The following is a 72089-nucleotide window of genomic DNA, read 5'->3' on the forward strand; positions in this document are numbered from 1 at the left end:
AAAAAGAACAAGTCTTTAGGACTCCAAGTGTCGTCCCTCCGTAGATAGTCCACAGCACGTCCGGATCCGCCTTAAGATTGACCAACTAGAATCGCCCTTAAGGTACTATTATTTTCGGCACTTTTAGGCAAATGTGTGACTGAATTTTTCTCTCAAAACTCACTTTGAATACTTGAAAACTCTATGTAAATATGTGACCCTAGGCACCTATTTATAGAGTTATGGAAAAGGATTTGGAATCCTATTAGGATACTAATTTATTTAATTATAACCCTACTAGGACTCTAATTAAATAATCATTATCTAATAGTTTTAGGATTTAATCATATTTCGAATCCCGATTGCTTTAGGATTCCCGCACAAGCATTGCACGAGCACCGTACACCCGCGCAAGCCTTGCGGCCCACGCTTAGGCGCACAGCGCTCGGCCCACTGCTGCTGTGCTCTCGCGCGCGCGCCCCAGGACTTGGCTGGGCCTGGCCTTGCGCTGGGCCTGGTCGAGGCTTGGCATGCGATGGTGCGTGTTGGCTCGCTGGGCGATGGCCTGGCTTCGTGCTGGGCCTTCGTCTAGCGGGCCTCGTCCGATGCTAATTCGTACGATACGCTTCCGATTAAATTCCCGATTCCGGAATTCATTTCCGATACGAACAATATTTAATATTTCCGATTCCGGAATCAATTTCCGTTTCGAACAAATATTTAATATTTCCGTTTCCGGAATTATTTTCCGATTCCGATAATATTTCTGATTCTGACAATATTTCCGTTTCCGGCAATATTTCCGATTCCGATAATATTTTCCGATACGTACCATGTTTCCGTTTCCAGCAACATCTACGACTTGGATAATATTTATATTTCCGATACGATCCATATTTCCGTTTCCGGCAATATCATCGTTTCCGGAGTATTCATTTCTTGCCTGTGACGATCTCAGCTCCCACTGAAACCAAGATCCGTCGATTCCGAATATCCATAGATGGAGTATTTAATGCCATTAAATACTTGATCCGTTTACGTACTATTTGTGTGACCCTACGGGTTCAGTCAAGAGTAAGTGTGGATTAATATCATTAATTCCACTTGAACTGAAGCGGCCTCTAGCTAGGCATTCAGCTCACTTGATCTCACTGAATTATTAACTTGTTAATTAATACTGAACCGCATTTATTAGACTTAACATTGAATGCATACTTGGACCAAGGGCATTATTTCCTTCACCTTTCGCATCGGAATGCTGAACGCTCAAACAAAGGGCTCACAATAGTGAAATTCGAGCTACGAAAAACTTGACTAAAAAAGGGCCAACTCCACAAACAAATCATGAAAAGAGCCTGCAAGCGCTGGAAATCAACAACGCATCACAGGCATGCGCCAAAAATTTTTAAAACCTGCACATCCCAGGACTGGAAATTTCTGGCGCCCACTAATTCAATCCTCGACAACTTTCACGTACTCTTGGCTTAAAATAAAAGCGATTCGTAAAGTAATTATTGGTTCACCAATAACACTTATGATTGGCATAACACCATTTAAGCTAAACGTAACTCTCGACGTTCACCCACGCCAAGTCTACAGAAAATCACTTTTACAGAAAACCGAGTCATTTTGAGTCTACGTCAAAATTCTGCACAAAAGTTAAAAAAACCCATCATCCTAAATAGTCGTCTTATAACATAGAGCCATCCGCGTCACTTGGAACTAAATCAACATGTCTTCAGTTTCCCACTCTAATTATCGTCCTATTGCAGAAATATCCCACCAATTTGATGACAACCACCCAGGAACGACTCCCGATGGAGGATCAATTTCTAATAATGGCCTCGAGCCACGACCCCTCAAGGCCAATCGCCTCAGAAAGTGCAACCAAACTCAGGACAAGAATCCCTCCAAACTGTGACACACGGAACGACGAATGCCTAGATCAGCATGCCCTTGGGCTACTGTTCAGACTAGAAAAAAAACCCAACGAAGGGAAAAGCTACGACAATGACCCTAGCACTACAGGACGAAGAATTTAATCCCACCAAGTTAATTTCACATTCCCCAAACCCGGCAGAGCAATTTGGCCGCGATTGGCGAAAGACCTTCAAATGGAATAAAGCCCAAGGGGTAAAATTCAAAGTATCTGCAGGAGAAGGCCCAATGTTCGACGAGTTCGAGTCCGAATTTGAGTCCGATAGTGATGAATATGTAAAGACCTTAAAATCTAACATAGATGCAGAAACTTCCACCCCGGAAGATCTTTTCAATATAATGATTAACGATTTTAATAAAATAAATACAATTCCTGAGTATACGCCCCTTAAAGGCCTGAATAGTCAAAACGAATGCCTTGCAAATAACGAAACTGAAGATGAGTACGATGAACTAGATATAAAGGTGCAAGAATATAAAAATCCCATAATTGAGGATACCGAATCAGTAAAAATTGGAATTGAAGAAGATCCTAAACTAATAAAAATTGGCTTAACTTTGATCTGATCTCCACCCTTAAACAATTTACGGGCGTCTTTGCATGGTCTTACAAATACATGCTCGAAATAGATCGAGAAATTGCTGAGCATAAGATACTGCTGGATCCTAAAATGGCGCCGGTAAAACAAAAACTACGAAAGCTTAAACCCGAAATAGCTTTAAAAATCAAAAAAGAAGTCACGAAACAGCTAGACGCATGATTCATTAAAGTATCCAACTATCCAGATTGGGTAGCTGATGTTGTCCCAGTTTCCAAGAAAGACGGACGAGTGCGGATGTGTGTAGATTTTCGCGATCTCAACAGAGCGAGTCCCAAAGATGACTTCCCGCTACCACACATTGATATACTGGTAGACAATATCGTGGAACATGCGCTTCTCTCCTTCATGGACGGGTACGCAGGCTATAGCCAGATCCTCATGGATGAAGAGGATATGGAAAAAACTACCTTCATTACCCCTTGGGGCACATACTGTTATACTGTTATGCCATTCGGAATAAAAAACGCAGGGGCCACCTATCAACGGACGACCACCACGTTACTGCACGACATGATGCATAAAGAAATTGAAGTCTACGTAGACGACATGATAGTCAAATCTAAAGACCGGCAAGGCCACCTACCGACACTAAGGAAGTTCTTTACCAGGATTTTGAAGTATAATATGAGACTGAACCTGCAAAAGTGCACATTCGGAGTAACTTCAGGGAAGTTGCTCGGATATGTAGTTAGCACACTAGGGAATTGAAATTGATCCATCTAAGATCAAAGCAATAACTGAAATTCCCCCACCAATGTCTTAAAAACAGATTCGGGGCTTCCTGGGAAAATTGCAATACATTAGCAGGTTCATTCCTAAACTTACTATGACATGCGAACCCATCTTCAGAAAACTCAGGAAAGAGGATAAAGCCGAGTGGGATGAACAGTGCCATGAGGCTTTTAATAAAATCAAAGAATATCTGAGTAGCCCTCCTATGCTATCCCCACCGAGGCCAGGCATTCCCTTATTCTTGTATCTAACAGTTACTGACACGGCCGCAAGTGCAAATGCTCTAGCAAAATGTAGAAGGATCTGAACGAGCAATCTACTACTTGAGGAAAAAGTTCATCCAATACGAAACATGGTACACTAAACTTGAAAAAACTTGCCTTGCCCTAGTCTGTGAAGGAAATAATGCCCTTGGTCCAAGTATGCATTCTATGTTAAGTCTAATAAATGCGGTTCAGTATTAATTAACGAGTTAATAATTCAGTGAGATCAAGTGAGCTGAATGCCTAGCTAGAGGCCGCTTCAGTTCAAGTGGAATTAATGATATTAATCCACAGCTTACTCTTGACTGAACCCGTAGGGTCACACAAATAGTACGTAAACGGATCAAGTATTTAATGGCATTAAATACTCCATCTATGAATATTCGGAACCGACGGATCTTGGTTTCAGTGGGAGCTAAGATCGTCACAGGCAAGAAATGAATACTCCGGAAACGATGATATTGCCGGAAACGGAAATATGGATCGTATCGGAAATATGAATATTATCCAAGTCGTAGATGTTGCCGGAAACGGAAACATGGTACGTATCGGAAAATATTATTGGAAATGGAAATATTACCAGAATCGGAAATATTACCGGAAACGGAAATATTGTCAGAATCGGAAATATTACCGGAATCGGAAAATAATTCCGGAAACGGAAATATTAAATATTTGTTCGAAACGGAAATTAATTCCGGAATCGGAAATATTAAATATTGTTCGTATCGGAAATAGATTCCGGAAATGGAAATTTAATCGGAAGCGTATCGTACGAATTAGCATCGGACGAGGCCTGCCGGACGAAGGCCCAGCACGAAGCCAGGCCATCGCCCAGCAAGCACGCACGCCACAGCCCAGCGCGCACAAGGCCGCGCATGCGTGGGCCGCGCTGCGTGGGCTGCTGCTCGCATGCGTGGGCAGCCCTTGTGGCTGCCGTGTGTGTGTGAGTTTGAGCTCATGCGAGATTCCTGAATCTGCAAGAGTCAGTGTATGATTAAATGTCTATTCCTATTGGATAAATTGATTAAGTAGAATTCATGTAGAATTCTAATTCCAATTAATTCGCATCCTACTAGGATTACGATTCCTTTTCCATAACTCTATAAATAAAGGCCTAGGGGTCATAATTTATACACAAGTTTCAAAGTATTCAAAAGTGAGTTTTTTTGAGAGAAAATTCAAACACCCATCTTGCCCCAAAAGTGCCGAATTTTCTGAGTACCTTAAGGGCGATTCTAGTTGGTCAATCTTAAGGCGGATCCGGACGTGCTGTGGACTTTCTACGGAGGGACGACACTTGGAGTCCTAAAAGACTTGTTCTTGTTCGGTTCGGGCGCAGCTAGGGAAGGCACGCAACAAAGAGTATGCATCTAATTATGCTATATGATTATGTGTAAATAATATGTTTCCTGGGTTAATGGTTGTTTCCGCATGATCTATGTAAATGTCATATGTATCATAACCTAACAGTGGTATCAGAGCCCCTTATTATTTTCATAATCTAAATTGCATGAACATGGTTAAATATTACAAATTTGCAAGAATTAAAAGGGGTGATTAATTTTCGTAATTGTTAATTAATTGCAAATTGCGTTTATTTAATTATATGTACGCAGTTTTTCGGCAGTTTCTTCATTACTCATCCGAATTGAGTGATTTTTGTGTCAATTCCGCATGTAAAAGGCATTCTAAAATTTTGACAAAAATAGTATTTTTCTGCCGAACCCAGAATTCTCAAATTCGAAGCCTAACTATGACTTTTCGAAGGTTTTAGTTTTTCGGAGGCAAAATTTCGTAAATTTAAGATGTTAAATTAAATATTTGCGATTCCTGTTGATAAATCTTGAATTTTTGATTGACCTACTGCATATGTTTAACAAGTTTGAATGCCTAGTCTTGTTAATTATGCAATCTAATTTGTAATTATGATTAATTTGTTGAAAATTAGAATAATTTAGAATTAATTTGATTTTCATAATTAATTGTAATTTAATTAGAAACCTATGATTAAAAACCACCATAAAAATTGTAAATTTACGATAAATTTTAAATTTTTATGACCTAGACTTGAATCCATATCAATCGGAAATCAATTGGATAATAAATTTTCGATTTTTTCGCCCTAAAATTATGAAATTAATATTATTTATTAATTTGTCATTAATTTTGAATATAAATTTTAAATTTTTATGCGATTCGTTCAAATAACTTGCACGCACGAAGCAATGGACGCTTCGTGTTACCCTTAAGGGGTGTTGTATAATGCGGGCATGCGACGACGAGCAAGGGAGCTCGTCGCCCGTGCGGCACGAATGCAATGAGCAAGGGCGTAGTGCACGAGCACAAGGCAGCAGCCCTGCCTTGTGTCGTGTGCCACGAGCAATGAACGGATGGGCATGGGCGAGAGGCGAGCCAAGGCAGTCGCGTGTGGGCAGCAAGCGAGCTGCGCCACAGCGCGCGCTGCCTCGCACAACAGCGCGCAACCTCGTGCGCAGCGAGCGCAAGCTCGCGTGCCACGAGCGCTGCGCACAGCATCACTCGCGCGCACAGCGCGCGACGTCGCCCGCCCAGCGAGCGATGTCGCGCACCAGCGAGCGATGGCTCGCGCGCGCGCAGCGAGCGATCTCGCGCGCCAGCGAGCGATGGCTCGCGCGCACCAGCGAGCGATGCAGCGCCCCAGCGAGCGATGGCTCGCGCGCACCAGCGAGCGATCTCGCGCACCAGCGAGCGCGGTAACGCGCGCGCGCTGCGAGCGATAGCTCGCGTGCGGTGGGCGCTGTGCGGAGGCTTGCGTATGGGACAGCAGCAGCTATGCAACGAGCGCATGGGCTGCGCGCACATGGCCAGCAATGGCTGTGTGCGTACAGCCCATGGGCGTGCAACGCGTAGGGTGTTTGCGTTTCGATTAGATCGTTTTGAATGTTTAATTTGAAAATTTCAGTTCACGTAATTTTAATTAATTTTAAAATTAATAATTTGAATTAATTTCTTGGATTTTAATTTTGAATATTATAATTATAATAAATGGAATTTATTCTAATTATTTTACTAAAATTAAAATCATGAATTAATTTAAATGCGACTGAAATTAAATTAAATTTTGGATTCAATTATAAATTTATATGAGCTTTAAATTTTAATTAAATTTGTATGTTTCCGGTTAGACTAGAAATACAATTTTATGTTTAAAATTAGTAAAGCATATGAATTTATTGGTTTGAGTGGGAGCACTTTTTAGTCATAAACTCTTGATTAGGTCTACAAATCCTTAAGGTTAAAACAACTCGATTAGAATTAATAAGGACTGAATAATTGGTAGATTATTGGTGCCCTTGATTAATTGCTGCAAATGTTTACGTGATGCATAATGTGTTTAACTAACCAGCTATGTGGGCCATTCATGATAATGAATGGGTGAATGGTATATATTGTATATGTACTGTTTTGCAGGTTATGAAGTGACTAGTATGGCCCAAATAGGATAGAAAATATGGTCTGCGTACCATTAATTTGAATGTAATTGGTCTAAAGTACCAAAGTTGTTTTTCAATTCAAATATGGTCTGCGTACCATCAAATAGTTGTAATTAGTTATAACTTATCCTATTTGAAGAAAATGGTGCCTCCCACGGAGATTTTCAAGACGGACTTTGAAGTCAAAGCTTCAAGATGAAGTCGGGCCATACTAGATCACAAATATCTTATGCATGTTTTAAGTTATTTATTGCTTTAAATATGTCTTAAAATGCATGAGATCAAAAGCTTGATTATGTTGCATGATTAAGGATTTTAGTTCACTTAAAATCTAACCAACATAGTAAGAGCCTTAAGTTCCAAACTTAAAAATTGAGTTAAAAGGTGCCATGCCAAAATATACACTTGCTTGGATATCCTTTACATCAATCTAGTAATAGTTTTCGCTCAGCGAGGTGTTACTTATTGGTCCTAAAGGGGCAAGGTACACAAATAATTGTGAGTACATGTTAGTTTTGGTGAAACTCAACGATATAAGTAAGGAGTCCTTTTATGTCGTGGCAAATTCGATAGGTTTACCTAATAAGTTCTTAGACGTACCTATCAACCAAGAATAGTTTCTAGACTATTAGCAAAAGGCTTTTGCTTACCTAAGATGTTCTAGGATTAAGTCGACAAACTGTGCTTAGTTCTTCAATGATTTTAGGATCTTGGAATCATTTTATTCACACCTGCCGGAACACATAACTTGAATAAAATGCTTAATAAACATTGAATTATGCATGAATGCTAGAATTTAAGTTTATTAAGAGAAACTGTGAATGGTTATTTATTTGTTTATTCTTTTCAATTGTAGTTTTAATATGGCAAACAACAATCAAAACATCATCATGGGTTCTGAGCTTATGGTCAAGCTGAACCTAACAAATTTTCTTGAATGGGAAGCTAAGCTAGTTGAAATAGTCAAACTCAATGGACTTGAGTATGTACTATCACATCCCATGCCAAGCTACTATGCCAGAGACATGACCCCTGAGAGATTTTACGCCTGGGATGCGGATCTCAAAAAGGTTATGAGTCTCATGCTGAACAATATCCCTGATGATTGGGCTAGAAGGTTTGTAGCCTATGAACCTTTTACGCTCATCAAGAATCTGAGGGATATCTGTCGTGGAAGTACGGAGGACAGGGACCTGAACGTCCATGAGTTGATTGAATCAATGTCTGGGCTAAAGGTTAGTTCTCCCAACAGGTGTTATAGGATGGAGGTCCAAGAAACACATGTTCAGCTCCTTCGCACTAAACAGAGGGTAGGCGTCCCACTGAGGTTCCATGTGGATCTTATGTGTTCATATTTTGATCGCCTAAGTCTACTAGGAACACCAATAAGCGAAGGGATGGCAGTCTCTGTCTTGCTCAATTCACTACACAGTGGGTTTTGTCGCTTCAAGCAACAATACCTAAGTGAACCAAGAGAAGAAACAGTTGCAGAATTTATTCACCTTGTCAGAAAGGCTGAAATAGTACTGGACTGTGAAGCCAAAGATTTACTCAAGGCTAGAAAGAGACCATTCAAGAAAGGTGGAAAGTCCAAGGGCAATGCTAAATCAAAGCAGGACAAGTCCACATCAAGCTGTCTTTATTGTGATGGAATAGGCCATTACAAAAGAGAATGTCCAAAGCTAAAGGAAGATCAGAAGAACGGAACAGTCGTTCCATCTTCAGGTATTTTCGTTATAGACTGTATACTTGCTGATTCAACTTCTTGGGTATTAGATACAGGTTGTGGCTCACACTTATGTTCCAATCCACAGGGACTAAGAAGAAGTAGAAAGTTAAGCAAGGGTGAAGTCGACCTACGAGTGGGAAATGGAGCACGGATTGCTGCATTAGCTGTAGGAACATACTATTTGTCGTTGCCCTCCGGGCTAGTTTTGGAACTGGAAGAATGTTTCCATGTTCCAAGTCTTACTAAAAACATCATTTCAGTTTCTTGCTTAGATGCTAAGGGATTTTCCTTTATAATAAAAGACAATAGTTGTTCGTTTTATTTTAAAGAGATGTTTTATGGATCTGCTAGATTAGTCAATGGACTTTATTTATTAGATCACGACAAACAAGTATATAACATAAATACCAAAAAGGCCAAAAAGGATGATTCAGATCTCACCTATCTGTGGCATTGTCGATTAGGCCATATAAACTTGAAACGCTTAGAAAGACTTCAAAGGGAAGGAATTCTAGAACCATTTGACTTAGAGGATTATGGTAAATGCGAATCATGTTTACTTGGCAAAATGACAAAGCAACCTTTCTCTAAAGTTGGAGAAAGAGCAAATGAACTATTGGGTTTAATCCATACAGATGTATGTGGACCAATGAGTACAAATGCTAGAGGTGGTTTCAGCTACTTTATCACTTTCACTGATGACTTCAGTAGGTATGGTTATGTCTACCTAATGAAGCATAAGTCTGAATCCTTTGACAAATTCAAGGAATTTCAGAGTGAAGTAGAGAATCAATTAGGCAAGAAGATCAAGGCACTGCGGTCTGATAGAGGCGGTGAATATCTGAGCTATGAATTTGATGACCATCTGAAAGAATGTGGAATTCTATCAGAATTGACTCCTCCTGGAACACCACAATGGAACGGTGTGTCAGAACGGAGGAACAGAACCTTGCTAGACATGGTCAGGTCAATGATGGGTCAGGACGAACTTCCATTAGAATTTTGGGGACATGCACTAAATACAGCTGCACTCACTATAAATAGAGCTCCGTCTAAAGCTGTCGAAAAGACTCCATACGAATTATGGTTTGGAAAGCCTCCAAATGTGTCTTTTCTTAAGATTTGGGGATGTGAAGTATACGTCAAACGATTAATTTCAGACAAACTTCATCCAAAATCTGACAAATGTATCCTTGTGGGCTATCCAAAGGAAACAAAGGGGTATTACTTCTACAATACATCTGAGAACAAAGTGTTTGTTGCTCGAGATGGTGTCTTTTTGGAGAAAGATCACATTTCCAAAATGACAAGTGGGAGAAAAGTAGACCTCGAAGAAATTCGAGTCGAACAACAAACTCTAGAGAATGCTCAAGATGACATTCAGGATGAAACTCAGAGATCTTTAGAAGAATCTGGTGAGAATCATGGTCAATCTAGAAATGTTACCCCGCGTAGATCGCAAAGATATAGATCTCAACCGGAAAGGTACTTAGGTATTTTGACGAACGAGAGCTATGACGTTCTATTACTTGAAAGTGATGAACCTGCGACTTACAAGCAAGCTATGACGAGCCCTAGCTCCAAGCAATGGCAAGAAGCCATGCAATCTGAATTAGACTCCATGTCTGAAAACCAAGTATGGGATTTGGTCGATTTGCCAGATGGCTACCAAGCCATTGGAAGCAAATGGGTTTTCAAACTGAAAAAGGACAAGGATGGGAAACTTGAAGTTTTCAAAGCTAGATTGGTTGCGAAAGGTTACAGGCAAGTCCACGGTGTGGATTACGATGAAACCTTTTCACCAGTTGCAATGCTAAAGTCTATTCGAATAATGTTAGCAATCGCTGCATATTACGATTACGAAATATGGCAGATGGATGTCAAAACTGCTTTCTTAAACGGCGTTTTAACAGAAACTGTGTTTATGACACAGCCTGAAGGTTTTGAGGATCCAAAGAATGCTAAAAAGGTATGCAAGCTAAAGAAATCAATCTACGGATTGAAGCAGGCATCCAGGAGCTGGAATATACGTTTTGATGAAGCGGTCAGTGACTTTGGTTTCATCAAGAACGCAGACGAATCTTGTGTATACAAGAAGGTCAGTGGGAGCAAAATTGCTTTCCTAGTATTATATGTCGACGACATATTGCTTATCGGAAATGACATTCCTATGTTGAACTCTGTCAAGATTTGGCTTGGGAAATGTTTTTCGATGAAGGATCTAGGGGAAGCACAGTACATATTGGGCATCAAGATTTACAGAGATAGATCTAAAAGGTGATTGGACTTAGTCAAAGCACTTATATCAATAAGGTGCTTGATAGGTTCAAGATGGCGGACTCCAAGCGAGGCTACCTACCCATGTCTCATGGAGTGACTCTAAGCAAGACTCAGTGCCCAAAAACACTTGATGAGCGTAGACGAATGAATGGGATTCCATATGCATCATTGATTGGTTCAATAATGTATGCTATGATATGTACACGCCCGGATGTTGCGTACGCACTCAGTGCTACGAGCAGATACCAGTCAGACCCAGGAGAGGCGCATTGGACTGCTGCCAAGAATATTCTGAAGTACCTGAAAAGGCACAAAGATGACTTCCTGGTCTATGGTGGAGATGATGAATTAATTGTTAAAGGCTATACGGACGCAAGTTTCCAAACCGACAAAGATGATTTCAGATCACAGTCTGGGTTTGTCTTCTGCCTCAACGGAGGAGCAGTAAGCTGGAAAAGTGCTAAGCAAAGCACCATTGCGGATTCTACAACTGAAGCGGAGTACATTGCTGCACATGAAGCAGCAAAGGAAGCTATATGGCTAAGGAAGTTCATAGGAGAACTTGGTGTAGTCCCCTCCATTAAAGGACCAATAGCCCTGTATTGTGATAATAACGGAGCTATTGCACAGGCAAAAGAGCCTAGACACCACCAGAGAGTCAAGCATGTACTTCGTAGATTTCACCTTCTACGAGAGTTCGTTGAAAGAAAAGAAGTCGAGATAAGCAAAATTGGAACTGATGACAACATATCAGATCCATTAACTAAACCTCTGCCGCAAGCGAAGCACAACTCGCACACTGCAGCTATGGGAATCAAGCATATTGGAGAATGGCTTTGATGTCTCTGTTTAATGTTTTAAAGTTTTAGAGTTTAAATCTTTGTAAAACATTATTGGTTAATCATTCACAATAAATGAAAGGAATTCATTTTTCCATTTAATTTGTGGTTTATTAAATGATGAGTCCCTTCAACTTGACGATATATTCAAGATAGACTGTCAGGACCAGTCCTGTGACTAAGAAATGTCTATCAAGTGAACTTGAATGTCAAAGGTTGAAAATGGTCCCTAGTCGGAGTTTTCTATAAAATTGGACGCATAGAAAACGTTAGACGATTAGAATGCAAGATGACTAGTAGTTCTGTTTCTTGAACTATGTGGACATGGCAATGTCATAAACATTTGCATAGATACTTACTTTGGGAAGACTAGTATCGGACAAGACCTATGAAACTTTACTGTAAGAGATGAAAGTCTGTCATAAGTAAATTTCATTAAATTATTAGACACTAAATCCTCAATACCTGAGTGATTTGAGATTACTTGTTTGAGAACTGGTTGCTTTGACGTTGACCAACCGTCGCACCGTAAAAGGAGGCTATAAAGGCAACGCTCAGGTAATCACCTATCAAACGAAGTCTAATCTCAAGATCGCAAGATTGGGATTGTCCTCCCATAAATCGGGATGAGATGCTTAAAAGTTGTACAAGGCCACTCGGAGAGCTAGAAACTGTGAAATGCATGGCCGTGCTCGGATGAATCATAGGCTATGATTATCTGTTTATTTGATCAGTTGAACTCTGAAACCGAGGAACACCTCTGGACATAATAAGGATGACAACTCTTACCTTATGTTCAAGAGCAAGCATCGAGCGACAAAGGAATTAGGAAATGCACACTTGTCCCTAAGGACAAGTGGGAGACTGAAGGAAATAATGCCCTTGGTCCAAGTATGCATTCTATGTTAAGTCTAATAAATGCGGTTCAGTATTAATTAACGAGTTAATAATTCAGTGAGATCAAGTGAGCTGAATGCCTAGCTAGAGGCCGCTTCAGTTCAAGTGGAATTAATGATATTAATCCACAGCTTACTCTTGACTGAACCCGTAGGGTCACACAAATAGTACGTAAACGGATCAAGTATTTAATGGCATTAAATACTCCATCTATGAATATTCGGAACCGACGGATCTTGGTTTCAGTGGGAGCTAAGATCGTCACAGGCAAGAAATGAATACTCCGGAAACGATGATATTGCCGGAAACGGAAATATGGATCGTATCGGAAATATGAATATTATCCAAGTCGTAGATGTTGCCGGAAACGGAAACATGGTACGTATCGGAAAATATTATTGGAAATGGAAATATTACCAGAATCGGAAATATTACCGGAAACGGAAATATTGTCAGAATCGGAAATATTACCGGAATCGGAAAATAATTCCGGAAACGGAAATATTAAATATTTGTTCGAAACGGAAATTAATTCCGGAATCGGAAATATTAAATATTGTTCGTATCGGAAATAGATTCCGGAAATGGAAATTTAATCGGAAGCGTATCGTACGAATTAGCATCGGACGAGGCCTGCCGGACGAAGGCCCAGCACGAAGCCAGGCCATCGCCCAGCAAGCACGCACGCCACAGCCCAGCGCGCACAAGGCCGCGCATGCGTGGGCCGCGCTGCGTGGGCTGCTGCTCGCATGCGTGGGCAGCCCTTGTGGCTGCCGTGTGTGTGTGAGTTTGAGCTCATGCGAGATTCCTGAATCTGCAAGAGTCAGTGTATGATTAAATGTCTATTCCTATTGGATAAATTGATTAAGTAGAATTCATGTAGAATTCTAATTCCAATTAATTCGCATCCTACTAGGATTACGATTCCTTTTCCATAACTCTATAAATAAAGGCCTAGGGGTCATAATTTATACACAAGTTTCAAAGTATTCAAAAGTGAGTTTTTTTGAGAGAAAATTCAAACACCCATCTTGCCCCAAAAGTGCCGAATTTTCTGAGTACCTTAAGGGCGATTCTAGTTGGTCAATCTTAAGGCGGATCCGGACGTGCTGTGGACTTTCTACGGAGGGACGACACTTGGAGTCCTAAAAGACTTGTTCTTGTTCGGTTCGGGCGCAGCTAGGGAAGGCACGCAACAAAGAGTATGCATCTAATTATGCTATATGATTATGTGTAAATAATATGTTTCCTGGGTTAATGGTTGTTTCCGCATGATCTATGTAAATGTCATATGTATCATAACCTAACAGTCTGGGCATCCAAGAAACTCAGACACTACATGTTAGCACATACCGTTTATATTGTATCTCAACTAGACCCATTAAAATTCATACTCGAAAAACCTGCCCTAAACGGTTGCCTATCACGATGGTTGGTGCTGCTCTCAGAATTCAATTTGAAATTCTTACCTGAAAAAGCTATCAAGGGAAAACCAGTAGCCGATTTTCTGGCAGAACACTCCACGAACGAGAACACCGCCACATAAGCGTACCTCCTTCCAGATGAGGAACTTCTAATGGTAGAGGATGACTATTGGACACTATACTTCGACGGCGCATCCAATCGGAAAGGATGTGGTGTCGGAGTACTCCTCGTCATCCCGGAAGGTGCACACGTTCCGATTTTTGTCAAACTCGACTTCGAGGCCACAAAAAATGTTGCATGATACGAACCCTGCATAGTCGGGTTGGAATCCGCAGCAAGCCTTGGAGTCGAACACCTTCGAGGCCACAAACAATGCTGCAGAATACGAAGCCTGCATAGTCGGGTTGGAATCCGCAGCAAGCCTTGGAGTCTAGATGAGCCTGATCCGCAGCAAGCCTTGGAATACGAGTCTTTGGTGATTCATCCTTGATCATAAACTAGGTATCAAGGAAATGGAAAGTGTGAAGCACAAGTCTCTTAATGTATCAGGCTCATCTAGACCAAATAGCTGAGCAATTCGAGGAAGTCGAATTCACATACCTACCAAGAGACGATAATCAATTCGCGGATGCACTAGCTAAACTAGCTTCCATACTTAACATCCCAAATGAATTGGATGGAATGAACCTTCGAGTCGAACGGTGAGAAGAAAAATTCTACTGTTATGCCATTGACGATGACCTTGAACCAACAGTATAAGAACCTTGGTACACGGACATACTTCGCTACCAAACAAACGGGGAGTTCCCATCAGGCACGTCGCCACGAGCCAAACATGTTCTATGAATTTTGGCTTCCCAATATGATTTATGCTTGGGAGAGTTATACAAATATGCGCCTAAAAACTTCAAAATGCTATGAGTCCACCAAGACGGAGCTAAGCGGCTGATGGAAGAATACCATAATGGCAGATGCGGTCCGCATATGAACGACAGGATGCTAGCCAGAAATATATCGATCTCGGGCTATTACTGGAACACCATGGAAATAGATTGTTACCATTCCTTCAAGACATGCCCCAAATGCCAAATATTCAGCAACCTAAAGCACTTACCACCTTCATAATTATACACCTTTACTTCCCCCTGGGTATTCTCTACCTGGGGTATCGACATAATTGGAAAAATCACACCAACAGGTGTCAGAGGACACGAATACGTCCTAGTCGCAATTGACTACTTCACCAAATGGGTGGAAGCATGCTCATTTTCCCAAATAACATTCAATCATGTGGCAAGATTCCTAGAAAGAAATATCTTCTGCAGATATGGAGTTCCGCACGAACTCATAAGCGACCAAGGTTCCCACTTTAGGGCCGAAGTCCAGGACTTGCTCGAAAAATATCGAGTTAAGCATCGTAAGTCATCACCATACAGACCCCAGATGAACGGGGCAGTCAAATCATCCAACAAAAACCTCAAAGTTATAATCGAAATGGCCGAAAATTACAAAGACTGGCCTAACAAGTTAAACTTCAATTCGCTCTATGGGGATACTGAACCTCCATCCGCACTTCTATTGGGGTAACACCATACTCCTTAGCTAGTATGCGGAATGGAAGTTGTTCAACCCATCGAGCTGGAAATACCTTCTCTTTGCATAATCCTGGAAAGCAAGCTACTCGAAGCAGATTGGGTACAAGCCAGGTATGACGAACTCGTCCTACTTGAAGAATGAAGACTAAGGGCCTTACACCACGTGCAAGTATATAAAAAACGTATAACGAGGAAATTCTACAAAAAAGTTAAACCTCGCAACAATAAAGAAGGAGACTTTGTACTTAAAGAAGTCCGTGCACCAACCACGAACCCGCGAGGCAAATTCTGACCAAATTGGATCGGACCATATTTCGTAAAAACCATCCTGCGAGGAAGAGCGGTAAATCTTTCTAACATTGATGGGGCGGAATTCGCGAACCTCACCAATCTCGATCAATTAAAGAAATACTGTATCTAACATCAGACTCGGGCAAGAGGTCAATCTAATAGGCGAGCAATTGCAACTCGCCTTTTTCTATGGGAGATTAAGTAACTAAGAAACATTCAATAAGTAAAATGAATCGTAACAAGGCATTCAATAAAACAATTCAAATCTCATAGGCTTAACTCACATCTTTTACAGATTAAAAACGCCAGGAGAATAAAACACACGTAACCCCTAAGCGCTGGAAATAAAATGCGCGGCTTCAACAACGCGAGAAATATTCTAGTGGTGTCTCCTCTTGTGCTAGAATTTGATAGCGCATGAGCTTAAGTGTCTCAGACCTTTTCTGCACGCCCACAAAAAACTCCGAACACTTGGGGGCTACATGCCGTGTAATTCCCATGCGTAATATATCTAGAACTACGCGCAACCTGATTCAAAACTAAGTTTACTTAGGCAAGATACGTAGGCAATCCTAAAAATGGATCCAGTCCAAATAATCTGCAAAAATTTTAAGTTAGAAAAAACTTATAAAATCGACATTCGCAAAAGAAAATATATGTATTGAAAATCTAAAAACATAAGTTTTATTATCTATGCAACAATTCTAAGGTATTCCTACGACAAACCAGGGAGCACTTTTACTCCTAAATCTACATCACCAAAAGGGGAGTGTACGCTCGAACTTTGTAGAATTTGGATCAACACGAGCAGCCATCATCCTCAAGTATGTAGCGCGACTCTCCACACATCGTCAGGCTTTCTCTAAACGAAGTTGGTTTTTTATGAAATTCACACTCTTCAAAACAATACGCAGCCACAGACGCCAACGGAGTGGAAGAGCCCCAGCCTTTCAGAAATAAACTTTGTACCAAAGCATAGGCTTCCCATTCTAATTCGGCACAAGAGGGACATGATCATAAAACCTCAAAGCGCGGTCTGCACCCTTAGAAACCTTCAAACGCATTACACGGGACCGATACATAACCCAATCCCTATGCCGTGCCAAGGCCAACATATCATCTCGGAATTCAGACTTGAAATTGAATACGTCATCATCAGACGTAGACATGGTACAAGGATGAAGATTGAGGGGCACCCCAACCCCTTATTTATTGTTACGCCAAGCAGAATTTGAGTCAGTTTGAAATGGATATACAGTTTGTATTTCTGCAGAACAAGGAAACTAGCGTTGGAAAATTTCCAGCGCTAGAAATTTCCAGCACTTCAAAGCCATGCGCCAGAAACTTCTGGCGCTCGTGAGTCAATTTCCAGCAAACTCTCCAAGACACACGGATGTCGATTCTCAATCTGTTTCTTAATTCGATACAAATTCTGTTATAGTACAGCTATTCCGGGACAATTAGGATTCAACTACTTTTCTAAAGATTTTTAATTTTACTCAAACTCGATTTCTAAATAGAGTTTCTCTTTGACTAAGCGTTGTTGACCCTAAAACTTCAAATGTGTCATTTTCTGTTATGTTTTTTCTATTTTTTTTTGTTTAAGTGAGTCGGTATTGTAACACCCCCGGATTTCTCTCTTTTTAAAACCAACATTTAATTAAATAAAGCCAACCTTGAGAGAAACTTAGGAGTATTATTGACACGTGATTACGTTAAAGGCTAACTAACTCAACTAATGCAGCGGAAATAACTAAAAATACTTATCTTTATTATATAATAGTAATTGAAATAACAATAATGTATTTTCGAATTAATTCAAAATCAAAACCCAAGAAAACCAAATCCTATAAAACCAACTTAAACAAAATCCTAATTAGGTGAAACTCTCCATTAATCTCATATGTAAGCATGCCACATCGTCACCTCAAGTTCCTAAAAACTGCTCACCAAAAGGTAAACAGGGCTAAGTCAAAACAAATAGGAAATACGGGTTAGCAAAAGCTAAGTACGAATATATGCAAGACATGTAAAACATTTATATAGTTGAACATACTTGCAAAAACCATATAATTCATACTTGCTTAATTGAAATCATAGAAGATTCATTTTTCGAAAAATAGTAACTTTCCATAAATAGTAACTTTTTAAAAGTATAAACATTTCAAGAATAAATATTTCAAAATAGAAACTTTCCAAAATTAAAAACATTCCATGAATAGAAATATTCCAAATATATAAACTTTCCAAATATAACAATATTCCAAAAGTAGAAACTTTCCAAAAATAGATTCCAATTAGAATATGTAAATCAAACACCTCTTCTTATCTATCCTTCCTTCCTAAATGTGCACACCCCCAAGCTAGTATTCCATCACAAATCTATACATTGGGGTACTAACCAAACAGTAGTCCACAAGTGACCCTCGACTTACACAACAAGTGATGCGTATGAACATAAAAGTTTCATGAAATCCTTTCCACTTTGTGACTTTACAAAAGCACAATAATCTCATGAAAGATCATCCAATTCCAACCATATGATAAACCAGTAATCCTCCTTTTATTAAATCAAACATATGTTTAAAGAAAACAACGCATTTTGAAATAAATATTTAAAACTCATCAAAACCAAACCAAATATTTTGAACACCACTTGAACAAATCCATCATCATTTTAAAATCAATAAAAATATTAAATCTTTCAAAAATCCTCAAACAATTTTCACGAATCCAAAATCAATTCAAAATCGGCGATTCACAATTTCAATTTGAAAACAATTAATAATTCGAAGTTAATAGTCAAACCACACATATATTTAAATCATATAGTAATCTAGCCACATACACGTAACTTGATTAACTAGCACCTCACAAAAAGATTAATTTGATCCTGCTACAGATCACTCACGAATTCCTAACAATTAATAAACAAAAACCCTATTTAATTCCTTATTGAAGAATTAAATTAATAAAAACTAAATCTAATGGAATTAAATTTAATTCATGAGTTATGCATGCATAATAACAGTATTATTAATCATAATTTCGAAATAATGGTTTAAAATAATTTTTTAAAATTGCGGCATTAATTTAAAAGAGTTTAAACAGTAAAACTGACCGTAAAGAAAGAAGGCTTTGAAACCAATTGGGGTATGGAAGTCACGACACCAAGGGGTAGACTTTAGAGGCAAGGAGTGCACGACAGGGTTTTCGTGGTGGTGGTATTGGGATTTTAGGTAAGAAGGTTTAGAGCCAAAGAGAGAGAAGAAGTTTAAGAGCGGACTTGGGAAAGCTCTCAACTTTTGATGTGAGGAATGATGAATGAAGTAGGGGGTATTTATAGGTGTAGGATTAGGGTTAGGTTTAGAATGGAACCTTAAGAGGTTTAGCCGTAGTTGGTGTTTAACCTATGATAGGATTCTGAATCTAGTCATGATTTTGGTGATATTCGGTTTAGAGTAAATATTGTTTAAAATAGAAATACAAAAGATAAAATCACTAAATTTTAAGAAGAGGCTTGAATAATTATTTAGAATATATCCTGAAATTTTCAGAATTTATCTCCAAGATTTCAGATTTTTAGGAAATTTTGAATTGGTAAAACTTTTAAATTCCAATTTTAAATAGAATTATCTTATTTTCCCAAAATAAATCAGAAATATATTCTCGTAAATATCTTATACTATAAAACTTATTTTATAAAATACTAAACATAATTTTCGGATTTATAAAATAATTTTAAGTTGATTAAAACACTTTTTCTCCAAAATTGATTCCTAATAGAATTAGGAATTAATAAAATTCGAAAATAATAATTTAAATTCAGTTTTGAAAATAATATTCCGTCCAAGACATTTGAATATATTCCCTCCAAAATATTTGAATATTTCTCCCTCCAAAATAATTTAATATCAAATATATATTAAAAAAAATGCATAAAACAATTAATAAAAAGCCTAAAAATGTGGTGTATTACAGGTATACCTCCGAAAAAGGCAATACCTCCAATTAAGGCAAGAAGCTGAAAAATGGCCTATTTTCACAAAATGAATTCAATGCAAGAACCAAAAGCAAAAAGCTAAGTACGTAAAATGTCAAATTATGTACAAAATCAGAGCACTAATGTCAAGTACGAAAAATACTACATGTCTAAGAAAACACATGTATATGGCCTACTAAGGGGTCCTAGTGAACCCCGGAGGGAAGGGATCATCCTCATCGTCCTGCCCACCTCCGCTCGTACCCGCGCCCTGTGAACCATGCAGTCCATCGAACAAGGCATCGAGCTGAGTGATATATGCGTTTTATATAGATCGAGTATTTACCCCCGTCCCTTAGTACTTTTCTATGTTAAATGAGCTCTTAGGAGCCGTTTTGAGTACTAATATGTGTTATTGCGTGTGCCTTGAGTTTCAGGTTCGTTTAATGGGAAATTGGCCTTTTTAGGCTCGTTTCATGATGTATTGGGCCACTACACAATCCTGAGGATGTTCTGGACGTTTATTGTCGATTCTTGGGAGCCTAGGATACTTACATTTGAGCGCCAAGAGTTAGACTCAATGAGTAAGTTGAAGATTTATACATATATCCGGTCGCCCTACGACTGGAGGGCGAATGGAGACTAATCGGGCGGACAAAAAGGGATTTACTCCTTTCATCACGCGCCCGATCAGGCGACCCTCGCTCGGTGCCCATCGGGCGCCCATCCTTTAGCATCTGGTGAAGACTTTCCATCTGCTCGATCGGGCTGGTGTCTGCCCGATCGACCTGTTTACGAGCAGGATGCCCGATCTGGCGAGCGTCTGCTCGATCGGGCGACAACAACTAGGGGCGCGTTTTCACTTTGTTTATTTCTGATTTTTGGGAAAGACTATAAATATATCCCTTAGGTATTTGTTCCAAATACCTCATCTTCTAGTATTGAGCACTTAGTTTATTTCATTACTTAGTTTTATTCTCTCAATTGTTGCTAAACACTTAGTTTTATTTTCAATAAAAAAAATCAAGCTTTCATTATTTGTTCTTCGTTCCCTTTGGTATTATTTCTTACTTTGCTTTATTATTTTGGTTTAATCATGTTTCCAATTAATATGTTTGCATTAGTTATTTCAAATATGTGTGAGCAGTCTCATTCTAGGATTTTGGGGAATCCATGAACCAATATCAAGGGATGATTAATTATTGTTGATTGTTGGTATTATTGGTTAATTCCTATTGATTGTTTTCATTTACTATGCGATTGAATTTGTGCAGGTCTAATTGTATTAGTTTAGAAATATCAAGTTAAGATTCGAGAGATGCAATTTGATATTTAGGCTTGTTTCAATAGATAGAATTGGGATTAATACGTAGCAAGAGCCCGTTAATTCTAAGTCTATGATTAGTATCGATTCGAGAGATCATGCTAGTATAATTAACTATTTTATTGATTATTAATATTGTTTATCATCCTGGATTGTTGTTCATTGGTGAACCTATGCCCTAGACCTTTTAATATCTGAATTCTTCCTTGCTTAAATATCGTCGTAGTTTACTATTCAAACCAAACCATTTTATTGTTTCCCAATAGTCTAGACCTTAGTTTTAGTAATAGAAAGAACGCCTGTTTCCCTATGGATACGATCCCTACTTCCCTTACTATCTTGTTAGTGGACTTAGGTTTATCTTTGATTAGGTGATACGACTTAAGCCTGTCAAATTTTAGCGTCGTTGCCGGGGAAACGGTTTTATTTTCTGTTATTAATTGTTTGTTCTAGATTATTTTTATATCTCAAGGGACTCCCGTTCCTTGAGATCGGATCTCACAACTGTTTGTTAGTTTTGGTTGTCTATGCCCAGGACCGTAGATACTAGTGATCTTACTCCATTTGATCCTGAACCTGAACGGAATTTTCATAGACGACGCAGATTTATTGAACAGTTGGGAGACTATTCTGATCCTGAATCTGAACATATTGTTGGTGATCTATTTCATACAGATTCAGATATGGGTGATGAGGATGTGCCAGAACCGAGGCTTACGGACGTGCCAGAATTTGGGCTAAGAATAGGACGATTTGGGTGATTATACGAGCAGAGATTCGATAACAAGAGTTAATACGGGCGAGGCTATTACGAACTTAGGGAAGTGTTTAGGCTTCGGTTAATGCTCAAGCTTAGGGTTGATTGCGAATTGGTTGTGAATTGGTACCGATTTTTAGAGGTTTTAGGCCTTTGCTTATAATAAAACGGGTCGAGTAAAGATAGACGTTTGAAGAGTTACAAGTTTGCTGAAACTGGAAAGCCAACGCAATAATATTTCTTGCACGTACCTGCTAGCGCTAGAGATTATTAGCGCTGCCCTGGCTGCGCCAGATGTATTGGAATACGCGTCATCTACATAACTTTCTGGAACCTTATCCTTTACTATGATTGGGTGAGAATAAACTAGTAGGGCCAGAAAATAGTGGCACTGGAATTCAGTATTAGAAATTAGTGGCACGTGTCACATGCACGCTAGAAAATTCTAGCACTAGCAACTTTATCCACGCGTTATCTAGATTCTTTCGGTTTATTCTAGATTCTATCTCTTTTCTACCGTTCTATCTCTTCTACAAGATCAGTTGGACTGCAACTCTTATCTTTTCTAAAAGATTAATTGTAGTGCAATAGAATCTCTTAGATATATATATATATCCTATACAGTTACTATATTTAGTAGCTACTTGGAGTGGCATCTACTATAAATAACAGTTACTATAAATGCAAATATGGATTCAGGGATCGCTTCAGTCAGTTTCGGGAAGCTCGTTGCTTAGTTGCTTACTCAGAAGAGCGTTGACAAGTAGTTTCCGGTTTCATCATTGAACTTACCGCTTCTGGCCAAGGGTCAAATGTAGGCGTTTGCAACATAAATCCCTTTTCTTTTAAGAAAATGGATGTAGCCATTACTCCGTATTTTACTAGCTTCATTTCATCTCGTGTGTGAGTTATAATTCATCTATTAGTAGTCTTAAGAAATAGTACTATTCTAAATAATAACAATCATTTCCAAAATATTGATTAGGTTACAAACTCATCTTATATATTTCAATTCTAAATGAAGAATCCTTTCAACTTTTCAACTTAACTAATCGTTTCAAACTTGATGGTGATGCCTTGCTATGAAGTTTTCTCTAGGTTTAAGAAATAAAATAAGTTCTTATTGTAAATCATTTTGTAATATTTTCATTTTCCAATTCTAAAATTTTCTAACCAAAACATATGAACAAACACCAAAAGACCATCAAAGTTTCTCTTTTATTCTCATAAGGGAAATAGAGAAAATGTAACAAAAGTGAATGCATAATCCCAGGACGAAGGGTATGGTGTCAGGTTGATGGTGGGATAAAAAATATATTTATAAGTTACCTTTAATGTAGTTCACCTATAAGGATCGTTCCCATCAATTAATAAAATTCAACCTAACACAAATGACAAAATGTTAGACAACCATTATTTAAATTTTGAGGGAAAATATATAATATATGTTGATATTTTATAGCCCTTACAAGTTATTGGTGAGAAGAAATTGAAAACCTGAAATTTAAGAAGCAATTGTTGTCTTAGGTAAAAAAAAGAATAATGTCATAAATCCCTTAATTTAAATCCTTTTTGAAAATTTTGTGTGCCTGTAAATCAATTTTAAATATTTTTCTTCCTACATAGGAATATCAGTCTAAATTTAATCCTTAAATGATAGCCAATTTTTTGTACGGAGGGGAGTCATTTTCCCCCAATATTTTCTACTTTTTACCTTATATAAATCATATATTCTTTAATATGAAACTAACAAATAAAATTCAAGGTAAATCAAGATAGAGATTTACTCATAAAATAAAGAAATGGCGAGACAACTTAGAAATATTTTGGCAGGTTTTCTTCTTGTCAATGTAGTTTTTACTACAACCGCACAAACTGAAATTCCAGCAAACAAAGCGGATGTTAATAGTTGGTTCAGAAACGTAGTCAAGCCAGTAAGGTATAATATTTTTTACAATGAATAAATTTGTTCCTTATTTCGTTTATTCCAAAAGATATTAGAGGAAAAAAATGATGCATATGTTTGAAAACTTAAATGTTTCTTAGAAAGAATGTAAGTTTCTAACTGCATTATTTAAACATGTGATACTATTACGTATTGTTACTTTGTTTCTTTATGTTCGTTATAATTTGTAATTTTTATCCAACGTTTTAAATCTATTATCTTTAATTCTCAGTCTTACCTATATTAAAAAATTATGTGTTATACTTCCTCCGTTTCAGAAAGTTCTTTACGCTTTGGAAAATGTGTCCAAAGTATAAAAACTTTGACCGTAAATTCTCACCATTATATACATCAAAACGTTACATGTAAGATCTTGTTAGATTGGTATTGGGATGTATTTTCAGAATATCAAATTTTTATAATTTTTTCACATACGAAATTGGATATATTAGTAGTCAAATGTTGCATTGGAGTTCGTGCAAATAGTAACTGTAAAGATCTTTTTGAAACGGAGGTAGTATATGCTAAATTCGATTTTATTGTTACCTTGAGAATATAAATTTTTTGTTAAAAAAGAAAATAAATTCACACGTAAATCAAGATAAATTAATAGTAAAAGAGCTATTCGAGTTCGTATAAATAGTAATCACAAATAACATTAAAGGATGTATACATGTAGTATGTGGTAGTGTAGTGTTCTTTTTGAAAAGCTAGTGTTGTCTTCTTAAGTACCATTTAAATCTCAACTCAAAGTTCATCATATTCATCAATTTATTGAAATTAGTTTTTAGCCTAAGAAGTTAATTTACTTACTACTCCTGCCGTTCTTGAATGTTAATCCCCTTTCCTTATTGAGTTATTTTTTTTATTAGATCTTTGACGTTCCGATATAGTCCATTTGTCATCTCTTTGATAACATTTAATTTTAATTTTTGGATATTATTTTCATATGTTTTTCTATTAATTAACCATGTAAAAGTGATTCATTCCTCATATAATCACATTTTATGAATTTTTACAGCCTACAAAAAGGAACATTAGATCCGAATTTAGTGGAAGCGGAAAGCGAAGGCGTAGAAATTATTGAAGTTCGACAAGATGGAACGGGAAAATTTAAGACAATATCTGATGCTGTAAAGCATGTTAAGATAGGAAACACTAAACGTGTAATTATAAAAATTGGACCAGGTGAATATAGGGAAAAAGTGAAAGTCGATAGATTTAAGGCATATGTGACGTTTTATGGGACAGATCCTGAGAACATGCCAACTATAACATTTTCCGGTACAGCTAGTGAATATGGGACAGTAGACAGTGCAACCTTAATTGTAATGTCCGATTACTTTGTTGCTACAAATATAATTGTTTCGGTATGCCACCCTTCTTTTACCTTACTCACATATTTTATATTTTAAAGTATGTTTTAAAAGTTCTGAAATACATGTTTTTTTGAGTAATATTTTATTTGACTTTTTATAAATGATATTTTAGACAACTCTTTCAAATTTATATATTTCCATCGTTAATGAATATAAAACTTAAGTTACTTAAGATTAATTACCTTTAGACATAGACATATAATCTTGTTTAACCATGTGAACCTTATATAAGCTTTCCCTTGTTATAAAAAGAAAAATTCTTTTCCACAAGCATTCAAAAGTGAGTATTTGTTTTTGTTTTTTTTTTAAATAATTTAAGTATAAGTCAATAATTATAAATAGAGTATAGGGGATTTTTTTGAAATTTTTTACTACACCACAAAAATCATTTGAATATTAGATCTGAATAAAGTTTTATTACAAGTTTAAAATTAGTACTAATTACTAATAGATTGAGAGTTGTTGGATTATAATAAAGAAATTTTGGAATTAAATAAAAGAATATAATATAAGAAACATATAAAAAAAAATTAAAAACTCCATGTGTTGTACATGTGGATTTAAGTTTTTATAAAGAAGCTAACTAACTATTCTTACATATATTTTTTGGCAATCATGTAGAATTCTGCTCCAAGGCCATCTGGCAAGAAGAAGGGACAACAAGCTGTTGCATTGAGAATAACTGGTGATAAAGCAGCATTTTATAATTGTAAATTTATAGGATTTCAAGACACTGTTTGTGATGACAAAGGAAAACATTTCTTCAAGGATTGCTATATTGAAGGAACTGTTGATTTTATATTTGGTGAAGGCAAAACACTATATTTGGTAAAAAAAAAATATTCACATGCTTTTATTAGTAACATTATTAAAAAATAGTTGATTGTAAATTCCAATGTTGTGCTTACTAACAACGTAGTATAATATATTAATTAACAGAACACTGAACTCCATGTTCTTTCGGGAGATCATCAAGCGTTTATTGTTGCTCACGCAAGGAAAACTCCAACAGGGGAAGGTGGATACTCATTTGTCCATTGTCCGGTGACTGGAACAGGTGGTCATGGATACTTAGGTAGACCATGGTATGGAGCATCAATTACTGTATACTCTTATTGTGACATAAGTGGTGCCATCAGACCCGAGGGCTGGGATGATCACTTCAATCCAGAATCACGAAAGTAAATATCTCTTTCACATTTTACTTTTTGTTTTCAAAAACAAAACTCTAATCTCATAGTTGTTGTTAATTGGTGAATGTTTAAAAAATATATTTTACAAATTTGGAACAAAAATTTAGTTAAATACATAAATATGATCAACATTTTAAGATAAATTATCCTTGGTTCTAACCATTAGCTTTTTTCAATTCAATACTTATTATTGGGAAAGAGTTTTAAATAAAATAACTATAAATAATTTATAAATTTAAGTTATTTATTAGTATTATACTCTAATTTTATGTTATTTTCTTCTAATAATATATATTATAGAAAAAATTATACAAAAAAGAAAAATAATTACCAATATCTTTCCATAGAACTTAAAAAGAAAATATTTCCTTAATAATTATTATTCCATATGGGTAGTATATACTATTAGTTGTATCAAGTTAAACATTTAAATCTCAATCACGAAAAAAATAATTGTTTACCAAACTGTACTACTACACTAAAAAGTATAATGTTCAATACGTACTTTATTTGATAATGTCGGTGCCTTAAAATACTATTTTTTTCGTTATGCGTAATTGTTATGCATAACTATTAAGTTTTTCTAATTTTCAGTACCACAACTCCATACATAATCATTTTGTCTTCATGAAGTGCTTAGATATTGGTGGTTGTATTTATTTCTCCTAAAATACATTTCACTATTAAAGAATTGATATCCTTTAATTTTATGTGTATAGGGTTATCTACTTTGGAGAGTATAAGAACACAGGTCCCGGTGCAATACTTACTAAAAGGGTTTCATACGCCAAAAAGTTGACAGAAGTAGAGGCCAAACCATTCATTAATTTAAAATATATTGATGCGGAAAAATGGTTACTTCCACCTCCCAAGTTGTGAAGTCTATTAAGCTAGTAGTGAAAGTTAGAGACAAATTGACTTGTAGTAATGATACTTGATAAATTCATATACCCTTTTTTGTAATGAACTAATGATGTGTTCTACACAAATAGAATTATGTTATGCTAAAATGAGTTGGTACGATATAGAGTACTTAATCATTTGGTATAGATTTTCCCTTTAAAAATAAAATTTTGTGAAGATTTATATATATATTGTTTAGTATACTATTTGTACAAAATATATTGTATAACAAGGAGAGCTTAAGAACCCAAAAATATGCTCTCATTTTGTACTTTTGATTATAGTTATTTCAAATTATTTTACGTGACTTATTATTTTATCTATTTCACATTATTTAGTTATTATTTAATTTTCTGCTTATTTTGAAGGAAATATGTCCTTGCTCCAAATTTGTATTTAATGCAAAATCTAATAAATGCGGTTCATAATTAATTTCGCAAGTTAATTATTCACTGAGATCAAGTGATATGAATGCCTAGCTAGAGGTCGCTTTAAGTTCAAGTGGAATTAATATTATTAATACCACAACTTACTCTTGACTGGACCCGTAGGGTCACACAAATAGTACATGGACTGATCAAGTATTTAGGTGATTATTTCAGTAAATACTTTAATAATGATTATTCGGAAATGAAGGATGTTGGTTTCAGTGGGAGCTAAACAAATCATCAAAAGGGGAAAACGAGAATATTGTCTGAAACGAAAATATTGCCGGAAGCGGAAATGGGTTTGTATTGAAAATATTATCGGAATTATAAATGTAATACCTCGTATTTTTCGGAATTTATAAATATATATTATTATATTTATAAAGTATTTTATGAATTTATTTACATTTAATACGAATTAAATGTATTTTATTTTAAATAATTTAATTATAAATTATTTAAGAAAACCGAGTTTTATTAAATAAATTAAATGAATTTATTTATTCGGGAATTGTTGAGTCGTATTTCAAAAACTATTTTAATTATATTCTCAATCCCAATCCAATTCCGTTGGTAAACCCAACTAGGCTTGCAAGTAATTAATTATAATTAAACCCCATAGCAAGCCCAACTCAATTCCCTAAAACCTAAGCCCACTAGGGAGGAAAACCTATAAATACAACCCTCCCTCACAATTGATCCTCTCTTAATTTTCAGAAATCTCTCTCTCCTCTCTTGCTCTCCTCTCCTTCGGCCGCCCTTTCCCTTTCGTGCGCATCAGCCCGCACACGCACACCGAGCCGCTTGCTCGCGTGTGCCTCGTTGCCTTGCCTCGCGCAGCCCCGCACACTCCGTGCACCTGTCCTCGCCCTTCCTCTCGCGCCTCACGCGCACCACTCACCTCACATCTCCCTGGCTCACCCTCGCACACGCACAACGCTTGATCGAGGGGAAAACTAGGTCGTTACTAGTCTCTCCTAATCAAACAAATTACCTAAACTAACCACTAAACACAAGTAAATCGGTAAGCAAGGGCCAGAATCCACAAGGACTAAGGTGCACTAATTTATGCTAATCGAACAACAAGCTAGGTTGTAACGGGGTTTTGGAAAGTCAACTAACTAACTAAAACTAAATCAACTAAACTAAGAAATAAAAAGTAAACGAGATTAGGAATGGGTCAAACAACAACGATCATGGAATGGACATAAAAGAGCTAAACCCGGGGAAGATTCACAAACACTACATGAATAGGCGTTGAATTCACAATTAGCTCCAACTATCTCCCGACATGCGAGCAAATTCCCTAAGCATCGAGGATAAACTCCCGTTCTACCCTATCGTACCCGAGGTAAATAAAAATCCCAATTCAACCACATAATCAGGTTTAGGTCTTTAATCCCTTTCCAACCGAACTAGACTACTCCAAACAATCATGGAACACTTAATTGATCAAGTTAAATACAGCATGTATTGGAAATGTCTAAACATGCAATAATTTAATCATAAAAATCCCTAATCTCCAATCACAAACACCCAAACCAATCAATGTTGAGTTTTCACCAAACCCTAATCAATAAACTACTCCATAATCATAAAAATTAGAAATTTAAAGAAATTAACAACTAAAAATATGATTCTAAACATTAACAATAACTAATCTAAACATGGATAATTAAACTAAACATGAACAATTAAACTAAATAAAATAAAATAAATCAAGCAATAAATGAAGAAATAAATGAAGAGAGAGATAGAAATACTCATTGATTGATTGTTGGTTGCTCAATAAAAATTGTCACACTTAAATTTCAAAAGCCCCAATTTTTCCATTGATTTTCCTCACTTTCTCTCTCTCAAAAAATAAGCATAAATCCTAAACCCTAAAAAATTAGAGAGAAAAATAAACTAATTATACTACAAAAAATAAACTAATGAGTTGGTTCCAAAAATAGGTATTTATACTACAAGCTAATGAAAATAAATAAAAGAAAAGAAAAAGAAAAGAAAAGGTAAAAAAAAAAGGAAAAAAAAAAGAAACTAAATACAAAAAGGCTGAAGGGGAGAAAAAAGGAGAGAAAAAAGATAAAGAAATAAAAAGATAAAAAGAAAAAGAAAATTTAAACAAAGAAATAAAACCCCTAAAATCAATCAAACCCCCTCGTAGCTTTTTTATCACCCCATCAGCTACCCCTAGAGATGTCAAAAATTGACCCGATCCGAGAAACCGACCTGAACCGACCTATATTTTTAAGGACCCGGACCCGATCCGAGACGCGAAATTTTGTTAAAATAGGATACCCGTAACGGCGTAACCCGACCGTATCCAACCCGTTAAAACCGACGACCGATTTCGCCCCGTTAATGCATGACCCGGACCCGAGCCTGGCACCCGACCGAAATATAACCGATAACATAACTGAGTCAGCTTACCCGACCGAAAAATGACTCGAACCCGATTCAACACCCGACCCGATGTCAATCCGAAACCGATTATAACCCAATGAAACCTGTTATTGACTCAATTCGTGACAACCCGTTACATGATTTTACGCGACCTGTTGACAACCCGATTTTTCATTGACCTAACTAAATAATAACATAAATCAAGTTAATATTATTTTTTATAATTACCTAATCTAGAACAAGTGAAAAGCATTAAACCAAATTTAACCAAATTTATAAAAGTTAATTATAGGGTTAAAACTTGAGTAGACCTGATAGATATCGTACCCGGTCTTAACCCGTGATCGATAGTGAACCCGACCTGAATTTAACCGACCCGGCAATTATCCGATCCGAACTTGACCCGACTCGTTAAGACCCGAACCCGTAATTGTACCCAACTAGAAAACGACCTGACTCGAACTCGAACCGAACCCGACCTATACTGAAATGAAAAAATAACCCGACATGACCCGATAAATTTTCAACCTGACCGAACCCGACCTGAACCCGACCTGCACCCGGGTGATAAAATGACCCGACACGATTCAACCAGATCATGACCCGAGACCCGAGATGACCAGACCCGGACTCGACTCGAGTAACCGTTTTGACAGCTCTAGCCTCTAGCTACCCCCCTTCTTCGTCCTTTTCATTTTCGTCCCCTTCGCTGCTCCCTTTCCTTCGATCCCCAGCCCAGAATTACTCCCCTTCCATCCGCGCATCTCAATCGTTTATCATCATCAATCGTCCATCATCACACGACGCATCATCATCTTCATCCATCGCTCATCATCAACGGTCATCAATGTTCGTCCTCGATCAATCATCACCGTCCATAATTCGACCAAATCGCAGCCGCTCGATTTCATTAATTCCGTACAAAACTTGAGCGCTCAAATGTCCGACCGAACTCAAACAAGGTTCAGACGAACTTAGTGTTTGTTTGGGCGAACTCCACTGATGTTCGGTCGGAATTAAACACAATCAGGAACTCTAAATTTTCGGTTCGGTCGAACAAATACTCTGTTTTTCTCTGTTTTCTAGGTTCGATTTTGATTGATTTTGATTGTGTTTTTGCTGTTGTTGTTGGTTGCGAGGATGGTTGTTGTGGCAAGGTTCGTGGGCTGGTCTTGGCTGAAAGGCAGCAGTAGGAATGTTGCTGCAGTTTGCTCGTGTGATGGATGTGCAAGGCTAAGTTGGCGGGCTGCAGTTAGTGTGGTGTAGGATAGAGAAATAAGGTGGTGTAGGATAGAGAATTAAGGTGGTGTAGGATAGGAGTGTTGGCTTGTTGTGTTGGGTTGTTGTAGTTTGTTGTTCTTTGAGCCGTTGGTTTTTCTTGACCGGCCTTTAAGCTTGTATTCCGATTCCCGAATAACATGCACCTACACAAAATAAAAATGGAAAATAGGAGAGAAACTAGAAATAGAAAAATTAAACAAATAATAATAATAATAATAATAATAATAATAATAATAATAATAATAATAATATGTTATGAAATATTATGTGGATGCCCATTATACCCCTAGTATATTTCTGGAATATTCTAGATCTAGGGTTTATTATTCTCCAAACAAACCCTATTATATTGTATGTATATATACCCTATTATTCATGGAATAAAACAGATCGTTGTTCTCTCCCAATTTCTCTATCTCTTTCTCTCTATTTCACAACACGTTATCAGCACCAAACCCTACCCGACTGAGCAAACAATGAAACGAGAATAAAAACTACCTTCATTGAGGTAAGTACAATTACTCGTTATATTACTTAAATCTGATATTCATATTATAATTATGTTACCGACCGAGCTATATAATAGATCGACACATACCTTATTGCTATTGAAGCTTGAGATTAATTGGTTAATTTTGCCCCGCAATTGTTTATTATTCGTTGTTTTAATTTGTGATCTGATTTCCACAAATTAGTTAAGTTTTCTACATGCGTGTCGCATATGATTGAAAGTTGAGAGATACTAGCGTATTACAATCATCGTTTAGCACAACTAGTGAAAGTCGCATATTTATCAATTAAAATTTGCATAAGATGAGTCACGATTTGATTTAGATTTTGCAAATTTAGGTGCTTTGTAGTTTGATACGTAGTATTTGCCAAAATCGTCGGTTATTAGTAATTTTTCTATATGTCGATCCTTTTGTGTGTGTTCGGGTAGATATTGCGTGTCAGATTTTTGATTCGACGGAATTTAGCACCATTGGTTTCCCTCCGTAATTATTATGTTCGTCACGATTCAATTCCATAATCAGTTATTGTTTATGTTTTATTATCCTCTTAGTCAACTAAATTAGATTATAAAGGGTATTTAATATTCATACTCCTTGTGCGCTAGTATAAGCATGTTAGGTTTATTTTTATTTTTTTTTATATATTTTTTTTTCGGTTAATATGGCAAAGTCAAATAGAAAGATGATGAGAAGAGTATTGGCAACATGATCTACATTATTGGAAATTCTATTACGATGTTTAATTTTCATGTTTTAGCCTAAACGTCCAGTCATGTATTGATTAAATACTACTCCTATGATGATTTTCTTATCTAATTTGCAATCAGTTACTTGCTTATAATATGTAAAAAGTCTTTAAACTACAATATTGGGTTACGACTCAATTTGAATAGGTGTATTACGTAAGTCCTAATTCCATTGTATAGCGAAAGATGTCGAACCTTACAAAACATGAATTTGCGGCTCTTGATATAATTGGAAAGTATTATTTGTCTTAGGTGAAATTCACCTAGATGTAAAGGAACTTGTTGATACAATCAAAGAAATAAATAAGTCAACAAGTCAAAACAAGGCAAAGGCCGGCTATGATAATTTTTCGCCATCACCTCCATTAGGGTCTTAAGATTGAGTATTTGGCCGTAAAAGATCCACATGTTTTGGAGTAATCTAAAGGAAATATATGACCACTAGAAAACTGTTATATTACCCAAAACTCGTTATGATTGGTTACATTTAAGACTACAAGACTTTAAGTTTGTGAGTGAATAGAACTCAGCTATGTTCAGAATTACTTCAATTGAAACTATGTGGAGAGAAAATCACTAATGCAGAAATACTAAAAAAAAAAAAAAACATACTCTACCTTTCACGCAAATAATGTCGTCCTGCAGACACAATACCGTGAAAAGGGATTTAAGAAATATTCTGATCTTATATCTTGTCCCCTTGTGGGAGCAAAATAACGAGCTATTGATGAAAAATCATGAATCACGCCCAACTGGTTGTACTGTATTCCCTGAAGCGAATGCGACATCCCATTATGGAAAAGAAAAATATCATGCCAACAGTAGTGGTCGAGGACGTAGGCGTTGATATGAATATGGTCGAGGTCTAGGTCGAGGTGGTCCTCTCAATAACTCATATTCCTACCAGAAGTGGGATAAAGTTGATAACAAACAAAAGAAATATAAAATGAGAATGTGACCAATGTATGTTACCGCTGTGGAGAAAAAGGGCATTTGTCTATGGAAACAAGGGAATAATTTATAATAATTTACTATATAATGTTGAAAACATAAATTAGTGGGTCTTGCTCTTCTTTGAAGATAATTATAATCAAAGCTATTATAGATTGAAGTGCAAATATATAGCTTTGACTTTTGTTTATAAGTTGAAATAGGTTCACGACTTAAGTTTGGACATTTGACCATTAAAGGCCTGTAAATTCTTTTGAGGATTTACAAGAAAATATGACCTAGAAAACTATAATAGTTTCTAAATCTTGTTGTCAAGATACCCTACATTTCTTTCATGAGACTAGTGTGGTCCTGCAGACACGATAATTTTGAGAAAGATAGTTCATATATTGTCTTTTGGTGGATGAGACAAATAACGAAATCCTGAAGAAAAGTATTATGATCACGTTCAACTAGGTAAATCATTCCCAGAAGTGAATGAGAAATTGTATGACTATAAATAATGAAGATGATGTCAATAGTCATGATCGAGAATGTGAAAGTAAAATATTGTAGAACCATGGGTGAATGAATTAGTATGAATGAAATTTCAAAATACACATATACACACCGGAAGTGAGATTGTAATGATGGAAAGCATGTACAAGTTAATGATGAGAAAACTCAAATTTTATATTTTTTGGTTGGTTGCGGAGAAAAGATAAATAAATATTGGACCCATTACACCAAAACATCTTGTTGATCTTTATTAGCACTCATCAACGGAGAATAAATTGTAGATAAACATGGTGTATGAAGGTATTGGAAGAATATCTTTAGTAGACATTGTAGCGTGGTCTCCGAACTAAATTTATACAGAAATACATGCAAGGATTAGGGGGAGATAGCTTTCAACATAATAAAATTAGTAGTATATGATCAAGATTATAATTCAATTATCTTGAATTTGGTACAAATATGAAATATGTGTTCATATTTTATTGACTCGCTTTATGAGAATGAGTACAAGACTACATTCTGGAGAAGATATGTACCAAAATTGCAATGGATACTCCTGAAGAGTACCATCTATCTTCCATAAGTTTTTTTGAGATTGTCTTGCCGTTAAAATTGAGACACCAGTTTGTGTCGTTATATCACATCACAATATGTTCAAATTATAGTATTTTATAACTATAGTGATCACTTTGAGAAGATAACCAGCAGTTATCGAATGAAATATTTTATATGATATTATATACGCATGATGTGATAATCCAGGCCATCCGCGTTTAAGAAAACCCGTTATGAGAATTTGAAAATTCTTATCAAATAAAATTTTATGTGCTGACACTCCCTCATATGTTGTATATATTCAAAGGCAGGACAAAATGATGAGGTTGAGTTGTATTTCAATCAAATAGTTATAATGAATCGATTGAGAAAATACATACAAGAGATATTAATGATTTTGAAAAATTGTATAATGATAGGTGATTTAAAGTTCACCATGATAGTAAGTGAACCGAAGTTCACCAGAATGGTAGTAGGTGACTTGAAGATTACCAATAAGTTTACAAGTGTTTTGTGATTGATTTAAGTATCATAAATAAGCATCATAAATCTCTTGATTGGGGCAATCATACGTCAGCACGAAAAGAGAAAATATGAAGAAAACAACTGCATATTATATCTACTCCCCATAATCAATGTTGATCTCCAGAAGAGAACAAAAGTATATAATGTTTATCAAAATACACGTTGAAAAGTGTATTATTTAGTTGGTGAATTTTTTTTTTATGCCCCATAACATATTGAAAATATTTTCCCAACTTAGGGGAGACGAGCAAGAATAAGTTGGCAAAATTGAAAGATAATAAATCGATCCCCATATGAGTAAGTGTACATGCCAACTTTATGTCCTCGAAGTATGTTTGGACATAAATATCTATGACTTAATAATGTTAAGTTTTACAATGTCTAGAGACATAAAGGTATATGATAGTCATAGTGCTCGATGTTAAATATATTAAGTGTTGAGAATTATATATCTTGTCAATATTTATTTAAATATATACACCTGAAGTGTAGATTACATATACGGTTCCAAAATAGTGCAAAATAAATTTATTTATATAAAAAGGGCAAGATAGTGCAGTTGATGATATTTTTGAAAATAAAGAAAACACTATTAATTATATAGTGTATGAAATACCCTTGAAGTGGTATAGATATCTGAAAAATAATAGATGGCCCGTGAGGAAAAATGAATGGTACCTATTGAATAAGTATTCAGATATCATTGATGAATAGCATGCAAAATATATGTTGAAGAAATACCGGTAGATGATGGAACCGAAATATAATGCATATGCGAGAAATAATGGTTTTTGAATAGGGGATCGTAAATCTATGTCTGTTTCGATGTAGACATAACTATAATGATCAAATGAGCTCATGGACCTGAAGTCCAACAAGTTATGGATTTGAAATATCTACACTGTACAGTGTTTTGCATTTGAGTCTTACATTCATATACATGTGTAGTTAATAGTTAAATGCATCATTCATCATACATTTAGTTTGTTTTATATTTTATCATGGTATGATATAGAATTAGCTAGTTATAATTTCATATAACATGTTTCAAAACTATTATGATGTCGTATATGAAATATGAATCCAAATAATGGTAAGACGGATTTACAACTTTATGGAAATTTATAAGATGAGATTTCTGCTTCATTGGGCTAGTAGTTGCAAAAGAAATATAATATTGATTTAATAGTATGTTATGAATCATATAAATAAGAAAAGTTTCTGAAGAACTTATTCATGATGTTCTTAAACATCTAGCCTTTTGAGTTTTGCATACAAACATCCAACATTGATGAGATATTATCAAAACTCTAAAAGAGTGTTTTTGGAATGTCGTCTCAACCAGTAGTTTGAGTACTTGAGAGTTTTAAAATATACATATTAATTTATTCATGAAATAATTCTTGTACAAATATGAATCATCTTAAAATATAAGATAAAGGTATGTAATGTCCTTCCAATGGATATTATGTCATGGTCCAGAAGAACCATAAATAACATTATTAGCTATATTTATACCTCCAAGTTGGACGATGATATTATTATTTATCATGTATTTTCATGACCAAAGAAATTTTGATCATTATTGATTGAAAACTACCATTTATGACCTCCAGAAGAAGGTATATATGTCCAATATGTATGAATAAGTTTTGTATAAGAAAATGTATCTATCTAAGGTGAAGCTAAAATATTATGTTATCGAGAAACTCGAAAACAAACGTATCGAATGAGAAAGAGAAAAACAAATGATCTTACAGGTATTATTTTCAAAGCATTGGTGATAAAGATATTCACTTCATTTGTTCAAGTGGAGAATTGAAGATTCAAGTTAAACTTTGGAGAATCAATTTTCAAGGAACTTCATGCTGCAACATTTGAGAAGCTACTCAACAATATTGGATGGATTGCACAAAAGATCTCAATTGATGTATTCACCAGGGGGAGAAATACGCGTTGCACTCTTTTTCCCTTAACCAAGGTTTTGTCCCACTGGGTTTTCCTGGTAAGGTTTTTAATGAGGCAACATCTCAAGCGTATTATGAAGAATGATGTACTCTTTTTCCTTCACTAGGTTTTTATCCCACGGGGTTTTCCTAGTAAGGTTTTAACGAGGCATAATCTTCAATAATGGACATCCAAGGGGGAGTGTTATGAAATATTATGTGGATGCCCATTATACCCCTAGTATATTTCTGGAATATTCTAGATCTAGGGTTTATTATTCTCCAAACAAACCCTATTATATTGTATGTATATATACCCTATTATTCATGTAATAAAACAGATCATTGTTCTCTCCCAATTTCTCTATCTCTTTCTCTCTATTTCACAACATAATAATAATAATAATAATAATAATAATAATAATAATAATAATAATAATAATAATAATAATAATATCTGGGGAGTGATGCCCTAGAGTTCATGTCTAGGGTCTCACGGGTTGCTCAGAGTAACACGGCTGCTGCTAACATTCGTTCTTTTCTTTTTAATCGTTCGTGTTTTGCTTTGAATAAGGGTGTCCGAGCCCAATTAGTGGCTAGACTCCCATCCAACTTTGTGTAATCGCTTCTTTATAATAATAATAATAATAATAATAATAATAATAATAATAATAATAATAATAATAATAATAATAATAATAATAATAATAATAATAATAATAATAATAGTAATAGTAATAATAATAATAATAATAATAATAATAATAATAATAATAATAATAATAATAATAATAATAACAATAATAATAAAAAATTGAAATTGAAATTGAAAATGAAAAGGAAATAAAAAATTAATAACGAAAACTAAAATAATTAAAATATAGAATTATAAAAACAAGAAAAACAAACAAATTACGAAATTAAGGCCTAAAAACAAAGAAAAATCACTAATTACGCTAATTAAGCTACAAAATATAAAATAAAATAAATAAAGGCTAAAAATGATAAAATTAGATAAATATATACTAAAATAAGCTAGAAAAATACCTAAAAACTACCCCTAGGGGTGACATTGATGTCACTCATCAGCGCTTGCTACGTGCCGTGTTGTGTGACCGACGAAGCCTAGCGTCCAGCGCCCTCACTCCTCGCCGGTTTCGTGCGCGCTGCCTTGCCCGCATCTCCCGCGCGCGTTGCTGCTGCGTGGTCGCTGCTCCTCGCGAGCCTTGCCCGTGTCCCGCTTTCGGCTGCTGCTCGTGCTCGCTGCCCGCACGCAACACACAAGGGTGTGTGTTGTGTGTTTTTGTTGTTGTTTTTCCGAATACTTCGTATACTTTTTGGCCTTATTTTAATTCCGTTTTAAATTATTAAATTATTATTATTTTTTTGGATTATTTAAACCGCTGGGAACGGTTATGAACACCGTATTATAATGTTTTCGTAGAATTTATGAGGATGATTTTAATTATACGAATATATTATTTTCAGATTTAGTAAACTATTAAAGCGTTAAATTTTCATATCAAAACATGGTTTTTATGATGGTTTATTGCTAGGGTTTTAATCCCAAATGTTTAGGCAATTGATTGAAATAATTTAAAGATGATTTAAATTATGGGAATCAAACTTAATTTTCAGATTTAATATAAGGTTGTAAAGTTTTGATTTTTAATGTTTTAAAGGCCAAAAGTCAATGTTTTTGTACTAGGACTTTAATTGACCAATTGAGACTATTAAATTGTTAAAGAACGATTAATTTCTAATCAAAACAAAGGTTTTAGAATCTAAAATAGTTGCTGGAAATTTAGTGAACATAGATAATAATTTAGGTTCTTTATTTTATTTACAGGAGGTGATTTCTAGCTTTGAGTCGTGATTCGCACAGTGCCCCTCGTACTTAGGTATTCTAGGTACGTACATGATTAGGGTGACCAAATGCATAGAATTATATATATATATATATATATATATATATATAATGTAATGCAGGTACTCCAAGTGACTAGTATGGCCATTCTAGGATAGTTAAATACGGTCTGCGAACCGTTTTATCTTTGAATGTAAAGTTTTAAATATGGTTTGCGTACCATTGAAATTTTGATGTAATTTTATTATTACAAGTATTTCTAGTTTAGAACTTTAAGTTAGCGTTGAATGAAGATTCAAGACGATGCCAAGCTAACAAGATGGTGAAGAAGATTGGATTTTGGGCCATACTAGTTCACCAATTTTATTTATGCTTTTATATATTGAATGAATGTATATTATGCATGAATGTGTTGTTTGTATGCTCGATTAGATTTAGTTCGCTAAATAATCGAACCAACATAGAAACAACTAGGTCCAAAGTAATATTGAGTTCAAAAGTTGCCTTCCAAATAAAGCACTTACAAAAATCTAAGGATCTAACGTAGTAGGTTTACGCCAAAGCGAGGTGCTATATTAGTTGACTTAGATGGTAAGGCGTCCCAAAGGAGCACGTTGATTGTGGTTTCAACTCAAACAACAATGGCATTATGTTGTGGCAATGGGATAAATTATGGCATTAATTTATTAACCAAGAGTAATTTGGAGATTACTAGAAATAGGTTTTGCTTACCTAGAATCTTAAAATACTTAAGACATGCCAAAGCTGCTTAAGGATTTAGGACTTTTAGGGTCTTGGAATCGTTTCATTCATTTTGGACCATGTTTTATTTTTGCATGAATGAAATGTTTAATAGCTTTGATGATTGCATTAATGCTTTTATTTCAAGTTATTAAAGTATGATAAATGTTTTCTTTGCTAGTTCATTTTGTAGAATCATAGATCTTCAACTTTATTGCATGCGTTCGGACAATAGAACTGCGATATTTCCTCGATCGATTGGTAACTAATTTTGAGAGAGATTCTCAAATAAAAGGAGAGTGAGAGTGTATCTTGAATGCTATTTTCTTATAGTGATCTTCGTGGTTGTTTTCAAACTAAAATTTGAATGGTAGACCAATTGGACCTCATATATTCTAAATACTTGGTAGTTTTGGAATAATGAAGTATTAAGTTAAAGACTCATGTATAACCAATGGTTTACAACCAATTTTCTTTTGATTCGATAATGAATTATACTCATTGGATTTTGTCATTCAAAGTGAATAAAAGAAAGGGACTTTATAAGCATAACAAAGTAAGAAGATCAAGCAAAGAGTAAAATCTTTTGGACTATAAGAAAACGTGCTAGAAAGGATAGGAAAGGGGAACAAAAGAAATTAATTTAGATATTCTATTTCTTCCTTGAGGTTTATGTTAAAGATAAACGACTTAGCAAATAAAACCCCATGGTATTAGATTGCCGCTTGAGGTTCTAACTCTTGTTAAGAACTCAAATTCCGGGAGCTAAGTCTGGTTATTGACCTACAAGTGGGAAATGAAGCAAAGTCGTGCTACATTAATTATAGGGTCATCATGTTTGTTTTGAAGTCCTTCTAAAGGCTGGAACTTAATGGTATTATGTTCCATTAATCATCATAATCAATTTCTGTTTGGACAACGGAAAGACTCACATTCAAAGTAAAAAAAAAACATTCGTTGAGTGTTTATTTGAATGAAATGGTCATTTACGGGTTGAGTCATATGATTGATTAATAAACAAACAAATCTCTTTACACTCAAACTTCAGAAGGTTCAAATCAAACATTTTGATTTGTGTTCCACATATCTTTGGCAATGTCATACGGCCATATCAACAAGACAACATTCTAAGATTCCATGGCATGGATTTCTGAAAGTTGGTTAAATTAAGACACGTGGGTCTTGCTTGTTGAACATGACATCGAAATGGACTATTGTTAGAAAAGTCTAGACAATTATGTTCATGGGCCAAAGATGGATTTTATGACTTACCTATTTCACAAGAATTTGAGAAAATATGGCTATATTTACTCAACGTGAAATATGTGAAATGCTTCAATGCAATTCACAAAAGGGTATAAAATCAACTTGGCAAGAATTTTGGAACATCTAGGCTGGGTCAAGGTGATGTTTGCATGAGCCACGAAAGATAAACTAGATTGTTTATATGGCAATATGACAATCGAAGCTCCATAAGAATGTGGTATGTCCAAATGGAGAAATCGAAATCTATTCGATTAACGATAATCACGACTATTTTCCTATATAGTTTCTAAATGATACTCTCAAGTGACTATCACACTAAACAAAGTTGTCAAAGCTAAAATAAGATGTCATAAGGATTGAACTTCGGTTCGTACATCTTGTCAAACCTAGTGGGAGTTAGTGTTTACATCAAACAAACTCAAAAATAGATATATGTTTCTTTATGAGAGACTCATAGAAACAAAAGGTATTGATTCTACCACAAATCTGAGAACATATGGTTATTGCTTAAGATAATGTCTTTTAGGAAACCATCATATTTCCAAAAAGGCAAGTGGGAGAAAAATGACCTCGAATGAACTTCGAGTCAAGCAACAAACAAAGTAGGATACTTAGGAGTCTTTGGAAAAGCTCTGTACTTAGAAGCCTTTGGAAGAGCTCCATGAAGACTTTAGAAGTGCTTCAAGAGAATCCTAATACTCAAAGGACTTGAGTAATGTCTATATAGACACTAGTGTTTGATTTTCAATACCTAGGTAAATCGTATAAGGAATAGAATTCAACCAAGATAGATACATAGATATCTTGAGGAATGAAAACTATGAAGACTTCTGAAAGTGCTTCAAGAACATACGACTTACAGGATAGCTACGACGAATTAAAATTCTCAAGTATGGTTTGAGGCCATCAAAAACATAAGTATGGTTTGAGGCCATACAAAATGGTTTGAGGCCATTTCATCAAAAGTATCTTCATCTTAAAGAATCAAATCTATGATTTGATTGATTTGCATAAAGGGTTCACTCCCATTAGTTGCAAACATGTTTTCTAAACATACAAGGTTGATTTGCATAAAGGGTTCACTCCCATTGGTTGCAAACATGTTTTCAAAACATACAAAGATGATATTGTATACACATACAAAAGAAAAGCTAGATTGGTGGTTAAAGATTATAAACAACTTCACGGCGTTGATAATGTTGAAATCTTTTTCATCAAGTCGGAATGCTTGAACTATTTGGGATAAATCTAGCAATCATTGCATATGGAAATATGGCAATTGGAAAACGAAACACCTTCCTCAATTGGGCTTGTAGAAAGGAATTGTGTACATCACACAATGTAAAAGTTTTGGATGCTAGATAAAAGAGCAAGCTTAAGAAGTCTATTCGTAGATTAAAGCATGCATGTGGGAATTGGAACATATTTTTCAAAAGCTATTGAGAAATAATGGCTTTATAAAAATATGGATCATCTTGTAGATGAGGAGTTTAGTGGGAGCTAAGTCAAGTTTATTGGTACTATATATGAGATACATATCTCTCTATTGAAAATAACATTCAAACTCTAAATGGTTAGATTAAAGTATTTGTCAATATTAGAACCATGGCGAAACTTAGAACATACTGGGTTAAAGATCTATTGGATAGGATCTAAAGCGTTGTAAAAGTAATTACTAAATCAAACACAATTGAGAGACTCAAAAGAGACTCTCAACCCATATGAGTAAATCTAAGTAATGAATGCTTTAACTAAGTATAAAGTTAGGCTGTTATCACTAAATTTAAACATGAAGGACCTTGAAGTGGTGCCTTCACCTTATATCACATGGCAATGCCAAGATTTTAGCAAGATTCAGTATCTCTTGAAACAGAATAAAGATAAAAGTTACATGGATAGATTTTAAAATGCGAATGGTTTTTGCATTACAATCAATCATGTATGATGTGATATATAGATCGCCAAGATAACTCGTGAGCATTAGATCGTGACGAGTTTATACCAATCTCTATTGATCTAGATCAAAGATCATTAGAACAATATCAAGAACATCCAACACATTTGGATATGTAGGATGAGCACTTGATAAGAGGAAGTGAAGATGAACTAAAGTTTTGATGCTACATGTATTTGCCTAAGCAAAAGTTGAATCTTGTTGTTAGGCAAACCACAAACATACACGGGCAATTAGGCGTCGTGATTAAAAGGTGGTAACATAGGTTCTAAACCATATGTGATGCATAGGAAACTGAATTAATGATTAGTTTCCAAGTTCTCAGTTGAAAGATGTATCTCCCACATCTCTGTGAACTGGTTGGAGTATTCCAAAGGATGGCATCATTTGCAAATCTACATAATTGAAATGAATTCATTATTGCCTAAGAAGCAATGAAAGGGAATTTTTTCTAGTGGGAGTTCTTCAATGAACTCAGGTTGATCACAAGTCTGCTATCTGGATAATTTTCTATTTTGAATATGAGAATCATTCTAACAGCAACGAAAGACTAGATCATTCGATAAACATATTCAAATATCTTTTCATCTTACATCGAAAGGCTTTCGATAGAAAGGATGCTAAGAATAGCAAAGTATGATAAACTAAACCTCTGCATTAAATGAGAGACAACATTCATATGCGGAAACGGAATCAAGTTTGAGTTCCATGAATGTTTTAAGTATTGGGTGAAAGGCCTATATCTGTAAAACATTAAATGCTTGATTTTGGGTTAGAGGCCCACAAATTGGTAAGCATTTGGTTTGAACATTTATCATTTATGAAACTACATTTCAAGATCATTTAATCTTGGTTTAGTATTAAATGATAAGTCCATGTGATTCAAAACATTCAAATGGGATGTCAAGATGGATTCTTCGACAAAGAAACACCCATAAGTGAACTTGAATATTGAACTCACAAAGGATCCCTAATCCAAGTCATTGAAAGGTGGACGACCAATGACTAATGAAGATTAGATTGCAAGTAGATTTGTAGTTCGGTTTCTTGAACTAGATTGACTGGATGTCAGAATCTTTTGCATAGATACTTATTGGATCTTGTATCGGATTGGCCATGAGAACACTTTAAGAGATTAAAGTCATATAATAAGTAGTTCTCATTAATGGTGATTAGAACCATTCCTCAGAACATAAGTAATTATGCCGTTTGAGAATTAGTTCGCTCTAATGCTAGCTAAAGTCGCACCGTAAAAGGAGGCTAAAAAAGCAGTTATTGGGCGTACTATGAATCAAAGTGAGTGTTCATAGATTGCAAGAATGGATTTTCCTCCTATCTTTGATAGGATATGGTATTGTTTTGTAACAAGGCCTCTCAGAGAGTTAGATTGTAACACCCCGACTTCTAAACACCATTAATTAGGTTAATTATCTTTAATTAGCAGCGGAAACCCTAATTTAGTCGGAGCGTCACATGCCGTATTTCCCTCGTGGGAAATACAAGGCGACATAACCTTTTTACATTTACTGACTACTGATGAGTAACAGTAATTATACTTCACTTCGATTAATTCTTTAATATTTACATCGAAATCTAAATGAAATCTAATAAATATTCCTAACATTGATTAAACATAAATATTAAAATCCAACTCAATAATTGAAATTTGACTTAGAGTTTAATTTGTTCATCCATTATTACTAGTGATACATGATTATCTTTATTAAGCATTGATCGTGAATTTGATGGTTGCATCCTCACTCTAAGGCATCCCCTGATCTTCTTCGTACCTAAAACAAAAGCAACATCGTGAGCCGAGGCCCAGTAATATACTACCCTAACAGCGTAAACTCATTTCAATTCATTTTACTTACTTTGCAATCAGGGAGAATAGAACATAGTAAAACACTTTCATAAATGCATTATAATAAAACATCATTTATAACTTGAAACTTTAATAGTTCCCATTATCTTTCATAAAACCTTCATTTTACTTGGTAACTGACAAGTTAGCCTTGCGGGACGTCTCCCACCTTGCGATAGTCCTCAAGGAGCACTCTCCCTTGTTGGACATACGCCCGTACCTAATTAGTTTCTTTTTTTAGCTTGCGGTAACCCTCAAGGAGCACTCTCCCTTGTTGGGTGTCCCGCGATACGGCGGTACGTGCACGACCTAGAAATAGTAACCCCACTAACTGCCAGAACCTGTTACACTTTAATTTATCATGTTTCGTATCTTATTCGTAACTCATAACATCATTCTTATAAAATCATTAATAAACACATTTGAATATCATCATGCATAAAACACACTTTATAAATACATTTCATATCCCACAATCCAATAAAAACATATCATTATAAACACATTTCATAATTTCATAAAACACATTTCATAAAGGGCTTGTGTGTGTTAGCAATAGATGTTACCTCAACAGTAGTTTATACTTCCTGTTCGATGGATCGTTCGTCCTGAGCTTCAAGTCCGATTCTTTCAGAATATTAAATCAATGAATTAGTTATTGAAACGATAAATAATCTCAAATCGATATTTTATAAATCATAATGAATTTATAATGAATTTTAATAAAAAAATATAATTTTATAATTTAACGAAGATATTATTAAACGAAATTTAAATCGAAATATATATATATATATATATATATATATATATATATATATATATATATATATATATATATATATATATATATATATATATATTTCATAAATCGATTTACATAAAATAAAAAAAAATTAAATTCCATTTTTGATTTATAAAGCTAGTAATTTTTTTTTTTTTTTTTGTAATCAATAATTAAACCTGAAAAACAATAAGTAATTTTATTAGTAAATAATTATATAGTAAAAATTAATTATAATATAAATATTGATTAATTGAAATCTGAAAATTTATAATTGTCTTACCAAAAGCCCAAGAGTTTAGAATTGGGCCAGCTTTGTTTTGGGTTTATTAAAGCAAGCAAACAAGATCAGGCATTTTAGTTTTTGGTTTTTCTGAAAGTCGACCAAAGAGGGAAGGGGGTGCGAAACAGGGCACGAACAGGGGAGGAAAGAGGGGAGGCTAGGCGGCGGCCTGGGTGGCTCGGTTCGGTGTTCCGGCGTCGCAAGTCTGCGCTGGTGACGACGAAGGTGGTGGGGTTGGTTTCGCGGCGGCGAAACAGCTAAGAAGGGGGAAAATGGTTGAGCGAACAGAGGAAGCAGGGGAAGGGGTGTTTCCGGTCAGCAGTCGTTCGCCGGGGTATTTTGGGGGCGGAGAATATCTGCGGTGGTTCTGGGTGGTTGGTCAGCGGTGAGACAAACGGAAGGGGACAGAAAGGGGGGTGAATCTGACGGTGGTGGGCGTGGTGCTGCAGCGAAAAGAGAGGCAGGGAGGGGGAAAGGCAGGGGAGAGAGGAAGCCGAGAAGGGGAAAGGCAGGGGAGGTGGTGTGGGGGTGGCGAAGGGAGTGCGTGGTGGTGCTGGGAGGTTGTGGTGGGGTCTATGGCAGTCACGGTGGTGATGGTGGAAACGGCATTCGGTGGTGGTTGATTGCTTGAATCAGAGAAGAGGGAAAAAGGAAGTGAAATTGGTCTCTTGTGTTGAAATTGAATTCTGAAATTGTTGAATTTGTAAAGGATGAAGTGGAAGAAGCAAACTTGGTTTTTGCTTTGAATGGAGACTGAAATGAGGGAAGAAGGAAGGAAGGAAATTTCCTCCTTACTTTGTACGTGGAGAGCAAGGAAGAGAAGAAAATTGGATATTTGCTCTTTAGGGGTATTTTAGTAATTTCACTTAGTTAGGAAAATTTCTGAAAATTCTTTGCTACATTTAGGAATTGATATAAATAGGAATGTTTAATTAAAATCAGATTTTCAAATAACTTTTGTAAAATATCGATAACATAAAATAAATTAAATTTTCGAATAAAATAAGAACGTTCCGAAATTATTAAAAATTCGAAATAAACAGGATTTAAAAATGTAGTTTATGCTCGAATAAAAACTAAATTATAAAATCTGAAAAATAAATCGTGTAACGATATTAATACTTAATCGCAATAAAACTTCGTTAATTAAAATAAAGTTTGAAATTAGGATTTAAAACGATTTTAGCTAAATAAAAATAATTTAGCATAATTAATCAAGTTTTAAAAATTCGGGGTATTACATAGATACTGTGAAAATGCATGGCCGTGCTCAGAATGGTTAAGGCTTAACCTTCTGTAAAAAAGTTTAATAGTTGAGCTCTGTAATCCGAGAAACACTTCTGGACCTAATAAGGATGGCTTGGATCTTACCTTATGTTCAACAAGTAACACTAAGCGACAAAGGAATGTGAATGAACACTTGTCTGAATGACAAGTGGGAGACTGAAGGAAATATGTCCTTCACCCAAGGTGCATTAAGTCTAATACCAAGGTTCAGATTAATTGCGAACAATTAATTTAGTAAGATCAAGTGATCGGAACAGCTAGCTGGAGCAATGCTTCTGATCAGTGAGTTCTAATCTATATTAGGCTCATAACTTACTCTTGACTGAACCTATAAGGTCACACCAATTACATGTAACAGATCACCGGATTAAATGAATCGGAAATTCATTTAATAGCTTTTCGGGAATTAGTTTGGAAAAACGTATTATACGATACGACCTTGTAAGGCAAACTATCTTGAAAGGCAAACTATCTTGTGCGTTGTCTAAGCTACAATAATCAAGACAGATCTGAACGTGTCGGTGAATCAAATAGAGGAACGACAAGTGGAGTTCTTTGTTCGTGTTCGTTGATACTATACTCGGGAAAACACGTTTCAAATGTAAGTATGCTTAAACTGTGCTTTATACATGTTTCTTGGCTTTGGGGATGTTCCGCACATATTATGTATGTTTAACTGTATTCCCCTACATGATGAGAATATAATTATAAGTTTTCTTTAATGTATCTCACCTATAAGGATCGTTCCCATCAATTACTAAAATTCAACCCAACACAGATGACAAATTGTCAGCCATCCATTATTCAAATTTTGAGGAAAATTTTATTATATGGTTGATATTTTATTGCCCTCACAAGTTATTGAAAAAGAGAAGAAATTATAAAAACTCAAATTTAGTAAGCAATTGCTACCTTAGGTAAAAAAAGAATAATGCCATAAATCCCCTAATTTAAATCCTTATTGAAATTTTATTGTGCATGTAAATCAATTTCAAATTTATTTATTTTCTTAATATAGGTATATTAGTCTAAATTTATTCCTTTAACATAACCATTTTTTGTATGGAGGGGAGTTATTTTCCTCAATATTTTCTACTTTTCACCTTATATAAAACATATATTCTTTAATATGAAACTAACGAATAAAATTCAAGGTAAATAAAGATAGAGATTTATTTATAAAATAAAGAAATGGTGAGACAACTTAGAAATATTTTGGCAGGTTTTCTTCTTGTCAATGTAATTTTTACTACAACCGCACAAACTGAAATTCCAGCCAAAAAAGCGGATATTAATACTTGGTTCAAAAATGTAGTCAAGCCAGTAAGGTATAATATTTTTATATTACGATAAATAAATTTGTTCCTTATTTCTTTTATTCCAAAAGATATTAGAGGAAAAAATGATGTGTTTGAAAACTTAAATGATTCTCGGAAAGAATATTAGTTTCTTAATGCATTATTTAAACATGTGATACTATTACGTAGTGTTACTCCGTTTCTTTGTTTTCGTTACGATTTATAATTTTTATCCAAAGTTTTAAATCTATTACCTTAAATTCTCAGTCTTAGCTATATTAAAAATTATATGTATGATATGTTAAATTCGACTTTATTGTTACCTTGAGAATATAACTTTTTAGTTAAAAAATAATATAAAATTCACGTGTAAATATGGGTAAATTAATATTAAAAATGGTATTGGAGTCTGTATAAATAGTAATCACAAAGAATATTAAAGGATGGATTTAGTATGTGGTAATGTAGTGTTCTTTTTAAAAATCTAGTGTTACGTTCTTAAGTACCATTTAAATTTCAACTCAAAGTTCATCATACTCATAAAATTATTGAATTTTTTTTAGCCTAAGAATTTAATTTATTTACTACTCCTCCCGTTCTTAAATGTTGGTCTTCTTTCCTTATTGAGTTATTTCTTTTATTAGTTTTTTCGTTTCAATATAGTCTTTTTGTTATCTCTTTGATAACATTTAATTTTAATTTTTTTGATTTTATTTTCACTACATTTTAATATGTTTTTCTATTAACCAACCATGTAAAAGTGATTCATTTCCCATATAATCGCATTAATTTCATTTTTCTGCATTTTTACAGCCTACAAAAAGGAAAATTAGATCAGAATTTAGTGGAAGCAGAGAGCGATGGAGTAGAAATTATTGAAGTTAGACAAGATGGAACGGGAAAATTTAAGACAATATCTGATGCTGTAAAGCATGTTAAGATAGGAAACACTAAACGTGTAATTATAAAAATTGGACCAGGTGAATATAGGGAAAAAGTGAAAGTCGATAGATTTAAGGCATATGTGACGTTTTATGGAACAGATCCTAAGAACATGCCAACTATAACATTTTCTGGTACAGCTAGTGAATATGGGACAGTAGACAGTGCAACCTTGATTGTAATGTCCGATTACTTTGTTGCTACAAATATAATTGTTTCGGTATGCAACCCTTCTTTTACTTTGCTCACATCTTTTATATTTTAAAGTATGTTTTAAAAGGTATGAAATTCATGTTTTTTGGAGTAATATTTTATTTGACTTTTTATAAATGATATTTTAGACGACTCTTTCAAATTTATATATTTCCATCGTTAATGAATATACAAATTTAAGTTACTTAAGATTAATTACCTTTAGACATAAATATATAATCTTGTTCAACTAGTGAGACAAATTTGGTCTCATGCGAACCTCAGACAAGCTTTCCCTCGTCATAACAAGAAAAATCCTTTGTCTACAAGCAATCAAAAGTGAGTTTCTTTTAAAAAAAATAATTTAAGTATAAGTCAATATTTATAAATGGTGTATAGTTTGACTTAATTAATGAGGATTAAAATGCCAGGGATTTTTTTGAATTTTTTTTACTACAGCACAATAATTATTTGAATATTAGATATGAATAAAGTTTTTATTACAAGTTTAAAATTAGTTTTAATAACTAATAGATTAAGATTTGTTTGGATTATAATAAACAATTTTGAATTTAAATAAAAGAATATAATGTCAGAAACATATCAAAAAATAAAATAAAAAACTCCATGTGTTGTAAATGAGGATTTAAGTTTTTATAAGAACCTAACTAACTGTTTTTACATATATTATTTGGAAATAATGTAGAACTCTGCTCCAAGGCCATCTGGCAAGAAGAAGGGACAACAAGCTGTTGCATTGAGAATAACTGGTGATAAAGCATCATTTTATAACTGTAAATTTATAGGATTTCAAGACACTGTTTGTGATGACAAAGGAAAACATTTCTTCAAGGATTGCTATATTGAAGGAACTGTTGATTTTATATTTGGGGAAGCCAAAACTCTATATTTGGTAAAAATATTCACACGCCTTATTAATAATATTAAAAAAGAGTTAATTGTAAATTCCAATGTTGTGCTTACTAAAAACGTTATATAATATATTAACAGAATACTGAGCTTCATGTTCTTTCGGGAGATCTTGAAGCGTTTATTGTTGCTCACGCAAGGAAAAATCCAAGTGTAGATGCTGGATACTCATTTGTCCATTGTCCGGTGACTGGAACAGGTGGTCATGGATACTTAGGCAGGCCATGGTATGGAGAATCAATTACTGTATTCTCGTATTGTGACATAAGTAATGTCATCAAACCCGCGGGTTGGGATGACCACTACAATCCAGCATCAAGAAAGTAAATATCCTTTCACGTTTTACTTTTTCTATAAAAAATCTCTAATCCCATACTTGTTGTTTGGTAATATTTTTAAAAATATATTTTTTATATTTAAAACAAGTTTGGTACAAACTTTTAGTTAAATACATAAATATGATCGATATTGTTAAAGATAAATTATCCTTGGTTCTAAGAATTAGCTTTTTTCAATTCAATACTTATCAATGGAAAAGAGTTTTGAATACGATAACTGTGAATAATTTATAAGTTTTAATTATTTATTAGTATGATACTTTAATTTTATATTCATTTCTTCTAATATTATATATTATAGAGAAAGTTATACAAAAAAAAAGAAAAAATAATTACCTATATCTTTCCATAGAACTTAAAAATAAAATATTTCCTTAATAATCATTTTGTTTATAGGTAGTATATACTATTATTTGTATCAAGTTAAACATTTAAATCTCAATCACGAAAAAATTGTTTTTACCAAACTGTACTACGATACTAAAAAGTATAATACACAATACATATTTTATTTGATAATGTTGGTGCCTTTAAATACTATTTTTTTTCGTTATGCATATTTTTAAGTAATTCTTATTTACATTTCCATAACTCTACACATAATCATTTTTCCTTCATGAAGTGTTTAGATATTGGTGGTTGCATTTATTTCTCCTAAAATACATTTCATTATTAAAGAATTGATATCCTTTAATTTTATGTGCTTAGGGTTATATACTTTGGAGAGTACAAGAACACAGGTCCTGGTGCAATACTTACTAAAAGGGTTCCATACACCAAAAAATTGACAGAAGTAGAGGCTAAACCATTCATCAATTTAAAATATATTGATGCGGAAAAATGGTTACTTCCACCTCCAAAGTTGTGAAGTCTATTAAGCTAGTAGTGAAAGTTAGGGACAAATTGTCTTGTAGTAAGGATACTTGATAAATCCATATACCCATTTTAATAATGGTGCCATGTGTTCTACACAAATATAATTATGTTATACTAAAATGAGTTGGTACGATATAGAGTACTTAATAATTTGGTATAGATTTTCCCTTTAGAAATAAAATTTGGTGAAGATTTATATATATGTTGTTTAAGTATACTATTTATATATAAAAAAAAACTGTGTAACAAGGAGAGCTTAAGAACCCAAAAAATATGCTCTCATTTTTTACTTTTGATTAAAGCTATTTCAAATTATTTTACGTGAATTATTATTTTAACTATTTCACATTATTTAGTTCTTATCTAATTTGTTGTTTATTTTATAGAAATTTTTGTCAGAAATGACCTTTTATAATAAAAAAAATTGTGAAAAATGACCTTTTAAAAAAAAGTTGTGAGATAACACCCAAATAAGATTTTTTTTTTTTGTTGTGAATAAGGACCAATGCCCATTTTCCGGCGGTCAAACTCAATTCTCCGGCGTTGACCAGCACGTGCACTACACGTGACATGTAAATACGAATATATATTATTTTTAATTTTTTTTCCCTCAAAAATTCCCCCCTTAACTAACTTCATAAAACATATAAAAAAAAACTCATATTTTCTCTCCTTGTTGCTTCTCCTTCCTCGACATTTGGATGATGGCAGGGAAAAGGGGAGTTTTTTTTTTTTTTTTTTAATGTTTTCAGAACTTAGCTATAGGGGAATATTGGAGGAAAAATGTACTTTTTTAAAAAATATTCGTTTTTACGGGTCATGTGCAGTGCACGTGTTGGTCAACATTGAAGAATTGGGTTTGATTGCCGGAAAATGGGTCTTAGTCCCTATTCACAACAAAATATCTGATTTGGGTCTATCTTAAAACTTTAAAAGGTCCTTTGTCACATATTTTTTTACTATAAAATGTCATTTCTGACAAAAATTCGATTTTATTATAAAGCACGTGCACTTTCTATTCTTACTTTCAATTATATTTTTCAAAAATATTGATAAAATAAAATAAAATAAAATAAAAGAATACCAATTCTTTTAGCTTAAAACACACTTTATATTTCTATTATTTTATTTAGTGAGGCCACTTTTTTAACTAGTACTAGGTTAATAGGTCTCGTGCAACGCAAATGTTACTAACTATATACTCACTTAATTCTCTTTTTTTAATCATATTTGAAATCGACAATATTTACAATTGAGCATAAACTCCTAAATTCTTTTCAATTTATATTTCAAAACATCTTCATGTGAGATCTTGTTCCATTCACCCCGATTATAGTTTTACAATTTTATTATTTTTGTATTATACTTATTTGGATATATTTATGTTTAAATATTACATTGAAACTTGTGCCAAAGAAGTAGAACTAACAAAAAACAATGGAGGGAGTATGTGTTTTTTAGTTCAAGGCTAATGTATAAAAATCAAATAAAATCAAATATTTTCATGTATGTATTATTGAACATGGGATATAATTATCTCATAAATGCAACTTATAATCATCTACCATTAACTTATTCCAACGCCAACACTTGACAACTCGCTACAATAAATTCTTGTTTGTAAAAGCTCTATGAAGAAGGTGACTAGTTTCGGCATGAAATAGGGAACGTGTAACACCCTAATAATTTCTTTTTTCTAAAACTATTTTCTTTAATAAATAAAAGTAATTACCAAGTCATTATTGCCACCATGAAAATGGTTAATGCTATTATCATAATTTTGCAACGAAACTTAACTACTACTACTGAACATACTTTACAAAGTCCAACCAATTAAAGTCCAACAACTTGGAACCATTAAAGGCCACAAAACAATAATCCAAAAATCCTTTAAATTCATTAAATACTTGAAACTAAAACGTTAGAAACATACGATCATTCACTCTCAATCCCGAATGCAATGATAAATAGAATGCTTCTTTAATTAGAAAACCCGTGAACTACTCACCATAAACACAATTGTAAATTATGCATCATCATAGAGTCATTAAGGCAGATGCCATGACTAAGACATCAAGAAAGCACAAATCAACAAAGCTGAGTACATACATGACATAAAAGTGCAACTAAACATGCTTAACTTGACAATTGAAATGATCACTAACAACCTATGCTTGACAATCCAACATGCAATGCATCATTGAATAAATAAATTATACTCTTGACTTTTACTCTTGACTTTACTCTTGACTTTCTACTAAAAAACTTCTTTTCTCTTCTACTAGATGGAATATGAAAATTACAAAATTGGATTCGCAATGAAATGAGTTTTACTTCTACTATGTCCACAAATGGACGATAGCACGGGAGCTACCCATGCTACCAAACCATGTCACAATTCTGTTACGGATCAAACACATAAAATAATAAAACATGAAACATCGTCCTATACCACAACGGATGCCACGGGCTACCACCCCATATGTTTACTCTAGGTATACGATCCATGAGCTTAAAGTGCTTATCCAAAATAACTAATCTGGTAGACATTCACTTACTAAGTAGTCAAGTCCTTGCCCGCCACAAAGTATCTTGTCAGATCACAAGGGTACAAAGACACACATGTGGCATCAATCTTCTTAACTTTACATGTGTACCTTGACACGCATGCATCAATATACTTCTTAACTTTACATGGGTACTAAGACACACATGTAATAAATAAACTTCTTAACTTTACATGGGTACTATAACACACATGCAATAAATCAATTTCTCTTGATTTAGCATGAATTAGACTGTTGCAAAATTCATATTATATGCTTTCATAATAAAATGATGAAAAACATGCTCTTACTAAAATGATCGCATAATAAAATATGAATCACAAGCTTCTCTTGAATCAAGTAACAACCACATTCAACTTATGACATAATGGTACATGGTTAAAATAACTTCATATGCATGATACTACACACATAAGCATAATCTAAACATGTATGTACCTTGAGTACGTTATCAAATGTGCCACTTTGCTCAAGTAATCAACTAATTAATCAAAGTTTCCTCCTGAAATAAATAATAAAATAAATTATTATTCATGCTTTATTAAATTTTCCACCAACTTTTTAAAGCATTAAAAGTCATTAAGAATCCTAAATAATCATCCTTTAACCCCAATTAATCACCATGACAAAATTCTAGACCAATCATGCAATTAAAATATTATAAATCCATACTTTAAGGTTTAAAACATGCATAAATCAATTAATTTATAAATATGAATTTTTATGCATGAAAATTATAAAACATAATTAATTTAATTAACAATACTAATTTGACTTTTTTTAATTTTTTTTAAAAACAATATATATATACTAGCCGAACAAAAGAGGAGAAGAGGAAAGGAGAAAACACACCACCGTCCGCGGCCCACGGGCGACGATATGATGAGCGGCGGCAGAAGCAAGGCGTGAGGGAGGGGGAGACAACGGCTCGCAGATGGGATGTTGCTGCTCCTTCCCTACGGTGCACGATAAGAGGAGATGGAGAGAAAAGGATGAGAGGGGGAGAGAAAATAAGAGAAGACGCAAAGTGAATTTATTGAGTTTTATTCCCTTGTATCCATGGTCTATTTATACTAATTCTTACTTGGAGTTCAAGTAAGGTTTAGGAAACCAAGTTGGAAATACTTAAATGCCTTGATGATTAAATTGCCATCCATTCCTATTTTTAATCTCTCTATCATTTTTAATTAAAACTACTAGAATGTGTGCCAGTGCATAAGCACGGGATATACATAGTGTTGGAAATAAAGGTACATAGTCAATTTTGAATCGATAATAATTACAAATGGACCCTCATAAAACCATATACTCTTAGTAAAATAGTTAAACATCTATAAATCCCAATTTTTAATTTCCTTTCTTGTCGATATGTTTCCTCCAATAGTAGAATTTTATTCCCATCTCACTCTCAAAATCGATGTTACTACGATATCACCATTCTCTATCTTGAAAACATGTAGCATGAAAGTGAAATAATTCATCAAACGTTCCATCAGTCGTCCTCCAAAATGATATCGTCAAATTTCTAATTATATATGAATAAAATTTTGGGTCAATATATTTTATAATATAAATATAATATATTTGCAAAATTTGAACATGTACTTACATGGTTTCAAATTCTTTAATATCCGGAACTTTAAGATCGACGATCATCTCAACATGTTGTCTAGAAAGTGTAACACACATTGCACTTGTGCCATCAATAATTCTTACATTTACTCGTAGTACGTTATCACAGATATAACACCAATATTGCAATTAATTGTAGTTTCTTACAAATTTTACTGTGAAAAAAGTATAAATACCTTTGCTTACTAAAGGAAGGGTTACATTAATTCACTCCAACAAAAACCGACTTAAGCAATTGATTAAAACGCGTAACCAACTCATCGGAATTATCAAGAGTAATCCCAACCAATGCTAAACTTGAAGGATGTATTAGTAGTACGTCAGATTGAGGGTTAGATTACCCAAAAATATCAAAGGGACCTCTTGCCTAACTTTCTAATACTTCATATATTTCAGTTACATGATATTCTATCTACTCCTTACACTTAGAAGGAATTAGTTAAAGTTATAAAAATGTATGAAGAAAATGAAGAGGAAAAATAATGGAAAACACAACGATATAAATATCTATGTAAACAATATTTCTAGACAAATCATATGTTTGGATAGCTTCCACACCCGTGCTCGTAATGTAATCGTACGTTACTTATAGAAATTTATAATAAGGGATGTAAAATTACGATCAAAATATATTTTTTCAAATAAGGGGGAAAAAAACCTCTCATCAAATAACCCAATTCATCTTCGTCAATTGCTCCAACTACGGAGTATTGTTCAAACACCTCTCCTCAACTAGCGATCGTCAAATCTGAAAATAAGAAAACTCTACATTAATATTGATTATAAAATAAAGCATTACTTGACAAATAGAGCAACTAAAGAGACTACGTAAACACCATTTAACTACATACGGATTACGGAGTATACAACATATACAAAAAAAAAATTAGTACTACACATACTTATACAACTATTTTGAAATTAGGACTTTCATGAAATATCACCAATAACATTTGAAGCTTATTCATTATTAAATAGAATTTAGTAGTGACTGACTTGAATTATAAGTTTTCAAATGAGCTTACCTTTGTTTGAAGAAACCCCTAGAGTTAAAAAAGTGTCGTTATTGTCAATCGATGACAGTATTTCGCCCACTTCGTAACAAAAAGAAAAACCAGCACATAACAATGTTGTAGTTGGATGTCGAATTGAACCAAAAAGATGAATAAAGTTATCAAAATTAAATAAAGAAAAAGAAGAGACATTCACTTTGGGAAAAAGATTAAGAAAAAACATGAATAAATGCTCAATGGTAGCGCACGATATTTTTAAAACAACTGAATTCATAAGAATATAATTGATACACAAGGGGTTAATACTACGATAAAAATTATATTGTCAATTGCATATATCTCATATGAGTTTATGAAAAATTATATTGTAAGGGGTTAAAACTATAATAAAATATATATTGGCATTATTTCTTGGATGTCTCATATCTATCTTATGAGTTTATGAAAAAATATTGGCCTTGTACGATTTCAATTGATAAAAAGGGTGAAAACTACAATCAATATATGTTTTTTCCAGTAAGGAATATACCTCTCGTCAAATAACCCAATTACTTATTAGTCAATTGCTTCAACTATTGTTTAAATTTCTTTCCTATCGCTGAAGTCGATGACGACCGTCAAATCTGATAATGAGAAAACTCTATATTAATAATGATTACAAAAATAAGCAATGTAGTACATGAAAAATAGAAGACTAAAGAGAATATATAGTATTTCATTTTTGCCTAGTATTATGAAATAGTATGAAAATAATGATGAAAATTTTCTGATAATTACTGGGTCACCATGCAGATCCATCCAGTTTCTATAATATAACATCTTCTTATATGATCTACTAAAACACCAACCATGATGTAAAAAATACAATTGGCGATGTGATTTGAAACACCAACCATGATGTAATTAACCCATATTGGTCATCAGACTAGGTAACATCATGGTTATTGGTGTTAACCTACTTGTATCAGATATCATCGCCATTTGTTATACCCATCTTTCTAAAACAACAAACTAAACAACGTCAACCCAGAACACATTCGGAGAAAAGCTACGAACAATTCTTCATACCTCTAGTATAAAAGAGCAGAAACAACGGACGAACCAATGCACGACCTACAAACAACACTAAAGAACCATAGGAAACCTTGAAGACACAGATAAGTAAGAAATTGGAATTATGCAATAAAAAAGATGAAGTTATTAATTTGAATTAAGCTGTCAAATAAAAAACCAAAAACAAAATTTAAGTTATACATACCTCTAGTCTAGTATCAAAGAGCAGAAACAACACACGAACCGATGCACGAACCTACGAACGACACTAAAGAATCGTAGGAAACCTTGAACGGAAGTAAGAAATTGGAATTAGGCAATAAAAAGATGAAGTTATTAATTTGAATTAAGCAAATTTATAACTATTGAATACGAAATTTACCTCTGGTTGCGAGGAGAACTACACGAACAACACTGGGGCTGCACTGCGAGGAAGATTTGTTCAGTGTCCATAAAACTAGGAGTAGGTTATAGGTATTTCTTTTATTTTACTGGGTAGTTTTACATTGTACGTGGTTTTTCCTTTTTTTTTTTTGGTTTTTGTTTAACAAAATTTATAAAAATCTGTTTGAATTTTGGAAATTAGACTGTTTTGAGTAGAATTGGCGGGATTGTATGAGAGTGCTTGATTGGTATTTTAGAGGCCTCGCATAAGCCATTGACATTCTTATTATTATATAAGATTTCGTTTTAAGGAAATAAATGAAACCTTTATTTTCTAAAATGCTTTAATAAAACTAATAAATATTAACTGCAGTTAAAATTATCTTTTATTATTTATGATTTATTAATCATATGAATGCTTTTAAAATGCTTAGTTAAATTATAAATATATTGAAACTATATTTATGAAATAATAAAAATACGGGGTATTACAACATGGTGGTGTGCTTCTTACATGGATGTTCGATTATGCATGTGTGTCTAATACTTTTTAATTAATGTGATTGAACATGGTAATCCCCTAACCGATATATAAGGGTCCCCCATAAAAACTATTGCAATAATAAGGTGATAATTATTCACGAATCCATCGTTAATCTAAATTTTTTCTGTTTTTTTACAAGAAATTAGTCATGTAACTAAAACATAAAATATTTTTTTACATGTATGTATTCAAATTTATTTTAATAAATTATTTATCTAGTTTAAATATTTTTTAGAATTATTATGTTTTTTATTTTTTAGATTTCTCGTGAAAAATTGACAATTTAATGACACATATCATTATTGGTATCCTTTTAAATGAGCTAAGGTTACGTGAATACGTAATATGCATATGGACATATAATAATACATAAAGATGTTGTTTTAGCGTTATATGCGTATGGAGAAGTGATTATGTCAAGTCGTTAGGCAAACTAAGAGTTTTAGGATATTTTTATAAATATTTTCAACTCATAATTTTGATATTGTTATTAGTACTCCATATTATGTAAAAATTTGCAGAAAATAGTAATAGTATAAAATTTGAGATTATTTACCATGTTCAACATATACTTTTCAAATCCATATAAGCATATTAGATTCTCGCCATGATATTATGTAGCCTATAACACACGAAGAAGAAGGAAAGAAAATATATATTTTTAATAAATATTGAGTTTTCCAAAGGTTTCTTAAATAAAAATATTTAATAAAATAGAAAATAAAAGCCAAGGACTCACCATGCATGAGATGACACATGTCATTCTTAGTGTATCTTTTAGTATATAAGTTATTGATGTAAAATACGTGGAACTTGTTAGCTTTGTTTCTATGTTTATTTTCATAACTCTACTTTAATATTTTTCATCATACATAAGGATATTTAATGGTTAAATTCCGTGTATTAGAGATATTTAAAATGCATATGTACGTAACGCATTAAAATCGACTATAGAGTAATAAAATCTAGATTAAATCATTTATAAAAAGTTAAATTACTTACATCATTTAATAATAATTTTGAAAGGGTCTCCTAAAATTGTATGTCTAGTTAAGTGATGCATTTAAAAAAGAGAAAGAGGAAGATGTAGACACCTAATTTGTGTACGTCTCCCTTAGGATCAATGATGATATCACCGTTTTCTTTTTCCAGTTTGAGCAATTCCGAGCAGATCACCATTTTGCGAGGACTATGAACTAATTCTAAATCCAATTCCGATTCCAGAACCAATTCCAAACTTCAATACAATCTTCCTAAATTCCAATTCTCGAGTCCATTCCAATTCCAAACACAACTTCAAAATCCAAATATAATCTTTGAAAATCGATGCAACGTATACGACTAAACTTAGAGGCACATTTCCATTCAAAATCATATAAATACCTTCGAAGTCGGGCGCTAACCCATAAAACCGAGCATCCTGGACACCGACCCTAAAACCGAGCAACACGACAAATCCCGATTAGTTTCGGAAAAGCATATTTCCCCAAAATTCCAAGTCACAAACCTTGTACCTTAACCTTCATCATCAACAAAGACAAAGGTACTCCTTCATTAATCAAAACGCCTAATCACCCGACAAAGCATTAAACCACACTTTGTTTGTCGAGAATCGTGCAACCCCTGCCCCAGGCGCTAGCCTTGCCCAGACACTAGGCAAAAGCACCACCCTCAAATTAACCTCTATATAAACCTCCATTTCTAGTCATTTGGGAGAAGTTTTCGAACACGTTTCAAGTAGCAAAACTCTGCCAAAGTACACTCTTATTCACCCACAAAAAACACAACTTTTCAATATAGATTTCAATCATCCAAACTCTTCTAATTAATTTGAGTGCAAAATTCAAGTTCAAGTCTAGCAATTGAAGCTTAAGCAAAGAAGCTCAAGTAAAGAAGATTCAACCTAGAAAACCTAGGTTACTTTTCGAGACTCTAATCTAATCTAATCTTCTATCTTTCATTGCTTTTAATTCCTTAACTAGTTTTTAGGCCCGGGCGATGCCCCGAGTTACTACATTAGTAAAATTTATATTATTCTTATTTCGTATTTTGAAAATATTATTAATCTATTCATTTTTATTACATTTAATAGTATTTTTTTTTTACAATGATAGCATGTAATGTGTTATAGCTCAATGGTAAACACTTCATTGTTTAAACGTGAGGTCGCGGGTTCGAATCTTATACATGCTCCATTTCTAAATTTTTAAATATATGAAGTTTACGTGAAATGAAATATTCACAAACAGAGTGCCACGTGGCACATAAACTTCTTTAAAAACGCCTTTTAATATATAGTACTAGTGTATGGCCCGGGCGATGCCCCGGTCGCTACATTGAATAGTTAAAATTTTAGATTTTTCTTGAGCTCAATATTTGACGAAATGCATGTATACCATAAAGTAAAAAACAACAATTAAGTTTTTCAACTACAAAGACACACTACGTCATTTATCATACAAAGTAATTTTTCAATTAGATAATCTTACCATTTGTATAATTTTTTTCTAGTGGAACTAAGTGCTTCAAATTAATAACACCAAATTAGATATAAACAACCATGCAAGGTATTTCTATAGTTGATGCTTATGAGATTCATGACATCATGTTTCTTCATAGTTGTCCTAATTCTTTATATTTTTTTTCAAAATATTCCATAGAAAATAAAAAATCAAATAAAAATTTAGTTGGTTTAGACTTCATGTTAACATTTATTTATAAATTAATGTGAAGAAATAAACCACAATTGGTGGTTGGTTAAGATGGTAATGAGAAATATCATTCAGACATGAGGTCTAGAGTTCGAACCTCATTGTATTGATTTTTGGTTATCCATGACATGACATACCACTTGGTGAGTGAATGATGTGGCGCAAAGGGAAGAACACTACGTGGCACATAGACGTTTTCCACAACGCTTTTTAATATATTAGTATAGACTAGTGTGTAGCCCGGGCGTTGCCCCAGGTTTTGACTTATATTCGGGTATAATTTTTTTAATTATGTGCACGTAGAGATGGTGTCATCATCAAATTACGGTGGTGGCATAAGATTAGTGGCCGATCAACAACCTCCCAGATCTGAAACCCCACATCAAAAAATCTAAACAAGGTCGGATCCTTTTCTTCAAAGTAATAAATGTACATTTATAAATTAAGTAAGCATTCCTTTTTTTGCATTCACTTTTATTCACTTTTTTCAATGTATTTTTTATTGTAAAAAGAATATATATGCTTATACGGAAGGGATATTACATAAGTTGTAGTTGGTTAAGATGGTAAGATGTAATCCCTCGTAAATTTGTAAATTTTATTAATATATTTTAACGTATATTATTTATATTTAAATAGAATTTATGAATTTTAAGTAATAAATATATAATTAACATATATTTATTTTATTTTAAGTACGTTCTAATATTTAACGATTTTTGAACTTTATTATATATTTAATGTATATTTAATTTTATTTAAATACATTTTAAATATTTTAACGATTTATGAAATTAAAAATAATTTTAGAATTTTATGTTGAAAAGAATTTGAGTTACGAAAACACATTGGAATTTGGAAAATAAGCCTAATCGATTTTGAATTCAAATACTAAGACTAAATCCTAACTCTAGCCCAATTGATAAAGCCCAAAGTAATAAAACCCAAACTACCTACTCCCTTCTCTTTCAATATTACGTAAAAAAAAAAAAAAAAAGAAAAGAAACAATCAGCTACCTCCTTCAAACTCACGTAAACCCAAACCCTCAAAACCTGCTCCTTTCTTTGCAGCCGTAGCCGCCAACCACCGCCGGACTTCCGTCGCTGCACCACCCATCACCGCCGATAACTTCTTCCCCCTCTCTTATCTCTTGCTTCGTCCTTTCTTCCGTTTCCTTCTCCCCTTAATTTCGGTTCTGTTTTCGCACACAGCCACCAATCAACGCACGCAACCGCCCTCCTTGCACCGGACCACCGTCGTCCTTCCATACGGTAGTCCTTCTCCTCCTTCTCGGTCCTTCCTTCTCTTTCGTTCATTTGTTGCTTCCCTTTTTCTCACTCTGTTTTCTTTGGTTGCTTCCCACGCAAAGCACCACCAAGACGTCGCGATTTCACCGCCCAGCCGCCGCGCCACCACTCTGCAACCTCCGTGCTCGCTGCCGCAAAGTCCACTGCCGGCCAGCCTCCTCCTCTTTCTCTCCTTTTGGTTATTTCTTAAACCCTTAGTTATTTAAATGTTTTAATTACGTTTTAATAATTTAATTTATGTTTCTTGAATTAAATTTATGATTTTTATGATTAAGTTATGAAATTTCAGATTATATGTTGTTGAAATTAATTTAATTATTTTCAGATTTATTAACTACGTTTAAGTTAGGGTTTTAATGAAGTTTCATTAATTTAATTCATGCTCCTTGAATATAAATTATAAGTTATTATAATTATATTATATTTTCAGATTATATATTTTGTTTAAATAATAAATTTAATTTTCAGATTATGTAATTGAATTGAAATAAGGAATTTAATTATTAAAGCATGGATTTTTATGGATTTAATATTCTAAAATCATAATAGAATGATTATATATTATTAAAGCTATTATTTTTATGATTTTAAGAACGTTGATTATGTTTTGTGGACGTTTGAAATTATTTTATATTGCTGGAAATTTTAAAGGGGATGTTTTATTGGAATTTAGAACGTTTTGGGATCATTAGTTTAATAGTTACTATGCTTGGAGGTTATTTAGTTAAGTTTCAATATTGGGGATGGTTCAAATTATGTTTAGGGTGTATTTAGGGTATTATAGTATTGCTGTAAACTGTTGGATATTGATTGGGGAATTTTATTGGTTATTTTTAGGCGGAGAATTCTTTGTAGGCGACTTTTGAATTCGTTAAAGTGGCCTATCAGTTTGTTTACACAAGGTACATACATACCGTGTGCTTGGATGTGTGTTGTATTGAGAATATGATGAATATATTTATGAACTTGTTTATGTTGGAATTTCATGTTCAATGTCGTTGAATTAATGCGTTGAGCATAGAACTTTATTTATAAGAATTGAATCATGTTAGCATATATGGAATATTGATGCAAGCATGTTGGTTTTGTGGAACTTTATATTATTTAATATTGGTTTAGATCTTTATTGATCGTTGTTCCTCTTTAGATTTTCACTACTTTATAAGGGCCGAGGACCTTGTTTGGTAGTTGAACCTTATACCTAATAAAGGTTTTTAAATATGGATAAAGGAAGGATTAAAATAGTTGGAATTGGCTCTTGGTTGAATGTTGAGTTCACTGGTTTAATTCAAAGATAAAAGAAGTTGTGTTTACTTGTTGAATATAATATTTATGTTTGATGAGTCACAACCAAGTATTAAAAGTTAAGTCATGTAAAGTAAAAATGAGTAGCAATAGATTTAGACTGTGCACGTCTAAAGTGACGGACAATCAGGAGTTGGGGTCATGGGTAGCCTATGGCTTTTTCTGGGGCCGGATTGATCACCTGTTCTATTTTTATTTAAAAGTCCCTTGATATCGCAGGTCATTGGGGTTTACGGAGTCGCGCCCGTACCTCGTCTTCCTTAGTGAAGAAGAAGAAGTTTCTAGTAGACAACTCAGTCCATTGACTATTTCAAATAAAATAATGTTAATGATACAAAGGTCTAGTTCAGTCAAATATAGTCTTCAAGTCAATATATCTTGATTATCCTTGCTTATGTTTTATTTAGTACCATGTTAGGATTGTTCGTTTAATAGAATCGTGTTAGGATTATTATTGATTCAGTATGTAGTACTCAGCTTTGCTGATTACGTGCTTTTGCTTGTGCATGTTGATCATGGCTATGCCTTATTGATCCTGTGATGACCCAATCTTTGGTGAGCAGTCTCTAAGGATCAATAAGCATTGTCCATCTGCAGGTTTGAAGATGTTGCATCATTGGGATCGGGAATAGAGAGCTTGTATTTAGTTTTGATTTGCTAAGTTAACTTGGGTTGTTAATTGGGACTTTAAACTTGTCGTACTATTTATATTTCCTTATTTTCGTTGGGTGATTTTTGGGATTAAACCTGTAATCGATTATTTATAAACCTAAAGTTAGTTTTATGTTTTCCGCTGCAAAATTCTGAATAAGCCGTTACGTTTTCACACGGGCGATAATGCCTTGATAATTCTCTACGTTTTATATTAAAATGTTGTTTTAGAAAAGAGAGAATTGTCGGGGTGTTACAAAGTGGTATCTAGAAGCTAAGGTTTTACTTTAATAAATTTTTAGGCGCCTAACTATCTAGTTATTTAAAATAAATTTCTTAAAAATCGAGTTTCTACGTATTATAGTGTTCAAAAATTGGTACTTTTTTTTGGGGGGGCCGATTTCCTTTTATCTTGTTTGAAAGTACATAATATTTCTTTTTTAAGTTCGAAATTTAATTATTATTCTAGTTAAAGTGATACTTTCGACATTTTTATTTTTCTTATTATTTATTATTCAAAAAAACAAAAAAAATGAGTACATTTTGTTCAAAGAAGTTCAAATTTCTTGTAGTTGTTTCAAGAGTTAGAATTCGTTATTAGAAAATATAAATATTTTTTCGAATTAATAACTTTATTTTCGAATTTATTCGCTACGCATTTCCTTAATTATTTTACTTTATTTATTTTATATTTTTTTTATTTATGTTATTATTCTATGTTATAATTTTCTTATATTATCGTCCTTTTACTTTGTTATTTAAATAGTTCCAATACTTTAGTTTATGAGAGATGGGTAGTATAAAAAGGGCATATAAGATAGAATTATATGTGCATTAGTAGCTAGTCAATGCTAGCATAAGAAATTGATTGTTATGTACGTGCGTGTGCTAATTGTTTAATGTTACATTTAAATGTGCATAAAGAATTGTTTGCTTCCACCAAACTTATTGCATTATTAAACTTTGTTTATGACTTGGTTGGAAATCGTTAGTGAAACCTGGAATTGTTATTTCAGGAATAAAATGTTTCTTTCCAAGTACACTAACATAGGATCCTTCGAGAAACTTGATATAGAAACCCCTGATATTTACGTGAAGAAAATTGTGTTTGGATGCGAATATCATGCTAAAGTTCTAGGGCAACCTATCTTAATGAGAAAGGATACCATAGCAGCCACTATCATTAATTGCTTACCTAACAAATTTCCATACCTAGAACTCAAGGAAAAGTTTAAAGACATCCATTCTGATAATGGAACTCCAAACTTGGCTAAGTATGGGACTTGGGATGGTAGATGGAAATATGACTCAGAAATTCTAACCACCATTATTGAGGCGGCAGAAAGTGGGTTTAGAGACGGTAAAATCGTAGGGAGTCATGTTGGAGATTCAGTTACAGAAGAACCTATGGGAATAAGTGTAAATAATGACCTAGAGGAAAATGATGTAGCTGTGGAGAATGAGAACGTAGGTGTTGAGGCAGAGAATCCTAACCTAGCGGCTCATGAGCCAACCATTGAGATTTCTAGTGATTCAGATGCAGAGCTCGAAAGTGAACAGGAGATGGCAAGTGAGCCTAATCAAGATGAAGACATGGGAGAAGATGCAAACCCAGGGGAAGACCCCGATGAAGACCCTGAAGAAGAGTTCGATGACCTTGAGATCTAAATTTCACTCCGCAAGTTTCAGGAGCAATGGATAGGCAAGAGGCCACAAATATTTTGAAGTCATAAATAGTTAATTAGCTCTTTTATGTTTTAAAGAATAAGTAGCAAAGCTACAACTGTTTAAGGTTTAAGTTTATTGAAGTTTGAAATGTTCTTTATTATTTTCAAGGATGTAATAAACCTTTATGGAGTTAGCAATAAAAGTTAAAGTTTTCAAGGAATTTTTCTTTATTTTATTTTTAGGATTCCATAATACCCCAACCTCTAGGTAGTACGTCATGGATTAATTTTTCTATTGGTTGCATACTCAGTGTGAATTGTGGATCAATTTAATTGACACAAAAATATTAAATGATTTGAGTACATAAAGGCAGTGAGGGCCAATCTAGACCCTCATGACCAATATGATTCAAAATGATATGCCTTATGTGCAGTGTGTGAATGTCTTTCGTGAATTATTGAGGATAATTATTTTTCAATGATTATTGCATCTTGTAGACGATCGTTGCACCTTCGTAAACGATTGTCGTGCCTTCGTAAATGATGTGTATGAATGCGAACATTGTTGGTTGATGCGATCTTTATGGTCAATTCAAAAAATAAATTGTATGGGATAACTTAAAGGTGATGTTTCAAACCTAAAGTAGGGTATACTAATTGCAGGTCGCGTTCTAGAATGGCCAACAACAATGATTTAGCTGCTGCGATTCGCCTCTTGGCGGAAAAGCTAACCCGGGAGAGGACTGAGCGCCCTGATTCTGCAGGGGAAATGTTTGAAAGACTTTCTAAGGTTAAGCCACCATATTTCAAGGGGCAAGCAGATCCAACCTTCCTGGAAAACTGGATTAGGGAATTTGAGAAACTATTTGAGGCTGTGAGTTGCCCTGGGAGTATGAGAGTAAGTCAAGCTGTCCTTTACCTGAAAGATGAGGCTGACCTTTGGTGGAAGGAAAATGGAACTAGACTAAGTGCTGCTGAGGGATTCAATTGGGATTCATTTATTGTTGCATTGAGGGGGAAGTTTTATCCTCCTTTTATGAGAAAGCAGAAAGCGCAGGAGTTCATCAACCTTAGGATGGGGAATATGACTATTGCTGAATACTATAGCAAGTTTATAGCTTTATCGAGGTTTGCACCTGAGGTGGTAGCTACTGAGGAGCTGAAAGCTCAAAGGTTCGAGCAAGGGCTAACTGATGAAATTCAACTGGGATTAAGTGGAGAAACCTTTACATCCTTGGACATAGTGTATGGGAGAGCTGCTCATATTTATGGTCTGCAGTCTAGAAGGGACAAGAAAACTGTGGTAATTGGGAAAAAGAGAAAAGATTCTGATGCTGGGGGTAACCAAGAAAACTTTAAAAGGAATAGAAACGGAAATGGGAATGGAAATGGGAATTTCCAAGGAGGAAACAATCAGGGGCACCACAACAACTCGAACCAATCTAAGAGAGTGCATCATTGCAAAATGTGCAGTAACAATCACCCTGGTAAGAACTGCAAAGGAGAATTAGTGACCTGCAACTATTGTCAGAAAAGGGGGCATAGGGAGTATGAGTGTTTCACTAAGCACAGAAAGGAACAAAATAGTAATGGAGGTGGAAACCAAGTGAGGTTTAACCAGTCTGGAGGTCAAAATTCAAAGCCTGGAGGGGCACAAAACAATCAAGAAAACTATAATAAGCCTGCAAATGATCACAACAACCCGAATAAGGCTCCAGGAAAGTTGTACATGATGAATCAGAATGAAGATGAACGATCTGCCGATATAGATTCTGGTACTTTTTCTATTAACTCCGCGCAAGTTAAACAATACTTAATTCGTGGCAACTTGTTCTTTTGTGTCGTCACCTGTTGTGAAAAGTCTAAAGTTAGTAGTTTTAGTGAAATAGGAATTTCGAGGATAGAATTCGTCGAAAGAGAATCTTGGTTAGTTATTCCCTGAGGTGAGTTACGAGGGCGTAACTCGTTTTCTTTAAGGGGGATAGAATGCGATAGAAATTCGCGCTTTTTACCTATTTTATGGCATTTTTATGCTTATTTTAGCCAATTTTACAAGTTGATGCAAAGCAAACAGATTCTCCGCATAAGAAAGGGTGTTCATGAGTAACACAAACAGCTTTGAGTCGGCAAAAGAGTGCACATAGGTGGCACAAGTACTTCTCTAGTAAGAATAAGTTAAAAGCTTTTGGGAAAATGTGGGAAATTTCGTGTCAAGTTTCGGGACGAAACTTCTTTTAAGAGGGGTAGATTGTAATCCCCCGTAAATTTGTAAATTTTATTAATATATTTTAACGTATATTATTTATATTTAAATAGAATTTATGAATTTTAAGTAATAAATATATAATTAACATATATTTATTTTATTTTAAGTACGTTCTAATATTTAACGATTTTTGAACTTTATTATATATTTAATGTATATTTAATTTTATTTAAATACATTTTAAATATTTTAACGATTTATGAAATTAAAAATAATTTTAGAATTTTATGTTGAAAAGAATTTGAGTTACGAAAACACATTGGAATTTGGAAAATAAGCCTAATCGATTTTGAATTCAAATACTAAGACTAAATCCTAACTCTAGCCCAATTGATAAAGCCCAAAGTTATAAAACCCAAACTACCTACTCCCTTCTCTTTCAATATTACGTAAAAAAAAAAAGAAAAGAAACAATCAGCTACCTCCTTCAAACTCACGTAAACCCAAACCCTCAAAACCTGCTCCTTTCTTTGCAGCCGTAGCCGCCAACCACCGCCGGACTTCCATCGCTGCACCACCCATCACCGCCGATAACTTCTTCCCCCTCTCTTATCTCTTGCTTCGTCCTTTCTTCCGTTTCCTTCTCCCCTTAATTTCGGTTCTGTTTTCGCACACAGCCACCAATCAACGCACGCAACCGCCCTCCTTGCACCGGACCACCGCCGTCCTTCCATACGGTAGTCCTTCTCCTCCTTCTCGGTCCTTCCTTCTCTTTCGTTCATTTGTTGCTTCCCTTTTTCTCACTCTGTTTTCTTTGGTTGCTGCCCACGCAAAGCACCACCAAGACGTCGCGATTTCACCGCCCAGCCGCCGCGCCACCACTCTGCAACCTCCGTGCTCGTTGCAGCAAAGTCCACCGCCGGCCAGCCTCCTCCTCTTTCTCTCCTTTTGGTTATTTCTTAAACCCTAAGTTATTTAAATGTTTTAATTACGTTTTAATAATTTAATTTATGTTTCTTGAATTAAATTTATGATTTTTATGATTAAGTTATGAAATTTCAGATTATATGTTGTTGAAATTAATTTAATTATTTTCAGATTTATTAACTACGTTTAAGTTAGGGTTTTAATGAAGTTTCATTAATTTAATTCATGCTCCTTGACTATAAATTATAAGTTATTATAATTATATTATATTTTCAGATTATATATTATGTTTAAATAATAAATTTAATTTTCAGATTATGTAATTGAATTGAAATAAGGAATTTAATTATTAAAGCATGGATTTTTATGGATTTAATATTCTAAAATCATAATAGAATGATTATATATTATTAAAGCTATTATTTTTATGATTTAAAGAACGTTGATTATGTTTTGTGGACGTTTGAAATTATTTTATATTGCTGGAAATTTTAAAGGGGATGTTTTATTGGAATTTAGAACGTTTTGGGATCATTAGTTTAATAGTTACTATGCTTGGAGGTTATTTAGTTAAGTTTCGATATTGGGGATGGTTCAAATTATGTTTAGGGTGTATTTAGAGTACTATAGTATTGCTGTAAACTATTGGATATTGATTGGGGAATTTTATTGGTTGTTTTTAGGCGGAGAATTCTTTGTAGGCGACTTTTGAATTCGTTAAAGTGGCCTATCAGTTTGTTTACACAAGGTACGTACATACCGTGTGCTTGGATGTGTGTTGTATTGAGAATATGATGAATATATTTATGAACTTGTTTATGTTGGAATTTCATGTTCAATGTCGTTGAATTAATGCGTTGAGCATAAAACTTTATTTATGAGAATTGAATCATGTTAGCATGGAATATTGATGCAAGCATGTTGGTTTTGTGGAACTTTATATTATTTAATATTGGTTCAGATCTTTATTGATCGTTGTTCCTCTTTAGATTTTCACTACTTTATAAGGGCCGAGGACCTTGTTTGGTAGTTGAACCTAATAAAGGTTTTTAAATATGGATAAAGGAAGGATTAAAATAGTTGGAATTGGCTCTTGGTTGAATGTTGAGATCACTGGTTTAATTCAAAGATAAAAGAAGTTGTGTTTACTTGTTGAATATAATATTTATGTTTGATGAGTCACAACCAAGTATTAAAAGTTAAGTCATGTAAAGTGAAAATGAGTAGCAATAGCTTTAGACTGTGTACGTCTAAAGTGACGGACAATCAGGAGTTGGGGTCATGGGTAGCCTATGGCTTTTTCTGGGGCCGGATTGATCACCGGTTCTATTTTTATTTAAAAGTCCCTCGATATCGCAGGTCATTGGGGTTTACGGAGTCGCGCCCGTACCTCGTCTTCCTTAGTGAAGAAGAAGAAGTTTCTAGTAGATAACTCAGTCCATTGACTATTTCAAATAAAATAATGTTAATGATACAAAGGTCTAGTTCAGTCAAATATAGTCTTCAAGTCAATATATCTTGATTATCCTTGCTTATGTTTTATTTAGTACCATGTTAGGATTGTTCATTTAATAGAATCATGTTAGGATTATTATTGATTCAGTATGTAGTACTCAGCTTTGCTGATTACGTGCTTTTGCTTGTGCATGTTGATCATGGCTATGCCTTATTGATCCTGTGATGACCCAATCTTTGGTGAGCAGTCTCTAAGGATCAATAAGCATTGTCCATCTGCAGGTTTGAAGATGTTGCATCATTGGGATTGGGAATAGAGAGCTTGTATTTAGTTTTGATTTGCTAAGTTAACTTGGGTTGTTAATTGGGACTTTAAACTTGTCGTACTATTTATATTTCCTTATTTTCGTTGGGTGATTTTTGGGATTAAACCTGTAATCGATTATTTATAAACCTAAAGTTAGTTTTATGTTTTCCGCTGCAAAATTCTGAATAAGCCGTTACGTTTTCACACGGGCGATAATGCCTTGATAATCTCTACGTTTTATATTAAAATGTTGTTTTAGAAAAGAGAGAATTGTCGGGGTGTTACATAAGAAGTGTAACTTTTAACAAAGAGGTCTAGTGTTCGATCCTTGTTAGATGTTTTTTGGTTGTAATGTCAATG

General features: G+C 34.1%; 2 protein-coding genes across 2 annotated transcripts; both read left to right on the top strand.

The window, feature by feature from the left end:
* The first annotated feature begins 23856 nt into the window (after positions 1-23856).
* On the top strand, positions 23857-27836 carry LOC110796693 (pectinesterase 1-like). Its single transcript, XM_022001770.2, has 5 exons — positions 23857-24048; positions 25076-25424; positions 26055-26261; positions 26373-26614; positions 27346-27836. Exons 1-5 carry the CDS (start codon positions 23912-23914, stop codon positions 27503-27505), a joined length of 1095 nt encoding a protein of 364 aa, XP_021857462.2. The 5' UTR covers positions 23857-23911; the 3' UTR covers positions 27506-27836.
* A 20679-nt stretch (positions 27837-48515) lies between these two features.
* Positions 48516-52326, top strand: LOC110796694 (pectinesterase 1-like). The gene is made up of 5 exons (XM_022001771.2): positions 48516-48751; positions 49535-49883; positions 50562-50768; positions 50867-51108; positions 51832-52326. Exons 1-5 carry the CDS (start codon positions 48615-48617, stop codon positions 51989-51991), a joined length of 1095 nt encoding a protein of 364 aa, XP_021857463.1. The 5' UTR covers positions 48516-48614; the 3' UTR covers positions 51992-52326.
* Positions 52327-72089: the final 19763 nt, after the last annotated feature.

Source organism: Spinacia oleracea, chromosome 1, assembly GCF_020520425.1.
Source record: "Spinacia oleracea cultivar Varoflay chromosome 1, BTI_SOV_V1, whole genome shotgun sequence".
In the NCBI taxonomy this organism is placed as follows: domain Eukaryota; kingdom Viridiplantae; phylum Streptophyta; class Magnoliopsida; order Caryophyllales; family Amaranthaceae; genus Spinacia; species Spinacia oleracea.

What these genes read in the sequence shown, in the direction of transcription:
- LOC110796693 (XM_022001770.2), top strand. Translation starts at nt 23,912, where the DNA reads ATGGCGAGACAACTTAGAAATATTTTGGCAGGTTTTCTTCTTGTCAAT. An exon ending in AACGTAGTCAAGCCAGTAAG is followed by an intron (nt 24,049 to 25,075) that starts GTATAATATTTT and finishes GAATTTTTACAG; the next exon opens with CCTACAAAAAGGAACATTAG. An exon ending in AAGGCAAAACACTATATTTG is followed by an intron (nt 26,262 to 26,372) that starts GTAAAAAAAAAA and finishes ATTAATTAACAG; the next exon opens with AACACTGAACTCCATGTTCT.
- LOC110796694 (XM_022001771.2), top strand. Translation starts at nt 48,615, where the DNA reads ATGGTGAGACAACTTAGAAATATTTTGGCAGGTTTTCTTCTTGTCAAT. An exon ending in CTACAAATATAATTGTTTCG is followed by an intron (nt 49,884 to 50,561) that starts GTATGCAACCCT and finishes GAAATAATGTAG; the next exon opens with AACTCTGCTCCAAGGCCATC. An exon ending in AAGCCAAAACTCTATATTTG is followed by an intron (nt 50,769 to 50,866) that starts GTAAAAATATTC and finishes ATATATTAACAG; the next exon opens with AATACTGAGCTTCATGTTCT.